Source organism: Heloderma suspectum, chromosome 1 (genome assembly GCF_057233095.1).
Source record: "Heloderma suspectum isolate Gila_16-S chromosome 1, 16-S_ref, whole genome shotgun sequence".
In the NCBI taxonomy this organism is placed as follows: domain Eukaryota; kingdom Metazoa; phylum Chordata; class Lepidosauria; order Squamata; family Helodermatidae; genus Heloderma; species Heloderma suspectum.
The window spans coordinates 432,609,348-432,681,436 of record NC_139458.1 but is presented as its reverse complement, the minus strand read 5'-3'; the positions used below and the strand labels follow the sequence as shown (position 1 = coordinate 432,681,436).

The 72,089-nt window shown below is 47.5% G+C and overlaps 1 long non-coding RNA gene across 1 annotated transcript; it reads right to left on the bottom strand.

Moving 5' to 3' along the window:
• Positions 1-20,010: 20,010 nt before the first annotated feature.
• On the bottom strand, positions 20,011-58,459 carry LOC146360320 (uncharacterized). Its single transcript, XR_014787518.1, has 6 exons — positions 58,422-58,459; positions 57,474-57,613; positions 52,894-52,992; positions 36,534-36,663; positions 24,383-24,555; positions 20,011-20,193 (listed from the first exon to the last, which is right to left on the bottom strand). It is a non-coding gene; the product is annotated as an uncharacterized LOC146360320 (long non-coding RNA).
• Between the last annotated feature and the right edge of the window lie 13,630 nt (positions 58,460-72,089).

Genomic DNA, 72,089 nt, shown 5'->3' with positions numbered 1-72,089 from the left:
CTGCCTGCCCCTTCCACCTCAAATCTGCCTCTTGGCCTCTGATCAAAGAGCGTTCCTCAGGCTGGGATGACTCGAATGCTTTTTCCCAAACTAGCTCTGACTGCACTTGAGGAGGAGTATCTGCGTCCCCTTGGCTGCAGTCTACTGTGAAACCACACAGAGATGAATGTCCAGCATCCTGACAAACCTTAACTAAGCTCTCAGTCAGATTCTTCCTTTAAGACCACAACATCAGGGGAAGGTATGGCATCTTCTTTACCTATACTTGGAAAGTACCCCAACTTATTCTTTAAAAAATGCCTTTAGCTTTACGTTTGATTACATTTGGCATATATGTTTTCCATCGGCCACTTCAATTCCCACCAGTGGTGTGTGTACTTATATCAAATTATTTATTTTGGAAAACCAGCATATAACTTTCTGCCATATTAAAGTCCAAGCAAGCCAATTTCTAGTGGAGAGACATTGAAATATCCAAGGAAGGCTGCGGCCTTTTTCAAGGAGGCAGAAGGATCTGTATTTTTCATGTGGTATCACCTAAAGAAAGATGAGTTGAATACTCAGTTCTTGTTTTTCCTCTGAATTTTTATTTATTCATGCTAATCCATTCAGCAATATTGATGAAATATATCATTTTAAAGAATGTGGAATCATACCAGCCAATATTAAGCAATTGTAAGGCCCTTCTATGTCAATAGTGCTATGTGTGTGGTCGTCTTCTTCTTCTTCTTCTTCTTCTTCTTCTTCTTCTTCTTCTTCTTCTTCTTCTTCATATATATATATATATATATATATACAATATTAAATTCTCATTTTCAACAAATCCTGAAGCAGTTTAAAAAAGAATAAAAACAAACAAAACACCCCCCCCCTCCCACACACACACATGCATACACTCACAAACATATCATGAAGTTGTTACAAAGATAGCACATGACTGGGGGAAAGCCAAAGTAAACAGACATTTTCGATAAATGCTTCAAACACACCACCTTTGGGTCTGATGCACCTCAGAGGGTGGATTGTTCTATGGGGAGGGCACCACTGCAGAGAAAGTCCATCTCCGTCTGTATCACTGCAGAAATGAAAATGCAAATCTGTTGGCCACACCATGAACAACAAGAGTATAGATGTGTGTTTAAGAAACGAAGCACAGGAGTCTGGCCCCTGAAACATGGGACAGACACCAGAATGGAGTTGGTATAGTACTAGGAATGGATTGCAACTGGTCACCCATATTTTCATGTGACAGAGTAACTTAACTTCCTCCATAGGACTCTTCACTTCTATGCATCATTATGTACCCCAAAGTACTGAACAAATTCCCTTTTATCCTTTAATTAGACTTCGTATTAGCTACAATTTCCCACCCCAAATTCCCAAATTTCTTCAAAAATGGGATGGAAAGAAGGCTTTTTTTTAATGGATAAAACAAACATATTTCATGCAGTGGTCATCAGGCATAACAAAGAGGCCTAGCTGAAAAGGCTGCTTTCTGAACCAGTTTGTTCTTGGCCTGTTACTGGCAGGCACCTTATGAATTCAGCTTGACTTGGGTGGGGTGGGTGGGTGGGGCAATGATATGAATTCTGAATCTTGCCCAATAAGATCCATGCCCCAGACAGAACTAAACCACAGGGCAAAACCATGAAGAACAAGTTGGGAAATTCCTGCAAAAGTGTAAAGTACACAGGATGTGTAAAAAAAAAGTCCTAAGGTGTCACCCTAAGCTGAGGAGCTAGACCACAGTGTTGTTCAGTCATTCAGTTGTGTCCGACTCTTCGTGACCCCGTGGACCATAGCATGCCCAGTTAAAGCCCAGGGGAAGACATCATGCAGGAAGTCCTCCCATGGGGCTTTTTCAGGTCAGAAACCATAGGCAGCACATGGCCTGCAGAGCAAGGGGGAACGTTAAATAGAAAGAAAACACGCACGCAGAACCCTCGGCCGCCTTGCAGTGATTAGGTACACTCAAAACACCACCCAAAGAAATTATAAAGTGAAAGGAGAAACAGGAGAAGCCAAAGAGAGCCTTCCATTCCTGTCATCATTTGGCACGATGGACACCGAAAGGCGGCTGGGGGTAGCAGGAAGCCCTTTGTTCCAAGGACCTGGATGTATACAGCGAATCACACCCACCTGCCAGGATTGTGGTAAATAGTAATAGCCAGTTTAGCATTCCTTCTCAGAGTTCCCAAGAGGTTTCTGGGGAGGAGCAGTTTTTGGCGTTGAAGACATTGGTGTTGTTTCAGGACTGCCATAGTCTGTGGGTGGTAGTGTTGCGTCCTCACAATCAGGAACTGAGCCATCCCTACACATTTGTAAATAAACAGACTATTGCCAAAGAACTTGCAGATCTTCAGTATTGCTATGATTTCTCTTTTCTTTTCTTTTTTCTTTCCTCTAGAATTATTTATGTATTGCATTTATACCCCGCCCTTTTTCCTCTTGCAAGGAACCCAAGGCGGCTTACATTCTCCTCCTCCTCTCCATTTTATCCTCACAACAACAACCCTGTGAGGTGGGTTGGGCTGAGAGTCTGTGACTGGCCCAAAGTCACCCAGTGAGCTTCCATGGCCGAGTGGGGACTAGAACCGGGATCTCCCGACTCCCAGTCCAGCACTCTTGCCACTACACCACACAGGCTCTCATTATCCCCCCCCCTCCCCTGACATCTTATCTACAGCTACACAGACTCTACTTTATGGACCCCTTGTCTTGTTATTGTCATGAATATTAGAGAATGGCTAAATACGTTGTTGCCTACATCTCTCTCAAAAAAAGATATCTCTCTTTCTTTCATAAAAAGAGGATATAAAATATTGCACTCTCCTATTAAGCTTCAATAATTTTGATTCTAACAAAGGCAGTTACTCTAACCTGCTGTAATTTTTCACTGTATTTTTCTCCTTAGACTTAGCATTGTGACCTAAATGACAAGTGAAAAAATAATGTTGAACTTTCCCCACCTAAACACAGGAAGAAAAACAACACCCCCACACACACACACACACATAAACACACATATGGTTCAGATTAGGATTTTGAAGGAAGGCTGGCTGCTTAGGTAATGTGGGTAGTATTGCTAATATTTTCTGCTTCTGAAGTAAATGAGTGAAGATGAGAGGAAATATTTTGGGAAGTGAATGGAATTCAAAACAGTTAAAGGTTAAGGTGGCCCAAAGACCTAAAATCAAGCATCCTGTTTTGGGGACTTAAAGGAAAGCTATTGTTCAGAAGTGCTGATCATTGAAATAAAATAAATAGATTATTCCAACCCCAGGCAATACCCAGCAATTTTGGTAAAAAGAATAGTTCACTATTAAAGCCGAGTGTTGAACTTAAGTTGGTAATATGCATGATTGTTGTTGTTCAGTTGTTAAGTTGTGTCCGACTGTTCGTGACCCCATGGACCATAGCACGCCAGGCCTTCCTGTCCTCCGCTCTCTCCCGGAGCATGCTCAAGTTCATAATATGCATGATATGTCAACTCAAAAGGAATAAGACAGTGATTAGGGAGAGAACTGAGATATTTGAGGATGAGAACATATGTCTTCATTTTGAGTACTCTTTTCCTTTTGGGTCATCTCAGCATGGTCATATGAGGAGATAATTTACTCTTTTGTAAAGAAAGGCATGTTTCTGAAACAATTCTTAGAAAGTTCTTTGAAATGTGTTTTGCTTATTACAATGACCACTCTTCATTTTTGTGTATGCTTTATGCTCTCAGACTATATCTTACGTAAGAAGAGCCATGCTGGATCAGCCCAAAGATCCATCTAGTCTAGCATTCTGCTCACACAGTTATCATGCAAATATTATCTGAGATTTTGAAGTAAAAGAAGGAAATACAAGCTTGGCCTCAGAGACTGGTTCCTGAAAAGTCACATGTGTCAGGATCAGATCTGCATACTCTCAGATGACACTTTGCACAAGGGAAATAGACTGTGAGCAGTTAATTGTTTGTCTGTGGCCAGCTACACACATAAATCACATCTCAGAGAATCTCTGGGCAAAGGCAGATTCATCACACTGTGTTAGGATCTAACATGCAACTTACTGTTGGTCTCTAATCCCTTCACTTTTTTTTTTCTGAGAACAATCTAGATAACCTCCCATCCAGGAACTGAGTGGCCCCAGACCTGATTAGCTTCAGCATGTTAATTAATTAATTAATTAATTAATTTCTATACCACCCAGTAGCCAAACCTCTCTGGGTGGTTTACACAAGAGCATTTGCTGTCTCTTCAGCCTACTCTGGGGAATGAAGTCTTACCTCATACAGCAGGAACTCAACTGTGTATCACAGGTCCCATATTGGCCAAAGCACCTGGGACAGTTGCCCATGTAACAGAAACCTCTATTCAACTGACAGCTGTACGAGTCATGTGGAGTATCAGGAGATAATCCTGCACAAAGTAGAAGGCAAAACATGAGCTATACACCGTATTGTTTAAAAAAGAACCTCACTCCTTGCCCATACCCCACCCAATGGGTATATGATAGAAGCTTTATGCATGGCGAGGAAAGGAAACTGTCCACATGGACACAAATTGCTGACGTTCTCCTTGCTTTGTGAAGGGTAGCCAATGGGAGGTGGTCTTATGGCCATGTAAGCCAGATATCCAACTCCCAGACCAATTCATTTTAGGTGTGGCACCCTTCCTCCATTCTGGTTGGCTTTTAGGGGGAAATTTGGTGGAATGTTCCCCTCAGTTGATTCTAATTGGCCTTGGAAACTACTTCCCCCCCTTCCCACGCTGCTTTACAGAATTGGGGGGGGGGATCCTGTTGTGACCCAGGTGGAGTGTGTCAGGTACATTGATTATGGCACAGCTGGCAGAGTCAATACAGGTCATGGGGGCTAATCAAATTCCACCTCAGAGCTATTCCCATCTTGTGTCTGTATCAGATTCTGAGCTTTGGGTGTGTGTGTTTTTTCCCCTTTTTGCACAACAATGTGTGCATTTTCATGCATATTTTTCTCCAAATGCACACATCAGATGTGCACATCTTTGAAAGGTACGTGTTTGTCTCCTATTCATTAAAGCATGCTTGTGTACGTTTTCCTCACATGTATGCATTTTTCATGCACATTTTTCAAATGAATGCATGCTGTTGGACACATTTATTTTTTTCAGTCCATGAATCACACTGCCAGCTTGGAAATGTACAGGCTTTGACCAATTATTACATCTGAGTCCATGTTCAGTCCAGAAAGTGCAAACTGGGTCAATCCTGTTTGTTTTAAAAAAAATGAGCTCAAAATTCCCATACATTACATCCTTACACTGATGACCATCCTGAGAAATCATTTGGGATGGGGGAGTTCCTCAGATGAACCTTTCAGGGCTACTTGGCTCAGCATGACCTAGGACAGAAACCCCTTAAAGACGTGTCCACCACACATACCCAAGTCTTGTTGGCTGGGGATATGGACACTCAGCTAGCCCTTGCTCAGCCCAACTTGACAAATATTGGGTGGAGAAGGGCTTTGAACAGTACTGGTGGTTGGTCAGGTGCTTTGAACCAGGGTGGAATTGCCCAGATATAGCAATGAGATGAGTGAAGGAGACCAACCGCTACCTCTCCCACAGTGTGGTGCCCACATTGGAGGAGGGAATTTAGTTATAAATCATTCAGGTCACTGTTTCCCACAGCAAGCCCCATGGGCTGCCTTTTCCAAAAGAAAAAAAGGGGGTGTGAGGAAATTATGGATGTTCCCCTCCTCTTGCAATTCTTGTGCAAGCCAGGAATCCCTGTTCCAGCCAGACCAGAGGGCTATGAATGTGTGCATGCTTTCAATGCAAGTTAGAAGCAGCAGCATTTTCTGTTGAGAGAAAGGTCAAAATCCCTTGGTTTGACAGAGGGAGGTCTGACAAAAGGTGACCTATTTTGTGACACTTTTTCACTGCTCCCCAGACACAGCATCAATACTTACATACGATCAAGACATGCAAGAATTTGTACTGTCAGCTTTGTCTTACTTTTAGATGCATTCCACTGTATTGTGCCTGAATAAAATTTCAGTTTTTACCTGGTGCTACCATGAGCATTAAGAAGAAGGCAATCAAGAAAAAATGATGGATTTTCATGGTGGCTGAATGCCTAGGATTGACAATTTCCACGTAGAGAAGCTGCCTCTATTTAAGAAATACACAAAACATCCATTCATGTATAGGTGCCATACTCAGTGTCAGACCCTCAGGGCACAACCCTATGCATGTTTAGACAGATAAACATCCTGCAACTCCCAGAATCCTGCAGCTGAATTCCATTGTTACATATGTGCTCTGCCAAGAAGTACCTCGTCTGTCCTGAATCTCCTAGCATTCAGCATTCTAGTATTATGATGAGAAAAACTTCTCTCTATCTGCTTTCAAACTGGCACCTCCAATTTTGCCACATGGGGTGGGGTGGGGTGGGTTTTGGCTTAGCCCTGTTGCACAACGTGTGCTGAGGGATCCCTCCTGATTATTCAGTCTTGTTTTATCCATACAATGTGTCTTGTTGGATAAGACCAAGTTCCAGGTTGTCCAGTATTCTTTGCAATATATCCATATCTATATACCTCCATCCCAGCAGGCACCATGCGCTCCAACAGGAACTGGTCAGTGGCTCACCAGTTGGTTTTAGTCTAACTTCTGTCTATCTCTCCCCCAGATCTATGCAATTGCATCCATGCATAAACTACAGCGACTTCCCACATAAGATGCCTGTTTTAGTTGAGTCTATCTTGAGAAGAAAAAAATGGACTAGAATAGTTCCCCACTCCCTTTCAGCCATATGTTTCTAGGCAGTGCTTTTTTCTGGAGAAAAAGGTACTGGAACTCTTGGATTACGCGCCTCAGGAGTAGACAGTGACTGAATTGTAGTGAAGAGCATTTAATATTGGACAAACACTATCCATCCGTCCATCTTAGAAGAAAAAGCGCTGGAACTCAGTTCTGGTGTGTTCCCCCAGAAAAAAAGCACTGATTCTAGGATCTTTTTAAAGTGCTAACTATGCAACCACAAATTAGATACACAAGGTACCAATAAAAACAAACCAATATCTTACCGTTGGATGTGTGTGTGTGTATGGGGGGGATGACCACCAAATCAACAAATCTCCCCAATACGATTCTAAGATCAGAAAGCTTCTTGATGGCAGTGACAACACATTACTAATAATCACATATTACTAATATATGATTATTTAGTATGCACATTTAATACAACTGATTTTTCCCAAAGCCCTAATCTATGAAACATGCACAGAAATGCCATTATGGTATAGACTCACCATGTATGCATGCAAAATATAGACTCTTACATACATACAGTACTATACGTCATTTTCTATAGAGCAAATGAACTCTTTGTTTGCACAAAGCAGAAGAAACCACAGAGTAGGCAATGTGATGTGCATGGCACAGCACTCCCCCCACCCAAGAAGTTTCAACAAATCAACCGAGAAGAGGAGTAAGAGGAAAGCATCTAGACTCACCCACGAGAGTGAATCCTTTTCTCTGAAAATCCAGTGATCAAATAGACCCTGCACAGCTGACCTAGCAAAGCCTGCTTGGCAACTTTCAGTGGAAAGTTTGTTTAAAGATGTATATATGGCAGCTGGATTACTTCCATGACAAATAGAGGCATTTGTTAAATGGGGCCAGAGGCTAATTATATAGTATAGCAAACTTGCTTCAGCCATCTAGATCTGGGCCAGGTCAACGTTTGGCTGGGAGACTTCTGGGGAAGCCGCAAGAGCACCTCAGAAGAGAGCTGTCATGTGAACCCTTCAGAGAAGCCAAGCCTGTTTGCCAGCCCTTCCAATAAGGCATTTAGTTTACTGCTCTTTTGGTGTCAGGTGAGTAATTCCTGCGGCAGCAAGAGACACGTTCTGCATAGGGATGTCAGAGAATTCCGCGACGGATCTCGGTGAGGCTGAATGCCAGTGCATTCGGCCCCCCGAAATCCATCGTGGAATGGCCTGCCCCCCCCACCCCCCCACGGATCCCCCCTGGGATGAGACTTAGCTGGGGCAGATGTTTCAGATGGTGGCGACCCAAGCGGCGGCTTCGGCGGTGGCAGCGGCGGCTGGTTTTCTGACCGGCTGCCGCCGCCACCATTTACAGTCTGTGTTTTTTTCTTTTTTTTTCTCTCCATAGACGTGAGATATTTACGTAAATATCTTACGTAAATATTTACGTAGACTAAGACGGTGAAAAATCAGGAAAGCAAATGGTGGCGGATGTAGCCGCCGCCATTTGCGTACGCGTTTTCTTTTTTTTTACCCAGACGTGATAGGCTACGTAAGTCTTTACGTAGCCTATCACGTCTATGGAGCTTTTAGAGGAACTCAGAGGAAAGGCACTTAGTTTACGTAAATATTTATGTAGACTAAGATGGTGAAAAATAAGAAATGCAAATGGCAGCGGCCGTAGCTGCCGCCATTTGTGTACGCGTTTTTGTTTTTTGTTTTACCCAGAGCCCTCCACGGCCAGAAATCCGGCTGCAGACAGCCCTGGCCAGCTGCTCCCCGGAGCCGCCACAGAGCATAGCCGGCCATCGAGGATTCCGGGGGGGGGAGGACCGGATTGCCTCCCCCCCGTCGAGGATTCCGGGGGAAGGGACAGAACGCTTCCCCCCCCCCCGCATGAACAGAATCCGCGAAAAGGTAAGTGACTTTCATACATCCCTAGTTCTGCATGGGACAAGGTCAGTTCTCCAGGGAGAGAGCACCAGAACTTCCTGTCCAAGGAGGTCTCTGCCTGGTCTATGTTGGGATGGGAGACATGCATTCTTTGGGCATGCAAAGTCAGTAGGGGTGGACGAAAGTCACTTACTTTTTCTCGCAGCTTGTTCGCGGTGGGGGGGAGGCGCTTCGCTGGTCCCCCCGCGAAGTTCAGGCCAGGGGGGAGGCTTCCCGCCTCGCCCGGCCGAAATTCAGGCTGGGGGGGAGACTTCCCGCCTCGCCCGGCCGAAATTCAGGCCGGGGGGGAGGCGCCTCGCCTCGCCCGGCCGCGAACGCGAAAGTAAAAAACAAAAACAAAAAACGCCCCCTGATAGGCTACGTGATGATTCACGTAGCCTATCACGGCTAGATCTGCAAAGTCAGCCATGATAGGCTATGTCAATCGTCACGTAGCCTATCACGGGTGACTTTAAAAAAAAAAAAAAGCGCGTACGCGAATGGCGGCCCCCATAGGGAGCCGCCATTCGCGTTCCTTATTTAGTCACTGTAGTCTATGTAAATGTTTACGTAGACTACGGCGAAAATAAGGGCAACGCAAATAGCGTTGCCCTTATTTTCGCCGTAGTCTACATAAACATTTACGTAGACTACAGCGACCAAATAAGGAATGGGAATGGCGGCTCCCTATGGGGGCCGCCATTATCCGTACACTTTTTTTTTTTTTTAAGTCACCCGTGATAGGCTACGTGACGATTCACGTAGCCTATCATGGCTGACTTTGCAAATCTAGCCGTGATAGGCTATGTGAATCGTCACGTAGCCTATCAGGGGGCGTTTGTGTTTTTTTTTCCTTTCATGGCAATGGCGGCGGCGGCGGCCGGTCGAAAGACCGGCTGCCGCTCCCGCCTCGCTCAAACACCCGCTGAACCGCCCGGCCGGACCAGCCACCGGGAGGGACATTCGGTAAAGGTAAGTCCCGTCCCGGGGGGGGTGTGCGGGGGGTGGGGGGGTGCGGAGGATTTCTCCCCGAAACTTGTTCGGGGGGCCGAACACGTTGGCGCTCGGCCCCCCGAAGTTTCGGGGAGAAATTCTCCGCCATCCCTAAAAGTCAGCCATGCAATGAGCAGATCTTTAACAAGTTCCACAGAATGATTCTGGCTTATAAGAACTTCTGTTAGGGCACAGTCCTATGCCTGTTTAGACAGAAAAAAGCCCTATAACTCCCTGCATTCCCCAGCAGGCATGGCTGGAGGGGAGTGCTGGGAGTTGCATGCCTTACACCGTCAGACCACTGGTCCATCTAGGCCAGTATTCCCATCCCAACACTGCCTGTGGCAGTCCAGGGTTTTAGTCCAGGCCTTTTTAGGCCCAATGGATCCCTGCTGCCCACATGGCTCAGCTTGCATTTGTGATCTGAGCTGCAGGCTTTGGGAAATATTCTCAAAATTTGGGATGAACCAAACTCACGACTGGAAAAATGAGAAATGGAGAGAAAACAAAATGGACTGATTCATCTACCCCTAGTTGGAGGAGAATAACGACAGCGAGCTCTTTGACACACCAAACTGGGAACGGCAGGCTTCAGCCCTACTTCACATGCTAATCCATTGGCAGGGGCTTGGCCTAACTCTTCCATCGATGCATCTACTTGCAAAAATAGGGCCATGGCTTGTTGTTTGTCATGACTCATCTATATGTTACGTCATCCCTCTCTCAACCTGTTATGGGTGGGGGACGGGCTTCAACAAAAGAAGGTGTGTCTCTGGATGAGGTCAGGGAATTTAGAGGCAGGCCATGGTTCTGATTCTAGTGAAGGCAATCAAGCAGGCAGGGCCAGGGGTGTAGGAAGGAAACTAAATTTTGGGGCAGGGAAAGACAGGATTGGATCAGGAAAGGAAAGTCAGCTGCATATGTGGCTTCTTTTGCACAGACAACATTCAAGGTAAGAGGCAGATGCCGTGGAGGCTGGTGGCTCTGATGATGGTCTGGCAATGGGTTCGCTCTGAGTTTCAGTCAGAACCAGTCAGAACTCTGAAGGAGCTTTCCAAGGTGTTCTGATGGATTCTGAATGAAACCCAGAGTGGATTCACTGCCCCACTGACATTGGAGCCACCAGCCTCCACTGTGCAGATGGCATTGAATTAGGGATGTACGAAAGTCACTTACCTTTTTGAAGGGTGACATTCGTGGTGGGGGGGAGGTGCTCCGTCCCTCCCCCCGAAATTCTCTCTGTCTGGCTGCGCTCCACGGAAATTCTGCGGAGCTGCTGGCCAGGGCCGCCCGCAGCCAAACATCTGGCCGCTGGGCAGCCTGCAGGGACGCAAATGGTGGCGGCTGTAGCCACCGCAATTTGCGTCCCTGTATTTTGCCGTGATAGGCTATGTAAATATTTTCGTAGCCTATCACGGCAACCCCCCCCAAAAAAAACAGCGAATGCAAATGACGGTGGCTATGGTGGCCGCCATTTCTATTCTTTTTTTTTTTTTTTGCTGTTTTAGCCTACATAAATATTTATGTAGGCTATTACGGCAAAAAAAAAAAAAAAGAACACAAATGGCAGCTACTTTTTTTTGCGTTCTTTTTTTTTTTTTTTTGCTGTAATAGCCTATGTAAATATTTATGTAGGCTAAAACAGCAAAAAAAAAGGGAACGCAAATGGTGTAGTGGCCACCATTTGCTTTCCTTCCCCCCCCCCAATAGCTTACATAAATACTTACGTAGCCTATCATGGTTTCCGCAGGGATGCAAATGGCATCGCTGTGTTAGCTGTGATAGGCTACGTAAGTATTCACATAGCCTATCACGGCTACATGGAAGAAGCGAATGGTGGCAGCATCTGCAGCAGCCATTTGCAAGTCAGTGCAGATGGCAGCAGGAAGGTGCTCTGTTCTGGGCCCATTTTGCGGGGTGGGGGGGCGGGGGGGCTTTGTTCCGCCATGGATTTTGCGGGGCTGAATTCTCTGACATCCCTACGTTGAATCATAGGATTATGGAAGTGGAGCAGGACTTTTAGGCCAACTCATCCAACCCCCTACTTGATGCAGGACGTCTAGACCTACAGACTAAGAACAGAAAAACCAAAGAAGAACCCTTGTCAGGGTGCCCCTTTTGCCTACTGAATACTCCAATAGCCAAATCCACACTCAGACGAAAGGGCTGCTCTCCAAGGCTTTAATTCCATTTACCCTAATGAGGCAAAGAGGTGCTAATTGCTAGAGACTCAGAGAACTACAAAGGAACAGCCATCTAGGGGTTCAAAGTGAAACTAATTCAGTTGATCTCCGTTTGGGAAAAGGGTGGCAACTCTCTGAACTTAAGGGGTGGGTGGGGAAGATCTCATCCTCTCCCGTGATGCTTCTGGGCGCAGCTGTTGACGTAGAGCCAGTCAGGCTGAGCACTGAAGCTCAGCCCTGCGATCTCTCGCTCGTGCCTGCGCCTGCGCCTTGCGCCTGGAAGTTCAGCTTCTCCTTCCCTTTCCATGCCTTGTTCGCTGTCACTACCAGGCATGTGAGAAGGGGGGGGCTCCCCTTATAGCTGCACCTCTGAAGTAGGGGTGGACGAAAGTCACTTACCTGTCATCGAAGGCCGTTCGCGGTGGGGGGGAGGCGCTTCGCTGCTCCCCCCGTGAAGTTCAGGCCGGGAGGGGGAGGCTTCCCGCCTCGCCCGGCCGAAATTCAGGCCGGGGGGGGAGGCTTCCCACCTCGCCCGGCCGAAATTCAGGCCGGGGAGGAGGCGCCTCGCCTTGCCCGGCCGCGAACACGGAAGTAAAAAAAAAAACGCCCCCTGATAGGCTACGTGACGATTCACGTAGCCTATCATGGCTAGATCTGGAAAGTCAGCCGTGATAGGCTACGTGAATCGTCACGTAGCCTATCACGGGTGACTTTAAAAAAAAAAAAAAGCGCGTACGCGAATGGCGGCCCCCATAGGGAGCCGCCATTGGCGTTCCTTATTTAGTCGCTGTAGTCTACGTAAATGTTTACGTAGACTACGGCAAAAATAAGGGCAATGCAAATTGTTGTTGTTGTTGTTGTTCAGTCGTTCAGTCGTGTCCGACTCTTCGTGACCCCATGGACCATAGCACGCCAGGCCTTCCTGTCCTGCGCTCTCTCCCGGAGCGTGCTCAAGTTCATATTCATTGCATCCGTGATGCTATCTAGCCATCTCATCCTCTGCCGTCCCCTTCTCCTTTTGCCTTCAGTCTTTCCCAGCATCAGGGTCTTTTCCAGGGAGTTTTCTCTTCGCATTAGGTGGCCAAAATATTGGAGCTTCAGCTTCAATATCTGTCCTTCCAATGAGCACTCAGGGTTGATTTCCTTTAGGATGGACTGATTTGACCTCCTTGCAGTCCAGGGGACTCGTAAGAGTCTTCTCCAGCACCACAGTTCGAAAGCATCAATTCTTCGGCGCTCAGCCTTCCTTATAGTCCAGCTCTCACAGCCATACATTACTACTGGGAAAACCATAGCTTTGATTAGACGGACCTTTGTCGGCAAGGTGATGTCTCTGCTTCTGACTATGCTGTCTAGGTTTGCCATAGCTTTCCTCCCAAGGAGCAAGCGTCTTTTAATTTCATGGCTACAGTCACCGTCTGCGGTGATCTTGGAGCCCAAGAAAGTAAAATCTGTCACTGCTTCCATTTCTTCCCCTTCTATATGCCAGGAAGTGATGGGGCCAGATGCCATGATCTTAGTTTTTGTAATGCTGAGTTTCAAACCAGCTTTTGCACTCTCCTCTTTCACCCTCAACAAGAGGCTCTTGAGATCCTCTTCGCTTTCTGCCATTAGGGTGGTATCGTCTGCATATCGGAGGTTGTTGATAATTCTCCCAGCAATCTTAATTCCGACCTCTGATTCATCCAACCCAGCATTTCTCATGATGTACTCTGCATATAAGTTAAATAAGCAGGGTGATAATATGCAGCCTTGTCGTACTCCTTTCCCAATTTTGAACCAATCGGTTGTTCCATGTCTGGTTCTTACTGTTGCTTCTTGACCCTCGTACAGGTTTCTCAGGAGACAGGTAAGGTGGTCTGGTACTCCCATCTCTTTAAGAATTTGCCACAGTTTGTTGTGATCCACACAATCAAAGGCTTTAGCGTAGTCAATGAAGCAGAAGTAGACGTATTTCTGGAATTCTCTTGCTTTCTCCATGATGCAGCGAATGTTGGCGATTTGATCTCTAGTTCCTCTGCCTCTTCTAAATCCAGCATGTACTTCTGGTAGTTCTCGGTTCGCATACTGCTGAAGCCTAGCTTGTAGGATTTTGAGCATCACCTTGCTGGCATGTGAAATGAGTGCAACGGTGCGGTAGTTTGAACACTCTTTGGCGTTGCCCTTCTTTGGAATTGGAATGTAAACTGACCTTTTCCAGTCTTGTGGCCACTGTTGAGTGTTCCAGATTTGTCGGCATATTGAATGCAGCACTTTAACAGCATCATCTTTTAGGATTTTAAATAGCTCGGCTGGAATACTGTCATCGCCGCTAGCTTTGTTGTTACTAATGCTTCCTAAGGCCCACTTGACTTCACTCTCGAGGATGTCCGGCTCAAGTTCAGTGACCGCACTATCATGGCTATCAGGGACATTCAGATCTTTCCTGTATAGTTCTTCTGTGTATTCTTGCCACCTCTTCTTAATCTCATCTGCTTCTGTTATGTCCCTGCCTTCTTTGTCCTTTATCATGCCCGTCTTTGCACAAAACGTTCCCTTGAGATCTCCACTTTTCTTGAAGAGATCTCTAGTCTTTCCCATTCTGTTGTTTTCCTCGATTTCTTTGCATTGTTCATTTAAGAAGGCCTTCTTGTCTCTCCTTGCTATTCTCTGGAACTCTGCATTCAGTTGGGTATATCTTCCCCTTTCTCCCTTGCTTTTCGCTTCCCTTCTTTCGTCAGCTACTTGTAAAGCCTCATCAGACAGCCACTTGGCTTTCTTGCATTTCTTTTTCTTTGGGATGGATTGAGTTGCTGCCTCCTGAACAATGTTACGGACCTCCGTCCATAGTTCCTCAGGCACTCTGTCTATCAGGTCTAATCCCTGAAATCTATTCCTCACCTCCACTGTATATTCATCAGGGATATGATTTAGGTCATACCTGAACGGTTTAGTGGTTTTCCCGACGTTCTTCAATTTAAGCCGAAATTTTGCAAGAAGCAGCTCATGATCTGAGCCACAGTCAGCTCCAGGTCTTGTTTTTACCATTTCCTTCTCCAGTGGACCACATTTTGTCAGAACTCTCTGCCATGACCTGTCCGTCTTGGGTGGCCCTGCACGGCATAGCTTATGGCTTCACTGAGTTACGCAAGCCCCTTCGCCACAACAAGGCAGTGATCCATGAAGGGGGCAATGCAAATAGCGTTGCCCTTATTTTTGCCGTAGTCTACGTAAAGATTTACGTAGACTACAGCGACCAAATAAGGAACGGGAATGGCGGCTCCCTATGGGGGCCGCCATTATCCGTACACTCTTTTTTTTTTCAAAGTCACCTGTGATAGGCTACGTGACGATTCACGTAGCCTATCACGGCTGACTTTGCAAATCTAGCCGTGATAAGCTACGTGAATCGTCACGTAGCCTATCAGGGGGCGTTTTTTTTTTTCTTTCATTGCAATGGCGGTGGAGGCAGCCGGTCGAAAGACCGGCTGCCGCTCCCGCCTTGCTCGAACACCCGCCGAACCGCCGGCCAGACTAGCCACCGGGAGGGACATTCGGTGAAGGTAAGTCCCGTCCCGGGGGGTGCGGGGGGCAGGGGGGGTGCGGAGGATTTCTCCCTGAAACTTGTTCGGGGGGCCGAACACGTTGGCGCTCAACCCCCCGAAGTTTCGGGGATAAATTCTCCGCCATCCCTACTCTGAAGTCTGGGGAAGTTCCTCCCCCATGATTTGCCTCTCTTCCTCAAAATCAGAGCTGCTTTGGGACTCTGTGGGCTCAGATCCAACCCTGCCAGCCCTGCTGGATCAGACCAAGGGTCCATTTAGCTAGGGGTGTATGAAAACCCGCTTACCTGGCTCCGCCAGGTTCCACTGCGGGGGGGAGGCGCTCCGTCCCTCCCCCCAGAATCCTTGATGTGGGGAGAGGTGCTCCATGCCTCCCCCGGGAATCCTGGCCGGCCGGCCCCGCTCCATGGCCAAGCCGCAGAGCCGCTGGCCAGCTCCAGCCGCCTGCAGCCGGACATCCGGCCACTGGGCAGCCCTGCAGGGACACAAATGGTGGCTGTCATAGTCTCTGTCATTTGCGTCCCTTTCTTTCACCGAGATAGGCTACATAAAAATTTACGTAGCCTATCACGGCAGGGGGAAAACCCCAGCGTACGCAAATGGCAATAGCTGCCGCCATTTGCGTATGCTGGTTCCCCCCCCTGCTGTGATAGGCTACGTAAATACTTACGTAGCCTATCACGGCCTCCACAGGGACAGAAATGGCATCCCTGCGTTAGCTGTGATAGGCTACATAAGTATTTACGTAGCCTATCATGGCTGAAGAGGAGCAAGCAAATGGCAGCTGCAGGACGGCTGCCATTCGCACAGCAGCGCGGACGGGAGCAGGTAAGTGCTCCATTTCGCATGCCTTTCATGGGTTGGGGGGGTGGGGGCTTCGTTACGTGATGGTTTTCGGGGGGCCGAATGCACTGGCATTCGGCCTCATGGAGATCTGTCGCGGAATTCTCTGACATCCCTACATTTAGCCCAGCATCCTGTTCACACCGTGGCCAACTAGCTGTTAACCAGGAACCCACAAGCAGGACACGAGTAGGGATGGGGGAGAATTTCTCCCCGAAACTTTGGGGGGCCGAGTGCCAACGCATTCGGCCACCTGGAATCGGCGGTGAAATTCTCCACCCCCCCGCCCCCCCCGGATGGGACTTACCTTTGACGAATGTCTCTCCTGGCGGCGGGTCCCGGCGGCGGTTCGGCGGGTTTTCGTCAGGGGCGGGGGCGGCAGCCGGTCTTTCGACCGGCTGCCGCCGCTGCCATTACAAGTGAAGTAAAAAAACCCAACAACCCTGTGATAGGCTACGTAACGATTAACGTAGCGTATCATGGCTAGATCTCCAAAGTCAGCCATGATAGGCTACGTAAATCGTTACGTAGCCTATCACGGGTGACTTTGAAAAAAAAAAAAAGCGCATACGCAACTGGCGGCCCCCATGGGGCGCCGCCATTTGCGTTGCTTATTTGCTCCCTGTAGTCTACGTAAAGATTTACGTAGACTACAGGGACCAAATAAGGAACGCAAATGGCGACGCCCTATGGGGGCCACCATTTGCGTACGCTCTTTTTTTTTTTTTTCAAAGTCACCCGTGATAGGCTATGTGACGATTTACGTAGCCTATCACGGCTGACTTTGGAAATCTAGCCATGATAGTCTACATAAATCATTACGTAGCCTATCACGGGGGTGGCTTTTTTTTTACTTTTTTTTTCGCGGCCGGGTAGACGGGGCGCTTCTACCCGGCCTGAATTTCACCAGCAAGGGATGGGGCGCCTCCCCCCTGGCCTGAATTTCAGCTGGGCGAGGCGGGGCGCCTCCCCCCCCTTGCCTGAACTTCAGGGGGAGAACCGAAGCGCCTCCCCCCCACCGAGAAGCAAGCTTCGAGAACAGGTAAGGGACTTTCGTCCATCCCTAGACACGGGTGCAACAGCACCCTTCCTCCCATGTTCCCCAGCAACTGGTGTACATATCCTTGCTGCCTCTGGTACTGGAGGTAGTACATAGCCATCAGGACTAATAGCCATTTATAGCCTCCTCCTCCAGGAATTGGTCCAACCCCTTTTTAAAGCCATCCAAATTGGGGGCCATCACTTCAGCCTGTGGTTGCGAATTCCATAATTTAGCTATGCTCTGTGTGAAGAAGCCCTTCCTTTGACTTGTCTGATGCCCATCTTCTGCTGAAGGGCAAACAGTGCGGGACTGCCCACCACTCTTACTGTCAAGACATTCTCCTGATGTTAGCGATGTATGGGAAATTCATTTCAATTCATTTTGTAGCAGGATTGACCCACTTCACACCTTCTGAACTGAACACGGACTTGGATGTGACCTGCCGTCAAAGTCTGAGCTTTTCTGAGCTTGCAACGTGATTCATGGACTGCAAAACTGCATTTAACGGCATGCGTACATCCAAAAAATGTGCATGAAAAAATGCAGGCATTTGAAAAATGTGCACAAATATACTTTAATCAGTGGGAGAACAATGCAGACATTTCAAAGAGGTGCACAATTGATGTGCACATTTGGAAAAATATGCGCAAAAATACATATGGATTTTCATGCAAAAAGAAAAAAAATCCCAATCTTGGGTCTGAACAAGCTTTGAAATGAATTCAGAGAACTTTGGTTTTCTTGAGGTTTGCTGATTTGTACATCCCTGCCGTGTCTGTGTGTGTGTGTGTGATAGGGATGGCAGAGAATTCCGTCACGGATCTCCGTCACGGATCCCCTGAAATCTGGTGGAATGGCCTGCCCCCCCACCCCCCCGGGTATCCCCCCCAGGACGAGACTTACCTGGGGCGGATCTTCCGGGCAGCAGTGGCAGCTGGTCTTCCAACCGGCTGCCACCATTGCCATTTGCAGACGTGTGGGTTTTTTTTTTCAAGACGTGATAGGCTACATAAAGATTTACGTAGCCTATCATGGCTGGGTAAAAAAACAAAACAAAACCGCGTACGCAAATGGCGGCGGCTACAGTCGCCGCCATTTGCGTTCCTTATTTTTGGTGTCTTAGTCTACGTAAATATTTACGTAGACTAAGACGGCGAAAATAAGGGGAACGCAAATAGCGTAGCGGGCACTATTTGCGTCCCTTTTTGATTCACCGTTTTAGCCTACGTAAAGATTTACGTAGGCTAAAACGGCGAATCAAAAAGGTACGCAAATAGCGCCCGCTACGCTATTTCCATTCCCCTTTATTTTCGCCGTCATAGTCTACGTAAATATTTATGTAGATTAAGAGGGCCAAAAATAAAGAACGCAAATGGTGGCGGCCGTAGCCGCCACCATTTGCGTACACGGTTTGTTTGTTTTTACGCAGAGCCCTCCGCGGCCGTAAATCCGGCTGCGGACGGCTCTGGCCTGGGCCTGGCCGGCTGCTCCTCGGAGCTGCCGTGGAGCACAGCTGGCCATCGAGGATTCCGGGGGGGGGAGGAATGGAGTGCCTCCCCCCTGTTGAGGATTCCGGGGGGAGGGACGGAATGCCTCCCCCCCACCATGAACATAATTCACGGAAAGGTAAGTGCGTGCCTTTCGTACATCCCTAGTATGTGAGTGAGAGAGAGAGAGAGAGAGAGAGAACTACCCCGATTTAACTGAAGTGTATTACATCTTGTCCTGACCTCGGGAGAGATATACATAAGATAGACAGCAGAGTGGGAGAGAGCCATTCTTGTTGGCAAGGGGAAAAGCTAAAACTGAGAGCAGTGAGCTAGTAAAATTGCTTTGGCACTGCACAGCGCAGTCATTTTCAGGGCTGTCCATAGAAGTGGCTTCTGTTATACTTTCATCTGCTGGCTAATGCTTGTTCTGCAAAGTGGTATTCTCTCACTCCAGTTGCCTTATGTCACCTAAAGTTAATATCAGTACTTCACTGGTGGTGAAACTGAAGTCTGGAGGACTTGTAGATCAACGGATAAAATAGTACTTTGGCATTCATATAAATACTTGGGGACCTCGTCACAGCGTACAAGTAGGAAATCATATCTTCTGTTCCAAACAGAAAGTAAAGAGATTTTAGGGCCGAACTATTCTCCTAATCACACATAGCGGAGCGATGCATGATTGCTTCCCCTACTCTCTTGCAAGCGTGCATGGCCTTGCTTCTGATTGGGAACATGTTGCTTTGGGAGAGGAGGGTTTATGCCCCTTCCCCACCAGTTTTTTGTCCCCAAATTCCCACCTAAAGAGGGATTAAAAAGGAGAGAAAAGGCCTCCATTAATTCCAAAAGGACCCCTTTAATTAAAAGAGAAAAGGCCTCTCTTAATTTGCAAAGGGAGTGGAATTTGGTGACAAAAACAATGAAAACTCCTGCACCACCTGTTGTTTGTCCAAATCAGGGCTATGCATACTTGCAGGAGAGTAGGGAAAATAATAGCTCCACAGTGTGTGATCAGAAGAACTTTTAGTTTGGCTCTAAGCTCAGGAGTTTGAAGAAGGAGCCTCAGGAAGCAACAGAGAGGTATGCAGTAGGCTTTGGGCCAACCTGTTTTACTACCCTGACATAATGAAGAAGAATGATCTTCATTCACAATGTATGGGTCATGCAGTAACATGCTCAAAGCAGAATTACTGGGAGTTAGGGGGAAGGCATCACAACAAAACAAAGTGAAGGGAGAATAGCTCCACCATGAGTCATAGTAAGTGCCACCTTTATTATGAACCAGCTTGAATAAATGAGAACTTGTGGAGTTTTATTGACAGTATTATTCAGCAGATCAAGGATCATAAGAACCAAAGTTCTAGAAATTTCTGGATAATCTCCAGCTGCCAGATGATGCCCTGAGGTTTTTGTGCAGCAGTGCCTGAAAATATAGAAGAAACCTGGTTATAGAAAGATAGAAACCACAAAGGCAAGGCCTCAAGACAATGACAGGCATCTCCGTGAATAGGAAGGGACAGACCTGAATGACTTTAATTCAGCTGCCATGTTTGACTGGAGTTCCCCAGCTGTTTTTCACCAAGTGGAGATTTGAGCCTTAAGGAGGGAAAAACAGCCTGTGGGAGTGGTTGTGAGGGAATCAACAGGCATGGGCAGCATTAAGCACTTCTCCCCCTTTCACAACGTACAAGTAACCCCACTCTCCTTCCCCTCCATTCAACTGAGTTGGAAAAAAACTGGTTTGGGAATCACATGTCCATTCCATCATGCCCAATTTGGGACCTGTGTCCTGGGGAAATATGGGGAGAAATAGCAAAGGATGTCTAATTGATTGATGCTACTCAACAGCAGCCAAGCAGTCAAAGGATGCACTAGCAACATTGGCCCTAAATATGGAGAAAGCATCCGACCAAGTTTCTTGGATGTACATGTTTAGGCTGTTAGAGAAAGTGATCATCCTGGTAAAGATTGTGAAAGAGATGTGTCGGGGTCCAGGGTATGAAGTAATAGATGGTGGCTAGTGTCATTTTCTTGGGTAATGCTATCACCAATAACAGACACCAATCAAATCCACGATGACGTTATCATAGGGCAGGGGAAGGGAGCCTATTTGTGTAAAGGCCCTCTGGACCAAGCCAGAGGGCCAAATGATGTGACAGGACAGTGCTGTGCCCCAAAGCTCTTCCCCCTCCCATGGTATCACCATGCCTTATCATGGTCCATCAGTGCCATGTCTCTCCCCACATGGGAAGGACAGAGCACCAGCTGAAACCTTCCTGCACTGCTCCTGTCCTGATTGCCATGCAAGCAGGGAAGAAAGGGACATGACTGGGATGCACATGGGGCAGGAAGAACCCCCTGCTGAGTACAGCACTTCCTTCCTGCCCCACTTGCATCTCAATAGGTGTGTGAGGGAGGTGGGAAGGGACATGAACTATGCCTGCAGGAGCTGGCTCCTGCCAGCCATGGCCGAGTAGCAACCCTTCTGCCTGTCCTGCTCAGGTCCTGCAAGCCCCAGCTGAGCAGGGGAATCAAGATGTTATTTTCGATCTCTGATAGGGATGGCAGAGAATTCCGCCACGGACTACAATGAGGCAAGATTCTAAAGAATACGGCCCCCCAGACTCCATGGCGGAATGGAGCACTTACCTCCGCCTCCCTCTGGAATCCTCTTCAGCCAGATCCTCCTTGCGGTGATCCTGCAGAACCACTGGATGGCTCCGGAGCGCCAGCAATACGGCCGTCATTGCCATATCACTGGGTGAGGGGGACTGTCTCCAGATGCAAATGGCATCCAGTATGCCATTCGCAGCCATAAAGGTCTTAGATTAATGTAAATGCAGCTGTAAATGGCTGCATTTAGCTTAAACTAAGACCTTTACAGCCACAAATGGCGTAGTGGACGCCATTTGCGACCCTGCTTTTTCACACTATAGGCTATGGAAATATTTGCGTCGCCTATCACATGAAAAAACAGGGATGTAAATGGCATACTGGACACCATTTGTGTCTGCAGTCAATCCCCATCAGCCAGCAATACAACAATGGCAGCCATATCGTTGGTGCTTTGGAGCCAGCCGGCGGCTCTGCGTAATCACCATGGAGTGGAGCCAGCTGGCAAGGATTCCGGGGGGAGGAATGGATCGCTTCCCCCCTGCAGGTGGATTCCCCCCAGAGCAGCAGGTAGGGAATCCACCCATCCCTAATCTCTGATCAGAGATAACAAAGAGATTCCCTTTTGTTCCTCTTGCCCAGCTCCTCATTGGGATGGTGCACTGTGCATGAGAAATTCTTTTTGTTATCTGCATTCAGAGGGGATAAAAAGGGGATTCTTCTTCCCAAGCTTGGGGGGGGGACTTGAGGGGGGGACTGCAGAGTCTGCTCTACCCTCCCCAGGGTAGGGATGTACAGACTGTGTAAAATCTGCTCCATATGTGTTTTGCAGATTGTCAGATGCCTTTCATTCCCTCATCTGCCCACAGACAGATGCGAATATATTTTTTTTTCCGTCATGCGGAAAAATACGGAAATAATTATGTAAATATTTAAGTAAGTATTTACGTAAGTATTTACATAATTTACCCCAGTACGAAACATTTCGCGTATTGTCCCCCATTCCATTCTACATTTCCTCAGCAGGAACCTACGTATTTTTCTACGGATGCATGCATTGCATAAATTTATGCATAAATTTCGGGAAAGTAAAAAAAAATCATCCCAAAGTCCATGGACTCAGCAGGGCCTGAGGGGGTCACTCCGCAGCGGATTTACGAGGTCGGATTCTTAGAAATCTGAGCTCATTTTAATCCATCTCAAATTTCTCCAGCATCCCTACCCCAGGGCAGTTTGGACAATGCCACAGGCAAGATTAGGCCTGAAGGCTGTGGGCTGCCCTCCCTGCCATAGAGCACAGACTTTCTCCTACAGTGGCAATGAGAGAGGGTTAGCTGGATGTAGAAGCCTCCTTTCAACTTAATCCCTACATATCCTGCTGAGGTGTATTTTTCTCTACCATCACAGCTTCCTCCCCTCCCATGACTTGGCTGCTGATGGTAGCTCTCAGATCTCCTATTTCTTGAACATTTCAATGGAGAAGTTTGCTTATCTCTCACGGTATTGGATCTGGAGATGGAAGGGAGTCCCCAAAGAATGTTGATTTACATGTGCAAATGCAAAGATGAATTCTAATTATGTCTACTTGTCCCTTTTAATTGACTGAATTTATTCATGGGTACAGATACCCAAGGCTGCATGTATTCCACAGTTCAGCTTTCACAGCCGAAGTTGGTGCTGGGCTCACCATTCAACACCCTGACATTTTTCAGTTGGGGAGCTTTTTTCAATTCACCTGGTGGCATGACTATAGCATGTGGACAATGTTTTTAAATCTTAGGGCGCAATCCTATGCCCGCTAGTCAGTGGCTAGACAGCCGTAGGATAGGTCGGTTCCCGGGAGCCACCCTTCCACGCTACTTTGTAGGCAGTGCAGATGAGCCCTGCACTCTGTCCTCATAAGAGCGGTGCAGAGCGGTGAAAACAGGGTGTTCCCAGGGCCAGGCTGGGGCAGGGAAGTCAGAAATGCCGGTACAACACATCCTATGTGTCACCCAGCTGCCACTTCTGAGCTCCAAGGTCTGGTGGCTGGACAGCCAAAATTGGCTGTCTAGCCACAAAAGCAGGGTGGGGGGAGCAAGGAGGAGATCCACTCCTCGCCACTCCTCCCACCCTGCGCTGGATAGGTGGTAGTCCCTGAGGTTGGAGGCAACCAACGATCCACATAGGATTACTCCCTCCATTTTGCATCACTAATCAGTAGGGATGTACGAATCCCTTACCTGGCTCCATGCAGGGGCATCCATGGTGGGGGAGAGGTGCTCTGTCCCTCCCCCCAGAATCCTCAACAGGGGGGAGGCGCTCTGACCCTCCCCCCAGAATCCTGCCCGGCTGGGTCCACTCCACGGCCAAGATGCAGAGCCACCAGCTGGCTCCGGTCACCTGCAGCCAGACATCTGGCCGCTGGGCAGCCCTGCAGGGATGCAAATGGCGGCTGTCGTAGCTGCGGCCATTTGCATCCCTGTATTGAGCCGCGATAGGCTACATAAATATTTACATAGCCTATCACGGCAGGGGGAAAAACCGCAGCATACGCAAATGGCGGTAGCCGCTGCCATTTGCATATGCTGGCCCCCCCCGCCGCCGTGATAGGCTACGTAAATATTTACATAGCCTATCACAGCCTCCACAGGGACGCAAATGGCATCCCTGCATTAGCCGTGATAGGCTATGTAAGTATTTACGTAGCCTATCATGGCTATGAAGAGGAGGAAGAGAATGGCGGCTGCAGGATGGCCACCATTCGCAAAGCAGCGCGGATGGGAGCAGGTAAGTGCTCTGTTTCACGCGCCTTTCATGGGGTGGGGGCAGCAGGGACTTCATCCCGCACGCCTTTTGTGGGTTGGGGGGGGCTTTGTTCCCCGAAGGATTTCGGTGGGGTGAATGCACTGGCATTCAGCCTCATCGAGATCCGTCACAGAATTCTCTGACATCCCTACTAATCAGCAACTGCAGCATGAAGAAGCAAGTGTCTGCAATCTAAGCTGAGTCACACCCACCTGCCAGAATGGCTATGCTAACAGTTTCTTATTCTTTCTCACAGGCAGCAAGATCTTTCTGGGATGAATCAGTTTGAGAAGGTGGTGCTGTTGTTTTGGGAGTAAAAACATCTGGTGGTATGATAGCATCTGGTGGTGGGGTAGCATCTGCACACTCAGAGCTCAACAAGTCCCTATACAATAGTAAAGAAATGCATTATTATACAGGAGTCCTTCTCCAAATAAGAGCATGTTTTGTAAAGGCTGCCCTGAGCTTGGTAAGAGAGAAGCATAAAATGCTCTTCGCATATTTATCTATGTTGCTCTTTTAATGTTGCAGATGTTTTCCTGAGTGCCCGGATGCTGACAAAAATGTGTCAGTGGCACAACTAGGAAAGCTCAGACCTATGGGAGGCTGGTATGTGTGGGTTTGAGTGTGTGTTAGAAACACCTCATGGAGACCATAAGTTGTGAAGACACTTTCAAAAAGTTTAACCAGGAATGTGTTGCACTGGTGTGGAGATTATCCACCAAAAGGCATGGTAAACCATGTCATGAAACTGCTTCAATATGTGACATTCTTTCAGGTCCCACAGGGACCGAACACTGGCTGTGATAATCTACCTCTCTCATCAGTTACAGATTTTTTGAGGTACGTGTGGCAATTGATACAGCTTGGGAAGCTCCAAGGTCACAAATCCATTTCTTGTGTGTGTGTTTTTTCTTCACTCCTTCTCTTCCTTCCCACTTGAGATCCCAACTTATTCCTTCTCACATCTCTAGATGGGAAAAACTATGATGTACTCTAATTAGGGCATAATTAGGGTGATCTATCTAGATCAGTGGCCGCCTCTGAACTCGGAGGCGACTGCCAATCCAAAGCAGGGCAGGAGATGCACTGAGGGGATTATTCCCTCTGTGCGTCTCCTGCCCTGCTTTTTTTGGCTAGACAGCTGATTGTGGCTGTCTAGCCATAGGAGCATGGAGCAGGGAAGGAAGCTGCTGTACAACATATAGGATGTGCCATACAGGCAGCTATGCTCTCCCCACCCCGGAACGCCACCAGCCACACCCCTTTCCAGCCACTCCGCACCCCTCTTGTGAGCGCAGAGGATGGAGCTGTTCCACACTGCCTCTGAGACAGCGTGGAAGTGGGGGGAGGTCAGTTCTCCAGGAACCAACCTTGGAGCATGGGCTCCAAGGTTGGTTCTAGGGGTGTACGAAACCCCACTTACCTGGCTCCGCCGGGTTCCGCTGGGGGAGGAGGAGCTCCATCCCTCCCCCCAGAATTCTCGCTGGGGTGGAGGTGCTCCGTCCCTCCCCCCGGAATCCTGGCCGGCCAGCTCTGCTCCGCAGGGATTCCACGGAGCCGCTGGACAGCTCCACCAGCAGCCGGACATCCGGCCACTGGCTAGCAGGGACGCAAATGGTGGCTGCTGTAGCTGCCGCCGTTTGCATCCCTGTATTCAGCCATGATAGGCTATGTAAAGACTTACGTAGCCTATCACGTCTGGGTTAAAACAACAACAACACGCATACGGCTACAGCCGCCGCCATTTGCGTTCCTTATTTTTGGCCACCTAAGTCTACGTAAATATTTATGTAGACTAAGACGGCGAAAATAAGGGGGAACGCAAATAGCATAGTGGACACTATTTGCATCCCCCTTTATTTTCGCTGTCTTAGTCTATGTAAATATTAACATAGATTAAGATGGCCAAAAATAAGGAACGCAAATGGCGGCGGCCGTAGCCGGCGCTAGGGATGTACGAAAGTCACTTACCTTTGACTAAATTTGCTTCGTGGTGGGCGGAAGGTGTCCCGTCCCTCCCCCCCAAAATTCTTGCTGGGGGGGAGGTGCCCCGTCCCCCCAAAAAATTCTGGCTGGGGAGAAGCGCCCCGTCCCTCCCGCCGTGAATCCCAGCTGGCCGGGAACGCAAATGGCGGCGGCCGTAGTCGCCGCCGTTTGCGTCCCTGCAGTCAGCTGTGATAGGCTACGTAAATGTTTACATAGCTTAGAGTTTTGAGCCAAACTAAAAGTTCTCCTAATCACACACTGTGGAGCTATTATTTCTATCATTCGCAGGAGTAAGGAGCCTGTGGACACAAATGGTGGCAGCTATGGTGGCCGCCATTTACGCCCCTGTCTTTCACCGTGATAGGCTACGTAAATATTTATGTAGCCTATCACGGCAAAAATACAAGGGCGCAAATGGCGGTGGCTACAGCAGCCACCATTTGCGTTCCCTTTTTTTGCTGTGATAGACTATGTAAATTTTTACGTAGCCTTAGGGATGTACGAAACTCCCCTTACCTGGCTCTACCGGGTTCCGCTGGGGGGGGAGGCATTCCGTCCCTCCCCGCGGAATCCCCCCCAGAATCCTGGGTGGCCAGCTCCGCCAGCTGCCGGACATCCGGCCGCTGGCTAGCAGGGACGCAAATGGCGGCTGCCGTAGCCGCTGCCGTTTGCGTCCCTGTATTCAGCCGAGATAGGCTACGTAAAGACTTACATAGCCTATCACGTCTGGGTAAAAAAAAAAAAACGCATACGCAAATGGCGTAAATATTTACTTAGACTAAGATGGCGAAAAGAAGGGGGAAGACAAATAGCGTAGTGGGCGCTATTTGCATTCCCCTTTATATTGAGAGCCAGTGTAGTGTAGTGGTGAGAGTGATGGACTGGGAGCCGGGAGATCCGGGTTCTAGTCCCCACTTGGCCATGGAAGCTCACTGGGTGACTTTGGGACAGTCACAGACTCTCAGCCCAACCTACCTCACAGGGTTGTTGTTGTGAGGATACAACGGTGAGGAGGAGGATAATGTAAGCCGCCTTGAGTTCCTTGCGAGAGGGAGAAAGGCGGGGTATAAATGCAATAAATAAATAAATAAATAAATAAATAAATAAATTTTCGCCGTCTTAGTCTATGTAAATATTGACGTAGACTAAGATGGCCAAAAATAAGGAATGCAAATGGCGGTGGCCATAACCACCACCGTTTGGGTAGGGATGTCAGAGAATTCCGCCACGGATCTTGGGGAGGCTGAAGGCCAGTGCATTCGGCCCCCTGAAATCGGAGGTGGAACGGCGTGCCACCCCCCACCCCCCCGGGACGAGACTTACCTGGGGCGGATCTTCCGGGCAGCGGCGGCGGCCGGTCTTCCGACTGGCTGCCGCCGCTGCCATTTCCAGTTAAAAAAAAGAAAAAGAAATGATAGGCTACGTAAAGATTTACGTAGCCTATCACGGCTAGGTTTTTTTAAAAAAAATATGTGATAGGCTACGTAAATGTTTACGTAGCCTATCACGTCTGACTTTTTTTTAAAAAAAACCCGCGAGTACGCAAATGGCGGCGGCTATGTTGTTGTTTTTTTTAAGTCAGACATGATAGGCTATGTAAACATTTACGTAGCCTATCATGGCTGACTGCAGGGATGCAAACTGCGGCACCTATGGCCACTGCCATTTGCGTTCCCTGCTAGCCAGCGGCCGGATGTCCGGCTGCTGGCAGAGCTGGCTGGCAGCTCCGCAGAATCCCTGCGGAGTGGAGCCAGCTGGCCCGGATTCCAGGGGGGAGGCGTGGAGGACCTCCCCCCCGGCAAGGATTCCGGGGGGAGAGACGGAACGCCTCCCCCCGACCATCAACATAATCCGCGAACAGGTAAGTGACTTCCATACATCCCTATGTATTGGGTCCTGTAGTCAGCTGTGATAGGCTACGTAAAGACTTACATAGCCTATCACATCTGGCTTAAAAAAACAAACAAAAACACGCGTATGCAAATGGCGGCAGCTACGGCCGCCGCCATTTGCGTTCCTTATTTTTGGCCGTCTTAGTCTACGTAAATATTTACGTAGACTAAGACGGCGAAAATAAGGGGGAACACAAATAGCATCTGCTATGCTATTTGCGTTCCCCTTATTTTCGCTGTCTTAGTCTACGTAATTTTATTTATTTATTTATTTATTTATTTATTTATTTATTTCTATACCGCCCAATAGCCGAAGCTCTCTGGGCGGTTCACAAAAACTAAAACCAAACAACACACATTAAAACAATTTAAAATAAATAGAACATTAAAACCACAATATAACAATACAACCACAATAAAACCTAGCAGCAGTACAGGAGTTTAAAATACAGATTTAAAACAGCAAAGATAAAAATTTAGAAAGCTAAAATGCCTGGGAAAATAAAAAGGTCTTCACCTGGCGCCGAAAGGAGTACAATGTAGGCGCCAGGCGAACCTCACTAGGGAGCTCATTCCAGAGCCGGGGTGCCACAACAGAAAAAGCCCTCCTCCTAGTAGCCACCCGCCTCACTTCCTTTGGCAGGGGCTCACGGAGAAGGGCCGCTGCTGATGATCTTAAGGTCCGGGCAGGCAAATATGGGAGGAGGCGATCTTTCAGGTAACCTGGCCCCAAGCCGTTAAGGGCTTTGAATGTTGTTTCCCGCCTCCCAGCTGAGCAGAGCAGAGCAGAGCAAGCTGCTCCAGCTGGTCCAGGGACTACAGAAGCAGGCAAGCTCCCAGAGAGCGAGCGAACAGAGCGAGCGAACAGGGGGAGCAAACAGGAGTTGGCCAGGGGAGTTGCAGTGGTTGAAGAGACAAAGGAGACAAAGGAGACAGAGGCTAAGAGGTAAGTGGGTTGCAGGAAGCCCAGGGCGCTGCCCTTTATCCTTCTGACTGGCTGTGAGCTCACCAGGAGCTTCTGAGAGCTCCAACTGAATTGGAGGGGTGTGGCCTGAGTACTCCCAGCAGCTGACTGGGCGGGAAGCTTCAGTCTGTTTCCCGCCTCCCAGCTGAGCAGAGCAGAGCAAGCTGCTCCAGCTGGTCCAGGGACTACAGAAGCAGGCAAGCTCCCAGAGAGCGAGCGAACAGGGGGAGCAAACAGGAGTTGGCCAGGGGAGTTCGGCAGGGGAGGTCAAGGGGGAGGCCCCTAATATTTTTTTTATTTTATTATTTTTTTTTTTTTTTACTAACTCTTTTTCATTTATTTGTCTTGTAACACACACTTCCACACCAGTGGGACTCTGCTTTTAACCTCTACTGAGTAGAGGAGCAGGCACAGGCTAGTCTAGAACAATCACAAAGCTAGACACAAAAAGGGAAAAGAGGCTATGGAAGGACAAGACTCTCCAGTGGTGGTGACCTGCAAGGTGTGTGCAGTGTTTGTTTTCTTGCCTGAGAACATGGCCTACACCTGCAACAAGTGCAAGTTGATCACGCTGCTGGAGGAAAAAGTAAGTGGACTGGAGCGGCGACTGTCAACCCTCCGGGGAATAAGAGAACATGAAGAGTTCTTGGACAGAATGGGGGAACTACAGCAGCAAAGGGCAGACCACAAGCTTGAAGAGCAACAGCAAGATGAGGCAGTGGGAAATGCTGAGGTGAAGAAAAATGGAGTAGAGGATACTCCTTGGAAAATGGTGACAGTTAGGAGAAGAAGAACTAGACGACACTCTGCACCAGTGGAAGCGGTGGAGCTGTGGAACCGATTCCAGGTACTTGCAGATGAGACTGGAGGACAGCCTGCAGAGGAAGAATCACAGGGGAACCTGCATGAGAGTGAGCAAGAGGCTAAAGGTCAGTCAAACAGAGGCGATGAAACCCAGGCCTACAAGAAGAAGAAGAGAAGAGTGGTAGTAGTGGGAGACTCCTTGCTGCGTGGGATCAAGACCCAAGTATGTCGCGAAGACCCGTGGACTCGCCAGGTATGTTGTCTCCCGGGAGGACAGATTAGAGACGTGACTGAAAGGTTGCCTGCACTCATAAAGCCCACTGACAGGTATCCCTTTCTTCTCATCCATGTGGGAACAAATGATACCGCCAAGCGGAGCTACGAAGAGATCACGTCAGACTTTGAAGCTTTGGGAAGGAAACTCAAGAACTTTGGGGCCCAGATAGTTTTCTCATCCATCCTTCCAGTAGTTAGAAGAGGGATAGAAAGGGAATGAAAAATACTCCGGGTGAATGACTGGCTACGAAGGTGGTGCCGACGAGAGAGATTTGGATTCTGGGACCACGGGCTATACTTCCTGGAAGATGGGCTGTTGGCTAGGGATGGGTTGCACCTCACAAAGGCTGGGAAGAATGTGTTTGGCCACAGCATGAAGAACTTCATCAGGAGGGCTTTAAACTGAATCCTACGGGGAAGGGAGATGTAATGTTGGGGGTAACAATGGACGTAGGCGCATGCACTGCAATGGAGAGAACAGCTCTGATAGCGTCCAATAATAGTCTTCAGACACAGGTAGGAAGAAAGCCAGACTATGAAGCACATGGTCTTCGATGTCTATATACTAATGCCCAGAGTATGGGAAACAAACAGAACGAACTTGAACTCTTAATACAGGAGGGAAATTATGACTTGATAGGTATAACTGAGACTTGGTGGGATGACTCTCATGACTGGAATACAGCAGTTGAAGGATATAACTTGTTCAAAAAGAACAGGAGGAACAGAAAGGGAGGCGGGGTTGCACTGTATGTGAAAAATACATATCTCTGCACAGAAATACAGGAGGAGGAGCTTGGTAGCCCCATCGAGAGCATCTGGGTTGAAATAAATGGAGCAAAGAATAAAAGGAACCTGGTGGTCGGAGTCTACTACCGGCCACCCAATCAAGGAGAAGACAAGGATGAAACTTTTGAAAAGCAAATAGCCAATGTTTTAAGGAAGCATGATGTAGTAGTAATGGGGGACTTCAATTTCCCCGATATTTGTTGGGAGACAAATTCTGCAAAACATGGCCCCTCCAGGAAATTCCTGACTTGTGTGGCGGATAACTTCCTCCTACAGAAAGTAGAGGAAGGAACTAGAGGATCGGCTATCCTTGACTTGATCCTAACCAACAGAGATGACTTAGTGGATAAAGTAGCAGTTACAGGAACTCTGGGGGAAAGCGACCATGTTGTACTTGAGTTTTTGGTTCTAAGGGAAGCAAAAGCCGAGTGTACTCAAACGCATACCCTGGATTTTAGGAAAGCTGATTTTAATAAACTCAGAACAATGATCAGTAAGGTCCCATGGCAAGCAATGCTAGCGAGAAAAGGAGTCCAAGATGGGTGGGAACTTTTTAAAAAGGAAATTCTCAATGCACAATCACAAACAATTCCAACAAGAAGAAAAGGTGGAAGACAACAGAAGAAGCCAATGTGGCTTCACAAAAAGCTTAGGGATGACCTGAAAACAAAAAAGGACACATATAGGAAGTGGAAAGAAGGCCAAGTAACAAAGGAAGAGTACAGGCAGGTAGCACAGAATTGCAGGGATGGCGTCAGGAAGGCTAAAGCGGAGAACGAGGTGAGGTTAGCGAGGGATGCTAAAAACAACAAAAAGGCTTTCTTCAGCTACGTGCATAGTAAAAGGCAGAGGAAAGAAATGGTTGTTCAGCTATTAAATAAGGATGGCAAAATGATAACAGAGGACAAAGAAAAGGCAGAGGTGCTCAATTCCTACTTTGGCTCAGTCTTCTCCCAAAAGAGGGTCTATGACCCCCCTGGCAAAGGCGAAGTACAGGCTGAAGGGGCAGGATTGCAGCTTGAGATCGACAGGCATATGGTCAAGGAACACCTCATTACTTTGAATGAGTTCAAATCTCCAGGGCCAGATGAACTGCATCCTAGAGTCATAAAGGAACTGGCAGAAGAACTCTCAGAACCGCTGTCTATTCTCTTTGAGAAATCATGGAGGACAGGGGAAGTGCCAGATGACTGGAGGAGGGCTAACGTTGTCCCTATCTTCAAAAAGGGTAAAAAGGAGGAACCTGGGAACTACAGACCAGTCAGTCTGACATCAATCCCTGGGAAAATTCTGGAGCAGATCATAAAGCAATCCATCTGGAAGCACCTTGACAACAATGCCGTGATTACTCGAAGCCAACATGGATTTGTCAAAAACAAGTCCTGCCAGACAAATCTGATCTCATTTTTTGATCAAGTCACCTCCCTTGTAGACCGTGGGAATGCTGTAGACATCATATACCTCGACTTCAGCAAAGCTTTCGACAAAGTGCCCCATGATATCCTGATGAGCAAACTAGCTCGAAGTGGGCTAGATGAAACAACGATCCGGTGGATCCACAGTTGGCTACAGAATCGGACTCAAAGAGTGCTTATCAATGGGACCTTCTCAAGCTGGGGAGAGGTAACGAGTGGGGTACCGCAGGGCTCAGTCCTGGGCCCAGTGCTCTTCAACATTTTTATTAATGACTTGGAGGAGGAGGTGCAGGGAATGCTGATCAAATTTGCAGATGACACAAAATTGGGAGGGATAGCTAATACTTTGGAAGACAGAAACAAAATTCAAAGTGATCTGGATAGACTGGAGTGCTGGGCAGAAAACAACAGAATGGCATTTAATAGGGACAAATGCCAAGTTCTGCACCGAGGAAAAAGAAACCAAATGCACAGTTACAAGATGGGGGATACGTGGCTCAACCACACTACGAGCGAGAAGGATCTTGGAATTGTCGTCGATCACAAGCTGAATATGAGCCAACAGTGTGATGTGGCTGCAAAAAAGGCAAATGCTATTTTGGGCTGCATTCATAGAAGCATCGCTTCCAAATCCCGGGAAGTACTAGTTCCCCTCTACTCAGCACTGGTTAGGCCTCATCTGGAGTACTGTGTCCAGTTCTGGGCACCACACTTTAAGAAGGATGCAGACAAGCTGGAGAGGGTTCAAAGGAGGGCAACAAAGATGATCAGGGGACTGGAAACAAAGCCCTATGAAGAGAGACTGAAAGAACTGGGCATGTTTAGCCTTGAGAAGAGAAGACTGAGGGGAGATATGATAGCACTCTTCAAGTACTTGAAAGGTTGTCACAGAGAAGAAGGCCAGGATCTCTTCTTGATCATCCCAGAGTGCAGGACACGGAATAATGGGCTCAAGTTACAGGAAGCCAGATTCCGACTGAACATCAGGAAAAACTTCCTGAGTGTCAGAGCAATACGGCAATGGAACCAATTACCTGGGGAGGTGGTGGGCTCTCCCACACTGGAGGCCTTCAAGACGAGGCTGGACAGCCATTTGTCAGGGATGCTCTGACTTGGATTCCTGCATTGAGCAGGGGGTTGGACTCGATGGCCTTGTAGGCCCATTCCAACCCTACTATTCTATGATTCTATGATTCTATGATTAACACCAGCACTTTGAATCGGGCCCGGAAATGGACCGGCAGCCAGTGCAGCTGGAAAAGTACTGGCGTAATATGAGCTCGCAGGCCAGTCCCTGTTAACAATCTTGCTGCCCTATTTTGGACCAGCTGAAGTTTCCGGACCGTTTTCAAAGGCAGCCCCACGTATAACGCATTGCAGTAATCCAGACGAGAAGTTATCAGAGCATGGATAACTGTAGCTAGGCTATCTCTGTCCAGATAAGGGCGTAGTTGGTATACCAGCCTAAGCTGATAAAAAGTGCTCCGTGCCACTGAGTTCACCTGTGCCTCAAGTGACAGTTCTGGATCCAAGAGCATCCCCAAACTACGAACGTGATCCTTTAGGGGGAGTGCAACCCCCTCCAGAACAGGTTGATTATCACCTAGCCGGGCAGACGAACCACCCACTAACAGTACCTCCATCTTGTCTGGATTGAGTTTCAGTTTATTGGCCCTCATCCAGTCCATTACCGTGCCCAGGCACTGGTTCAGAACAGCCACTGCCTCACCTGGTTTTGATGAGAAAGAGAGATAGAGCTGGGTGTCATCCGCATATTGATGGCACCTCAGCCCACGCCTCCGGATAACCTCCCCCAGCGGTTTCATGTAGATGTTAAACAGCATGGGGGATAGAATAGAGCCCTGCGGAACCCCATGGCACAATTGCCATGGCACAGAGCAATAATCCCCCAGCACCACCTTCTGGAATCGGCCATCCAAGTAGGAGCGGAACCACTGTAGTGCAGTGCCTCCAACTCCCAACCCAGACAACCTATCCAGAAGGATACCATGGTCGATGGTATCGAAAGCCGCTGAGAGGTCCAGGAGAATCAACAGGGTCGCACTCCCCCTGTCCCTCTCCCGACAAAGGTCATCCCACAGGGCGACCAAGGCAGTTTCCGTTCCAAAACCAGGCCTGAAGCCCGATTGAAATGGATCTAGATAATCCGTTTCATTCAAGAGTGCCTGGAGCTGTCCTACAACCACCCGCTCAAGCACCTTGCCCAGGAAGGGGATGTTGGCCACTGGCCTATAACTGTTAACATCCTCTGGGTCCAGGTTAGGCTTTTTCAGGAGTGGTCTAATTACTGCCTCTTTTAAAGCGGCAGGCACCACTCCCTCTCTCAAGGAGGAATTTACAACCTCCTGGACCCAGCCGGACAACCCCTCCTTGTTTGATTTAATAAGCCATGAAGGGCAAGGGTCAAGCACACAAGTGGTCGATCGGACTTGGCCAAGCACCTTGTCCGCATCCTCAGGCCTCAGTAACTGAAACTCATCCAATAAAACTGGACCAGACGGTGCTCTGAACGCCTCTACCAATGGAACTGCATTAATCGTGGTGTCCAATTCATGACGAATCTGAGCAACTTTATCCTCAAAGTGCTGCGCAAACCTGTCACAGCGTGCTACCGAGGGTTCCACCGTCTCTCTCCCTGGCCCAGAATGTAACAGGCCGCGAACCACTTGGAAAAGCTCCGCCGGACGACACTGAGAAGATGCAATGCTGGTGGAAAAGAACTGCCTCTTTGCCACCCTCACCGCCACAGAGTAGGCTCGATAGTGGGCTCTTACCTGTGTTCGGTCAGACTCAGCACAAGTTTTCCTCCACCTGCGTTCTAGCCGTCTCCCCTCTTGCTTCATTGCCCTCAGCTCAGGTGTATACCAAGGAGCTGGCCGGGCTCTGCTCAGAGGGAGAGGGCGCTTGGGCGTGATCGTGTCAACCGCCCGAGTCATCTCTGCATTCCACAGAGCGACCTGGGCTTCGACAGGAGCACCAGCCATACCAGCAGGAAAATCCCCCAGAGCCCTCTGGAATCCATCGGAATCCATTAATCTCCGGGGGCGGACCATTTTAATAGGTCCCCCACCCTTGCAGAGGGGAAAGGCCGCCAGAAGTCTAAACCTCAGCAGGAAGTGATCTGACCATGACAAAGGGACAGATGTTAATTCCTCTACTTTCAGATCACCATCCTCCTGCCCAGTCAAGAAAACCAGATCAAGCACAGATCAAGCACTTTTCACACAGAAAAGTGTGTCCTTTTATATGCGTTGGGCCAATGACATGTTGGGACAGCCCCATGGTTGTCATGGCGGCCATGAAGTCCTGAGCCGCCCCGGATACAGCGGCCTCAGCATGGAAGTTGAGATCCCCCAGGACCATCATCCTGGGGGTCCTCAACACCAAGTCCGAGACCACCTCCGTCAGCTCAGGCAGGGAGTCTGATGGGCAGCGGGGTGGGCGGTAAATATTTACGTAGACTAAGATGGCCAAAAATAAGGAATGCAAATGGCAGTGGCTGTGGCCCCCGCCATTTGCGTACACTTTTTTTTTTTTTTTTAAGCCAGACGTGATAGGCTACGTAAGTCTTTACTTAAACTATCATGTTTGGGGGGGAAAAAAAGCCCCGACAAGACTGCAAATGGCAGTGGTGGCAGCTGGTCAGAAGGCCAGCCACCGCAGCCGCCTCCGCCGAAGCCGCCGCTGGAGCTGCCGGCGCCCAGAAGATCCGCCCCAGGTAAGTCTCATCCCAGGGGTTATCCATGGGGGGCAGGGGGGGGGCAGGCCGTTCCGCCACAGATTTTGGGGGCGAAATGCATTGGCATTCAGCCTCACCGAGACCCGTGGCGGAATTCGCTGCCATCCCTACGTAGCCTATCACGGCCACCACAGGGATGCAAATGGCATCCCTGCATTAGCCATGATAGGCTACATAAGTATTTATGTAGCCTATCTCAGTAAAAATGGGGAAGCGAATGGTGGCCGCAGATGCAGCCGCCATTCGCAAAGCAGCGCGAACAGCATCAGGTAAGTACCCCGTTTCGCATGCCTTTTGCAGGGTGGTGGGGCAGGGGGGCTTTCTTCCACCACAGGTTTCAGGGGGCCAAATGTACTGGCATTTGGCCTCATTGAGATCCGTGGTGGATTCCTCTGACATCCCTAAAAATTATAGGTATGAAATGTAAAGTAATAATATTTCTCTTATCCATGGGGTGTGACAAAATCAACTTACTTGGCACAGCATTGCAAGGACTCAAAACTGCAATGCCCATAAAGGGTGAAACATTCAGGGCAGACAAGGCCAATAGGATAACAGAAACCTTTGAGTCAATTCTGACAGTCTTCTGGACTTCCTGCAAGATCTGCACAAAGCAAAAAAAGGTTAGGGTGTTGTTATTGTTTTTAGTATTTTCCATTTTGCATAAAATCTAGACATATATGCAGGGTGGCAAAGACACAGCAGCGTAAGAGAGCAATCTTATGGCCACCAGACACTGTCTAGACAGCCATAGGACTTTTCGGTTTCCGGAAAGCGAGGTCATCCAACCTCAGTTTCCAGAAACATTGCTCCCCCTCCTCATCGTGGCCAGCACAGTTCTCTCTGTGCCACCGCTGTATCCGCACTCATAAATGGAAGGCAGCAAAGGCAAAGAAAGGATGGTCCTGGGGGTGGGGAGGGGAGGGGACTGCAGAAGGGGATTTGGATTGGAGTTCAAAGACCTAAAAAGAAGGTTTGACCCTTTCCCACTGAGCGGTCAACCCCCAACCCCCATTAGCCTTTCCCCCAAAGCTGCTGTTAGCTGCAGAGATGGGGGAGGGCTGAAGACAAGTACCATGTCCCAGGTCAAAGATCTTATATTTGACCTAGTTATTAATAAGCTGTGTGTTCTTATCTTGGCTTTTTAATCTTTCAGAAGACAGCATGCACCCCAGCTTGCTCTGGCTGCTGTTTACATCCTAGCTGCAGCATTGGAACAGTCTTAGATTTTTTTTATAGGGATGTATGCGAAATTTCCCCTTCATGGATCACTGCCTTGTTGTGGCGAAGGGGCTTGCGTAACTCAGTGAAGCCATAAGCTATGCCGTGCAGGGCCACCCAAGACGGACAGGTCATGGCAGAGGGTTCTGACAAAATGTGGTCCACTGGAGAAGGAAATGGCAACCCACTCCAGTATTCTTGCCAAGAAAACCCCATGGAACGTATCACAAGGCTAAAAGATATGACGCCGGAAGATGAGCCCCTCAGGTCGGAAGGTGTCCAATATGCTACTGGGGAAGAGCAGAGGGTATTTCCAAGTAGCGCCAGAAAGAGTGAAGCGGCTGGGCCAAACCCGAAAGGACACTCAGCTGTGGATGTGTCTGGCGGTGAAAAGAAAATCCGATGCTGTAAAGAACAATATTGTTTAGGAACCTGGAATGTCAGATCAATGAATCAAGGTAAGCTGGAGGTGGTCAAACATGAGATGGCAAGATTGAACATCGACATCTTGGGAATCAGCGAACTAAAATGGACAGGCATGGGTGAATTTAATTCAGGTGACCATCATATCTACTATTGTGGGCAAGAATCCCTTAGAAGAAATGGAGTAGCACTCATAGTCAACAAAAGGGTGGGAAAAGCAGTACTGGGGTACAATCTTAAAAATGATAGAATGATCTCAGTACGAATCCAAGGCAAACCATTCAACATCACAGTAATTCAAGTCTATGCCCCAACCACTGAGGCCGAAGAAGCTGAGGTTGATCGGTTCTATGAAGACCTACAACACCTTCTAGAACTAACACCAAAAAAAGATGTCCTCTTCATCATAGGGGATTGGAATGCTAAAGTAGGAAGTCAAGAAATCACCGGGATAACAGGCAGGCATGGCCTTGGTGTACAAAATGAAACAGGACAAAAGCTAATAGAGTTTTGCCAAGAGAACATGCTGATCATAGCAAACACTCTTTTCCAACAGCACAAGAGGCGACTCTACACATGGACGTCACCAGATGGTCAATATCGAAATCAGATTGATTATGTCCTTTGCAGCCAAAGATGGAGAAGCTCCATACAGTCAGTAAAAACAAGACCTGGAGCTGACTGTGGCTCAGATCATGAGCTGCTTCTTGCAAAATTTCGGCTTAAATTGAAGAACGTCGGGAAAACCACTAAACCGTTCAGGTATGACCTCAGTCATATCCCTTCTGAATATACAGTGGAGGTGAGGAATAGATTTCAGGGATTAGACCTGATAGACAGAGTGCCTGAGGAACTATGGACGGAGGTCCGTAACATTGTTCAGGAGGCAGCAACAAAATCCGTCCCAAAGGAAAAGAAATGCAAGAAAGCCAAGTGGCTGTCTGATGAGGCTTTACAAGTAGCTCACAAAAGAAGGGAAGCGAAAAGCAAGGGAGAAAGGGGAAGATATACCCAACTGAATGCAGAGTTCCAGAGAATAGCAAGGAGAGACAAGAAGGCCTTCTTAAATGAACAATGCAAAGAAATCGAGGAAAACAACAGAATGGGAAAGACTAGAGATCTCTTCAAGAAAATTGGAGATCTCAAGGGAACGTTTTGTGCAAAGACGGGCATGATAAAGGACAAAGAAGGCAGGGACCTAACAGAAGCAGATGAGATTAAGAAGAGGTGGCAAGAATACACAGAAGAACTAGACAGGAAAGATCTGAATGTCCCTGATAGCCATGATAGTGCGGTCACTGAACTTGAGCCGGACATCCTCGAGAGTGAAGTCAAGTGGGCCTTAGGAAGCATTAGTAACAACAAAGCTAGCGGAGATGACAGTATTCCAGCCGAGCTATTTAAAATCCTAAAAGATGATGCTGTTAAAGTGCTGCATTCAATATGCCAACAAATCTGGAACACTCAACAGTGGCCACAAGACTGGAAAAGGTCAGTTTACATTCCAATTCCAAAGAAGGGCAACGCCAAAGTGTGTTCAAACTACCGCACAATTGCGCTCATTTCACATGCCAGCAAGGTGATGCTCAAAATCCTACAAGCTAGGCTTCAGCAGTATGCGAACCGAGAACTACCGGAAGTACAAGCTGGGTTTCGAAGAGGCAAAGGAACTAGAGATCAAATCGCCAACATTCGCTGCATCATGGAGAAAGCAAGAGAATTCCAGAAAAACGTCTATTTCTCCTTCATTGACTACGCTAAAGCCTTTGATTGTGTGGATCACAACAAACTGTGGCAAATTCTGAAAGTGATGGGAGTACCAGACCACCTTACCTGTCTCCTGAGAAACCTGTACGAGGGTCAAGAAGCAACAGTAAGAACCAGACATGGAACAACCGATTGGTTCAAAATTGGGAAAGGAGTACGACAAGGCTGCATATTGTCACCCTGCTTATTTAACTTATATGCAGAGTACATCATGAGAAATGCTGGGTTGGATCAATCACAGGTCGGAATTAAGATTGCCGGGAGAATTATCAACAACCTCCGATATGCAGACGATACCACCCTAATGGCAGAAAGCGAAGAGGATCTCAAGAGCCTCTTGTTGAGGGTGAAAGAGGAGAGTGCAAAAGCTGGTTTGAAACTCAACATTACAAAAACTAAGATCATGTCATCTGGCCCTATCACTTCCTGGCATATAGAAGGGGAAGAAATGGAAGCAGTGACAGATTTTACTTTCTTGGGCTCCAAGATCACTGCAGACGGTGACTGTAGCCATGAAATTAAAAGACGCTTGCTCCTTGGGAGGAAAGCTATGGCCAACCTAGACAGCATAGTAAGAAGCAGAGACATCACCTTGCCGACAAAGGTCCGTCTAATCAAAGCTATGGTTTTCCCAGTAGTAATGTATGGCTGTGAGAGCTGGTCTATAAGGAAGGCTGAGCGCCGAAGAATTGATGCTTTCGAACTGTGGTGCTGGAGAAGACTCTTACGAGTCCCCTGGACTGCAAGGAGGTCAAATCAGTCCATCCTCAAGGAAATCAACCCTGAGTGCTCATTGGAAGGACAGATAATGAAGCTGAAGCTCCAATATTTTGGCCACCTAATGTGAAGAGAAAACTCCCTGGAAAAGACCCTGATGCTGGGAAAGACTGAAGGCAAAAGGAGAAGGGGACGGCAGAGGATGAGATGGCTAGATAGCATCACGGATGCAATGAATATGAACTTGAACACACTCCGGGAGAGAACGCAGGACGGGAAGGCCTGGCGTGCTATGGTCCATGGGGTCACGAAGAGTCGGACACGACTGAACGACTGAAGAACAACAATGCGAAATTTGTTTCAGATTGGTTTTGATCAGGTTTTACCCAGTTTGCACCTTCCAGACTGAGCACAGACTTGGACATAATTTGTGGTCGAAGTCCATATGTTTTCAAGCTTGCGGTGTGATTCGCAGACCCCCCCCCCAAATGTGTTTGACAGCACATACATCTGAAAAAAGTTCATGAGAAAGTGCATAAATGAAAAATGTGCACAAATACGCTTTAACCAATGGGAGAAGAGTACATACATTTCAAGGATGCACACAATTGATGTGTACATTTGGAGAAATGCACCAATTTTCATGTGAAAAGAAAAAAAATCTTGTAATGTGATATGGACTTAAGTTGGAACGAATGAGCTTTGAGGTGGAATTGGGAGAACTTCAGCAAGCTTGAGTTTTGCTGATTTAAACAGTAAGAACCAGACATGGAACAACCGATTGGTTCAAAATTGGGAAAGGAGTACGACAAGGCTGCATATTGTCACCCTGCTTATTTAACTTATATGCAGAGTACATCATGAGAAATGCTGGGTTGGATGAATCAGAGGTCGGAATTAAGATTGCCGGGAGAATTATCAACAACCTCCGATATGCAGACGATACCACCCTAATGGCAGAAAGTGAAGAGGATCTCAAGAGCCTCTTGTTGAGGGTGAAAGAGGAGAGTGCAAAAGCTGGTTTGAAACTCAACATTAAAAAAACTAAGATCATGGCATCTGGCCCCATCACTTCCTGGCATATAGAAGGGGAAGAAATGGAAGCAGTGACAGATTTTACTTTCTTGGGCTCCAAGATCACCGCAGACGGTGACTGTAGCCATGAAATTAAAAGACGCTTGCTCCTTGGGAGGAAAGCTATGGCCAACCTAGACAGCATAGTAAGAAGCAGAGACATCACCTTGCCGACAAAGGTCCGTCTAATCAAAGCTATGGTTTTCCCAGTAGTAATGTATGGCTGTGAGAGCTGGACTATAAGGAAGGCTGAGCGCCGAAGAATTGATGCTTTCGAACTGTGGTGCTGGAGAAGACTCTTACGAGTCCCCTGGACTGCAAGGAGGTCAAATCAGTCCATCCTAAAGGAAATCAACCCTGAGTGCTCATTGGAAGGACAGATACTGAAGCTGAAGCTCCAATATTTTGGCCACCTAATGCGAAGAGAAAACTCCCTGGAAAAGACCCTGATGCTGGGAAAGACTGAAGGCAAAAGGAGAAGGGGACGGCAGAGGATGAGATGGCTAGATAGCATCATGGATGCAATGAATATGAACTTGAGCACACTCCGGGAGAGAGCGCAGGACAGGAAGGCCTGGCGTGCTATGGTCCATGGGGTCACGAAGAGTCGGACACGACTGAACGACTGAACAACAACAAGATTTTTAAGGTTAGCGTGCATGCCTTAGCTGCTAGCTGTTTGGGGATAATTTCAGATTCTAAAAAGTCACACCCCCTACACCCCCACACACACACGTGAAGAGGGATGCTTCTTACTAGAAGCAGCGAAGACCAAAAGAGAGGGGCAAACATTGTAAAAATGGCTTGAACTTGCTATTAAAGCCCTTAACGGCTTGGGGCCAGGTTACCTGAAGGATCGCCTCCTCCCATATGTGCCTGCCTGGACCTTAAGATCATCCTCAGCGGCCCTCCTCCATGAGCCCCTGCCAAAGGAAGTGAGGCGGGTGGCTACTAGGAGGAGGGCTTTTTTTGCTGTGGCCCCCCCAGCTGTGGAATGAGCTTCCTAGTGAGGTTCGCCTGGCACATACATTGCATTCCTTTTGGCGCCAGGTGAAGACCTTTTTTTATTTTCCCAGGCATTTTAGCATTTTAGCTTTCTAAATGTTTATCTTTGCTGTTTTAAATCTGTATTTTAAACTCCTGCACTGCTGCTAGGTTTTATTGTGGTTGTATTGTTATATTGTGGTTTTAATGTTCTATATATTTTAAATTGTTTTATTGTGTGTTGTTTGGTTTTAATTTTTGTGAACTGCCCAGAGAGCTTCGGCTATTGGGCGGTATAGAAATGGAATAAATAAATAAATAAATGTTCAAAATGTTTAAATTTAAAAGAATCTCAATATGGGATAAACCTACAGATGGTCTTACTTCACAGTGATTTAACAAGAGGTTCAAATTAAATTTGTGTGGATTCTGGAAGTGAAATCCAAATGCTGATTATTGTGTAAATGCTGATTTTATCCATGCTGGATGGTTGTATAAACAGATCAAGAAGGTAAGAGGCTATGAGGCTAATTTGTTTTAAACTGGTCACGCACCAGGAAATGAATTTTGTTGGGTTATGTATACACCTGTGACAATCTCCCTTCCCATCATGTGAGTCTTTTATCAACAGCACTCCTCTTTCATATTTATACACAACCAGATGCAAACTCTGGTTCAACTCTGTTGGTTGTCCAACAGCACAAGAGGCGACTCTACACATGGACGTCACCAGATGGTCAATATCGAAATCAGATTGATTATGTCCTTTGCAGCCAAAGATGGAGAAGCTCCATACAGTCAGTCAAAATAAGACCTGGAGCTGACTCTGGCTCAGATCATGAGCTGCTTCTTGCAAAATTTCGGCTTAAATTGAAGAACGTCGGGAAAACCACTAAACCGTTCAGGTATGACCTAAATCATATCCCTGATGAATATACAGTGGAGGTGAGGAATAGATTTCAGGGATTAGACCTGATAGAAAGAGTGCCTGAGGAACTATGGACGGAGGTCCGTAACATTGTTCAGGAGGCAGCAACTCAATCCATCCCAAAGAAAAAGAAATGCAAGAAAGCAAAGTGGCTGTCTGATGAGGCTTTACAAGTAGCTGAGGAAAGAAGGGAAGCGAAAAGCAAGGGAGAAAGGGGAAGATATACCCAACTGAATGCAGAGTTCCAGAGAATAGCAAGGAGAGACAAGAAGGCCTTCTTAAATGAACAATGCAAAGAAATGGAGGAAAACAACAGAATGGGAAAGACTAGAGATCTCTTCAAGAAAATCGGAGATCTCAAGGGAACGTTTTGTGCAAAGACGGGCATGATAAAGGACAAAGAAGGCAGGGACCTAACAGAAGCAGATGAGATTAAGAAGAGGTGGCAAGAATACACAGAAGAACTAGACAGGAAAGATCTGAATGTCCCTGATAGCCATGATAGTGCAGTCACTGAACTTGAGCCGGACATCCTCGAGAGTGAAGTCAAGTGGGCCTTAGGAAGCATTAGTAACAACAAAGCTAGCGGAGATGACAGTATTCCAGCCGAGCTATTTAAAATCCTAAAAGATGATGCTGTTAAAGTGCTGCATTCAATATGCCAACAAATCTGGAACACTCAACAGTGGCCACAAGACTGGAAAAGGTCAGTTTACATTCCAATTCCAAAGAAGGGCAACGCCAAAGAGTGTTCAAACTACCGCACAATTGCGCTCATTTCACATGCCAGCAAGGTGATGCTCAAAATCTTACAAGCTAGGCTTCAGCAGTATGCGAACCAGGAACTACCGGAAGTACAAGCTGGGTTTCGAAGAGGCAGAGGAACTAGAGATCAAATCGCCAACATTCGCTGCATCATGGAGAAAGCAAGAGAATTCCAGAAAAACGTCTATTTCTCCTTCATTGACTACGCTAAAGCCTTTGATTGTGTGGATCACAACAAACTGTGGCAAATTCTGAAAGTGATGGGAGTACCAGACCACCTTACCTGTCTCCTGAGAAACCTGTACGAGGGTCAAGAAGCAACAGTAAGAACCAGACATGGAACAACCGATTGGTTCAAAATTGGGAAAGGAGTACGACAAGGCTGCATATTGTCACCCTGCTTATTTAACTTATATGCAGAGTACATCATGAGAAATGCCGGGTTGGATGAATCAGAGGTCGGAATTAAGATTGCTGGGAGAATTATCAACAACCTCCGATATGCAGACGATACCACCCTAATGGCAGAAAGCGAAGAGGATCTCAAGAGCCTCTTGTTAAGGGTGAAAGAGGAGAGTGCAAAAGCTGGTTTGAAACTCAACATTAAAAAAACTCAGATCATGGCATCTGGCCCCATCACTTCCTGGCATATAGAAGGGGAAGAAATGGAAGCAGTGACAGATTTTACTTTCTTGGGCTCCAAGATCACCGCAGACGGTGACTGTAGCCATGAAATTAAAAGACACTTGCTCCTTGGGAGGAAAGCTATGGCCAACCTAGACAGCATAGTAAGAAGCAGAGACATCACCTTGCCGACAAAGGTCCGTCTAATCAAAGCTATGGTTTTCCCAGTAGTAATGTATGGCTGTGAGAGCTGGACTATAAGGAAGGCTGAGTGCCGAAGAATTGATGCTTTCGAACTGTGGTGCTGGAGAAGACTCTTACGAGTCCCCTGGACTGCAAGGAGGTCAAATCAGTCCATCCTAAAGGAAATCAACCCTGAGTGCTCATTGGAAGGACAGATACTGAAGCTGAAGCTCCAATATTTTGGCCACCTAATGCGAAGAGAAAACTCCCTGGAAAAGACCCTGATGCTGGGAAAGACTGAAGGCCAAAGGAGAAGGGGACGGCAGAGGATGAGATGGCTAGATATCATCACGGATGCAATGAATATGAACTTGAGCACGCTCCAGGAGAGAACGCAGGACGGGAAGGCCTGGCGTGCTATGGTCCATGGGGTCACGAAGAGTCGGACACGACTGAACGACTGAAGAACAACAATGCGAAATTTGTTTCAGATTGGTTTTGATCAGGTTTTACCCAGTTTGCACCTTCCAGACTGAGCACAGACTTGGACATAATTTGTGGTCGAAGTCCATATGTTTTCAAGCTTGCGGTGTGATTCGCAGACCCCCCCCCCAAATGTGTTTGACAGCACATACATCTGAAAAAAGTTCATGAGAAAGTGCATAAATGAAAAATGTGCACAAATACGCTTTAACCAATGGGAGAAGAGTACATACATTTCAAGGATGCACACAATTGATGTGTACATTTGGAGAAATGCACCAATTTTCATGTGAAAAGAAAAAAAATCTTGTAATGTGATATGGACTTAAGTTGGAACGAATGAGCTTTGAGGTGGAATTGGGAGAACTTCAGCAAGCTTGAGTTTTGCTGATTTAAACAGTAAGAACCAGACATGGAACAACCGATTGGTTCAAAATTGGGAAAGGAGTACGACAAGGCTGCATATTGTCACCCTGCTTATTTAACTTATATGCAGAGTACATCATGAGAAATGCTGGGTTGGATGAATCAGAGGTCGGAATTAAGATTGCCGGGAGAATTATCAACAACCTCCGATATGCAGACGATACCACCCTAATGGCAGAAAGTGAAGAGGATCTCAAGAGCCTCTTGTTGAGGGTGAAAGAGGAGAGTGCAAAAGCTGGTTTGAAACTCAACATTAAAAAAACTAAGATCATGGCATCTGGCCCCATCACTTCCTGGCATATAGAAGGGGAAGAAATGGAAGCAGTGACAGATTTTACTTTCTTGGGCTCCAAGATCACCGCAGACGGTGACTGTAGCCATGAAATTAAAAGACGCTTGCTCCTTGGGAGGAAAGCTATGGCCAACCTAGACAGCATAGTAAGAAGCAGAGACATCACCTTGCCGACAAAGGTCCGTCTAATCAAAGCTATGGTTTTCCCAGTAGTAATGTATGGCTGTGAGAGCTGGACTATAAGGAAGGCTGAGCGCCGAAGAATTGATGCTTTCGAACTGTGGTGCTGGAGAAGACTCTTACGAGTCCCCTGGACTGCAAGGAGGTCAAATCAGTCCATCCTAAAGGAAATCAACCCTGAGTGCTCATTGGAAGGACAGATACTGAAGCTGAAGCTCCAATATTTTGGCCACCTAATGCGAAGAGAAAACTCCCTGGAAAAGACCCTGATGCTGGGAAAGACTGAAGGCAAAAGGAGAAGGGGACGGCAGAGGATGAGATGGCTAGATAGCATCATGGATGCAATGAATATGAACTTGAGCACACTCCGGGAGAGAGCGCAGGACAGGAAGGCCTGGCGTGCTATGGTCCATGGGGTCACGAAGAGTCGGACACGACTGAACGACTGAACAACAACAAGATTTTTAAGGTTAGCGTGCATGCCTTAGCTGCTAGCTGTTTGGGGATAATTTCAGATTCTAAAAAGTCACACCCCCTACACCCCCACACACACACGTGAAGAGGGATGCTTCTTACTAGAAGCAGCGAAGACCAAAAGAGAGGGGCAAACATTGTAAAAATGGCTTGAACTTGCTATTAAAGCCCTTAACGGCTTGGGGCCAGGTTACCTGAAGGATCGCCTCCTCCCATATGTGCCTGCCTGGACCTTAAGATCATCCTCAGCGGCCCTCCTCCATGAGCCCCTGCCAAAGGAAGTGAGGCGGGTGGCTACTAGGAGGAGGGCTTTTTTTGCTGTGGCCCCCCCAGCTGTGGAATGAGCTTCCTAGTGAGGTTCGCCTGGCACATACATTGCATTCCTTTTGGCGCCAGGTGAAGACCTTTTTTTATTTTCCCAGGCATTTTAGCATTTTAGCTTTCTAAATGTTTATCTTTGCTGTTTTAAATCTGTATTTTAAACTCCTGCACTGCTGCTAGGTTTTATTGTGGTTGTATTGTTATATTGTGGTTTTAATGTTCTATATATTTTAAATTGTTTTATTGTGTGTTGTTTGGTTTTAATTTTTGTGAACTGCCCAGAGAGCTTCGGCTATTGGGCGGTATAGAAATGGAATAAATAAATAAATAAATGTTCAAAATGTTTAAATTTAAAAGAATCTCAATATGGGATAAACCTACAGATGGTCTTACTTCACAGTGATTTAACAAGAGGTTCAAATTAAATTTGTGTGGATTCTGGAAGTGAAATCCAAATGCTGATTATTGTGTAAATGCTGATTTTATCCATGCTGGATGGTTGTATAAACAGATCAAGAAGGTAAGAGGCTATGAGGCTAATTTGTTTTAAACTGGTCACGCACCAGGAAATGAATTTTGTTGGGTTATGTATACACCTGTGACAATCTCCCTTCCCATCATGTGAGTCTTTTATCAACAGCACTCCTCTTTCATATTTATACACAACCAGATGCAAACTCTGGTTCAACTCTGTTGGTTGTCCAACAGCACAAGAGGCGACTCTACACATGGACGTCACCAGATGGTCAATATCGAAATCAGATTGATTATGTCCTTTGCAGCCAAAGATGGAGAAGCTCCATACAGTCAGTCAAAATAAGACCTGGAGCTGACTCTGGCTCAGATCATGAGCTGCTTCTTGCAAAATTTCGGCTTAAATTGAAGAACGTCGGGAAAACCACTAAACCGTTCAGGTATGACCTAAATCATATCCCTGATGAATATACAGTGGAGGTGAGGAATAGATTTCAGGGATTAGACCTGATAGAAAGAGTGCCTGAGGAACTATGGACGGAGGTCCGTAACATTGTTCAGGAGGCAGCAACTCAATCCATCCCAAAGAAAAAGAAATGCAAGAAAGCAAAGTGGCTGTCTGATGAGGCTTTACAAGTAGCTGAGGAAAGAAGGGAAGCGAAAAGCAAGGGAGAAAGGGGAAGATATACCCAACTGAATGCAGAGTTCCAGAGAATAGCAAGGAGAGACAAGAAGGCCTTCTTAAATGAACAATGCAAAGAAATGGAGGAAAACAACAGAATGGGAAAGACTAGAGATCTCTTCAAGAAAATCGGAGATCTCAAGGGAACGTTTTGTGCAAAGACGGGCATGATAAAGGACAAAGAAGGCAGGGACCTAACAGAAGCAGATGAGATTAAGAAGAGGTGGCAAGAATACACAGAAGAACTAGACAGGAAAGATCTGAATGTCCCTGATAGCCATGATAGTGCAGTCACTGAACTTGAGCCGGACATCCTCGAGAGTGAAGTCAAGTGGGCCTTAGGAAGCATTAGTAACAACAAAGCTAGCGGAGATGACAGTATTCCAGCCGAGCTATTTAAAATCCTAAAAGATGATGCTGTTAAAGTGCTGCATTCAATATGCCAACAAATCTGGAACACTCAACAGTGGCCACAAGACTGGAAAAGGTCAGTTTACATTCCAATTCCAAAGAAGGGCAACGCCAAAGAGTGTTCAAACTACCGCACAATTGCGCTCATTTCACATGCCAGCAAGGTGATGCTCAAAATCTTACAAGCTAGGCTTCAGCAGTATGCGAACCAGGAACTACCGGAAGTACAAGCTGGGTTTCGAAGAGGCAGAGGAACTAGAGATCAAATCGCCAACATTCGCTGCATCATGGAGAAAGCAAGAGAATTCCAGAAAAACGTCTATTTCTCCTTCATTGACTACGCTAAAGCCTTTGATTGTGTGGATCACAACAAACTGTGGCAAATTCTGAAAGTGATGGGAGTACCAGACCACCTTACCTGTCTCCTGAGAAACCTGTACGAGGGTCAAGAAGCAACAGTAAGAACCAGACATGGAACAACCGATTGGTTCAAAATTGGGAAAGGAGTACGACAAGGCTGCATATTGTCACCCTGCTTATTTAACTTATATGCAGAGTACATCATGAGAAATGCCGGGTTGGATGAATCAGAGGTCGGAATTAAGATTGCTGGGAGAATTATCAACAACCTCCGATATGCAGACGATACCACCCTAATGGCAGAAAGCGAAGAGGATCTCAAGAGCCTCTTGTTAAGGGTGAAAGAGGAGAGTGCAAAAGCTGGTTTGAAACTCAACATTAAAAAAACTCAGATCATGGCATCTGGCCCCATCACTTCCTGGCATATAGAAGGGGAAGAAATGGAAGCAGTGACAGATTTTACTTTCTTGGGCTCCAAGATCACCGCAGACGGTGACTGTAGCCATGAAATTAAAAGACACTTGCTCCTTGGGAGGAAAGCTATGGCCAACCTAGACAGCATAGTAAGAAGCAGAGACATCACCTTGCCGACAAAGGTCCGTCTAATCAAAGCTATGGTTTTCCCAGTAGTAATGTATGGCTGTGAGAGCTGGACTATAAGGAAGGCTGAGTGCCGAAGAATTGATGCTTTCGAACTGTGGTGCTGGAGAAGACTCTTACGAGTCCCCTGGACTGCAAGGAGGTCAAATCAGTCCATCCTAAAGGAAATCAACCCTGAGTGCTCATTGGAAGGACAGATACTGAAGCTGAAGCTCCAATATTTTGGCCACCTAATGCGAAGAGAAAACTCCCTGGAAAAGACCCTGATGCTGGGAAAGACTGAAGGCCAAAGGAGAAGGGGACGGCAGAGGATGAGATGGCTAGATATCATCACGGATGCAATGAATATGAACTTGAGCACGCTCCAGGAGAGAGCGCAGGACAGGAAGCCCTGGCATGCTATGGTCCATGGGGTCACGAAGAGTCGGACATGACTGAACGACTGAACAACAGCAACAACAAGATGCAAACTCTACCTCCTCCTTGAGATAAGACCTTAGAGCGAGTGTGAGTGGAAGGTGTACATCAATGTCAACCATCTTTATGCTTTTATTCTGACGCTGCCACCACCCTCCTCTTTATGAGGAGAGAACCTTCCATTTCTTTATATATATGGGTGTAGGTTTATAGTACTTGGGTTATTTTTTTCTGTCTAACCACCCCCTCAAGCTAGAGCCCAATTTGCCCTAATAATCCTACCCTCTGAAAGCCAGGTCTTATTTAACCCCGAAAGAAAATGAAGTGGCTGTTATTTCTTCTCTCTCTCCCAACTGAAAACTGAACAGCTGATCAGGAGATAGCATCCCACTGTCGGGAAAGTCCAGTGAAGTTGTTTTGGGGAAGAGCTCTAGTTCAGTGTTAGTGCACATCCTTTGCATACAGAAGGTCTGTATGCCCCGGCCGTGGGCTGCTAATGTCTGGAGGTGCCGAGGTAATGATAAGCCAGATCCAGGTTTTCTTACAAGGAGACTTTATTGAGTACTTACAGCACACAGGCGTACCCAATGGTTGGATCAGACAGCTTCTCTCAACCCAGAGCCAAGGGGTACAATGGGTTTTATACCATACATGTCAGCAGTAGGGATGTCAGAGAATTTCTCCACGAATCTCGGGGAGGCCGTATGCCAGCGCATTCGGCCCCCCGAAATTGGTGGAGAAACGGTCTCCCCCCCCCAGGACGGGACTTAACTTGGTCGAATGTCCCTGGCGGCGGCGGCTCCGGCGGCGGCTCAGCGGCGGTGACGGCTAGTCTTCCGACTGGCTGCCACCGCCGCCATTTCCAAGTAAAACAAAAACAAAAACAAGCGAATGTGATAGGCGACGTAAAAATTTACATCGCCTATCACGGCTAGATTTAAAAAAAACACCATGATAGGCTATGTAAATCTTTATGTAGCCTATCACGGCTGACTTGGAAAAAAAAAAAGCGCGTACGCAAATGGCGGCGCCCATGGGCGCCGCCATTTGCATACGCACTTTTTTTTTTTAAGTCAGCTGTGATAGGCTATGTAAACATTTACTTAGCCTATCACGGCTGACTGCAGGGACACAAACGGCGGAGGCTACGGCTGCCGCCATTTGCGTCCCAGCAGGAGACGAGGTTTCGCGGCCAGAGGGACGGGGCGCCTCCCCCCTGGCCAGAATTTCGGCGGGGAGGGATGGGGCGCCTCCCCCCCACCGCGAAGCAAGCTTCAGGATCAGGTAAGTGACTTTCATCCATCCCTAGTCAGCAGTGAGGCAGCATGACAGAAGCAAGCATTAATTAGCATTCATCTTCAACTTTCCCAGCATAGACTAATAGTGCTTGTTCAGGAGGAAAACAATCAGAATTTTCCCAGCACAGCCACCTGGAACGTGGCGTAAACAGAGCCTCACTTCTCAGGCACATCCTAGGCCCTGATAAGATACTAGCCTTCATTAGCATGGAATGTGCCGAGGCCACGCTATCGACCTTTGACTCATCTCCCATGCTCAGAGGCCCACTAGCAAGGAAATGGCACCAATAATGAACCTAAGCAAAGCATTATGGGTCTCTAGGCCCCTCTAAAACTACAGGTGACTTGGTTACAGGCCTGGGGCCAATACAAGGTCCCAGCTTGAATCATCAGCATCTTCAGTTAGGGCTGGGAAGTCCCTTGTCTGAAACCTGGAAGAGCCAGGTTGTGGTCATAGTATCGTAATTCTGTTATGCTTTATTATTATTATTATTATTATTATTATTATTAGTTCAATAAAACTTATAAAACATGAAGAAACACAACTAGTAAAAAAATGAACCATGTACTGTTATCCTTTGGAGGTCTTCTGGAAGAAAATGGTCTTAAGGTGCAAACCTATGGACTAGAATAGACATGTGGCTAGACAGCATCTAGACAGGCATAGGATTTTTCCATTTCTGGGAACTGAGCTTGGAACCAGCACTCTGAGGTTGGTTCCCAGAAATCCAACTCCCCACCCCTCCCCACTGCCTTGTAGGAGGTGTGGTTCATCCCCAACTCTGTGTTCTGAAGAGCAGCCTGGAGTGGCCAAAAAGGGAGTGTTTCTGGGGGCAGGGCAGGGACTGCGGATGCGCCATTAGGACACTTCCTATGCACCATTTGACCTCCCCTCTGCTGTTCCAAGGCACCCTGGCTAGACAGTCAAAACCGGCTGTCTAGCCACAAATGCCGGGCGGCCAGAACATGGAGGAGAGGATCCCCTCTGCGCTCCACCCACCCAGCATCGGATAATCATCCACCTCCAAGTTTGGAGGCAGCCGACTATCAACATAGGGTTGTGCCCTTAATCTCAGAAGACCATTGACGATCTAGCCCTGAGGACTATATAGTGGAGAACATTCCACAAGGAAGACACCACCAGTGAAAATGCCCTATTACGAGTGCTTGCCAAAACCACTGCAGTCAGGGAAGGCATCCAGATGAGCTCTCCTCTGAATCTCTTCGTGCCCATGGGGATTCTTACAGGAGAAGGTGCACTCTTGCTGTGCCATAGGAGACCCATGATTGGATCACCCCAATGTAGTTTTATTTTCCTCAAACCATCTGTGCATATTTGTATATTTGGGGTGGGGTGGTGTTTGGATTGGGATGCATGGTACAAGGGAAGGGGATTTCACTTTTTCTCACTGTGCAGTCCCCCCAGTTAAAATGGTCTCCGAAGCTGCGCTTAAGCTGCAGAACCCTGTCTGAAACCCTGAAGAGTGTTTGACTCCTTCAGACATGACATTTGTATGTGTATACTTTTAAAAATAAATCATAATATGGCAGCTGAACTCCTGTCTTTCATCCTTCAATATTTACATAGAGTGTTGTGATTTTTAAAAAAATGCACCTAAAAATGTCATGTTTGGAAAGACCCATCAATAGTTCTATAGCAAATCAGGATCCAGCCTTACAGCATCTGTTGTTTTGCCTTGGACTTAGATCATGTTTACATACTTACTTACCTGGACCAACTGCAAATTCCAGGGAGAAAGCAAAAAAGAAAAGGTGAAGGGTCTTCATGGCGAAAGGTTGGATGTGAAGTCCAGAGAGAGAAGATGCCCCTGATCAAGAAAGACAGAGTAAGCCCCTTCATTTATGGGGGTTTAGGTATACATCATTGATGTCTTTCAGAGACCCTGGAGATGATGGTTCTCTCATTTTGAAACATATCTGAGATCATCGCAATATGGCTAAGTGTGCGTGGTTCCCCCACTTCCTCAAGCTAGGGAAGGGTACCTGCAACATGTACTATGGGGCAGACAGACTTCAGGCATCTACTTTGATTTTAACTAGAATCCTAAAATCTATTAATCCAGAGCCTGGTGCAAAATATTTAGAATTATACAAGTCTGAACCTAAGAATTTGTTCCGGGTACTGAATGGAGCTCACACAAGAATCCACACATGTTTACCCAGAGCTTTCTTCGTGTCAGCCCTATAATTTTGAGTTGTTGTTGTTGTTGTTGTTGTTGTTATTTTGCTGTTATAGTTAAACAATTGGGAGTCAGAAATCCAAATCCTTGCTGATCTATTGCAAATCACCCAGAGATCCACTAGCAGAGATCCCAATGCACCTTCTGCCCATCCTTGGAGCAGGCCTCTACCACCTTCAGCTGCATTTCTCTACCCCACGCAGAGAGTGTAAGATGATACCAGACATGTGTGTCCATGGTTGGAAACTGCACTGCTTTGGGGGCCTGCAATGGCTTAATTCAGACACAGAGGAAAGGGCACCAGAAGTCACGTGCAGAGCAAGGAGAAAGTTGCTGCTGAAAAGCTTCTTTCCAATACAAATACTGATTCAAGGAGTGTGCTGGACTGCTATCACCACTTTCTTCACTATTTGCTACCCATATATATAACTTGATATCCCCCTCAACCCCCCCCCCCAACAACCCTAGGCTCCTTTTTCCAGCCAGCTGCAATTCAGATCCCCATCCCTTTCCCTGGCCACATGACAACTTCCAACTGATTCCACAGCCCCCACCTAAGTAGGGATGGCGTAGAATTCCGCCACGGATTTCAGTGAGGCTGAATGCACTGGCATTCAGCCCCCTGAAATCCGTGGCAGAATGGCCTGCCCCCCCACCCCCCCACAGATCCCCCCCAGGACGAGACTTACCTGTTCCGGACGGCGGCGGCTGGTCATTTGACTGGCTGCCGCGGCTGCCATTTACGTAGACTATTATGGTGAAAAGAAAAGGGGAATGCAAATAGCGTAGTGGGCGCTATTTGCGTTCCTTTTTTATTTGCCGTTTTAGCCTATGTTAATATTTACGTAAACTAAAACAGCAAAAAATGAGGAATGCAAATGGTGGCCTCTGTAGCTGCCTCCATTTGCGTATGCCAGGTTTTTTTTGTTTTGTTTTTACCCAGCCGTGATAGGCTATTTAAAGACTTACATAGCCTATCACGGTTCCCTGGCTGGATGCAAATGGCGGCCGCTCCGGCGGCCACCATTTGTGTCCACACCAGCCAGTCCATGGCCGAAAATCCAGCTGCGGACGGCCCTGGCCTGGCCGGCTGCTCTGCGGAGCCACCGCAGAGCAGAGCCAGCTGTCGAGGATTCCGGGGGGGAGGACCGGATCACCTCCCCCCCCATCGAGGATTCCAGGGGGAGGGATGGAGCGCCTCCCCCCCCACGAACAGAATCCGCGGAAAGGTGACTTTTGTACATCCCTACACCTAAGCACATTTGGTTATATATAGCCCCTAGCCACTTATACTCATTCAAGGAACATCTCCTAGCTATCAAAAGCCATTGAAGATCAATCTTCTGATAGTACCAAACCATCCACTGACCATGATGTGTTCATGAGTGAGCAACCAAGATGAACCAAAGATGGTTCTCTCTCCACAGGACACACTGTGATAACCATAGGGACGTACAAAAGTCATTTACCTTTCCAAAGGGTGACATTCGCGGTGGGGGGGAGGCGCTCCGTCCCTCCCCCCGAAATTCTCCCTGGCTGGCTCCATTCCGCAGCAACTCCACAGAGCCACCAGCCGGGGCCTCCCGCAGCCAGACATCCGCCATTTGTGACATCCACCACTACGCCATTTGTGCCCCTGTCTTTGGCCGTGATAGGCTACGTAAATATTTACGTAGCCTATCATGGCAAAAAAAGGGAATGCAAATGGCGGAGGCTATGGAGGCCGCTATTTGCATTCCCTTTTTTTGCCGTGATAGGCTACATAAATATTTACGTAGCCTATCACGGCAAAAGACAGGGGCACAAATGCATTAGCCGTGCGTTAGCCCTGAGTTAGCCGTGATAGGCTATGTAATTATTTACGTAGCTTATCATGGCCATAATGAAGAAGTGAATGGCGGCCGCAGACGCGGCCGGCATTCACAAAGCAGCGCAAATGGCACCAGGTAAGTGTCCCGTTTCGTGCGCCTTTCACGGGGTGGGAGGGCGGAGGGCTTCATTCTGCCACGGATTTTGAGGGCCCGAATGCATTGGCATTCGGCCTCACTGAGATCCATGGCAGAATTCTCTGACATCCCTAGATAACTAGGGATGTCAGAGAATTCCTCCATGGACTGAAATGGGATTAAATTCTCTTTAGTCCATGCCAGACAATCCTCTGCGAAGCGGCACCACGAGGTCCCACAGAGCCAGCAGTCATGTGGGTTTTTTTCCCGTCATCCGCAAAGAGTCGCGAAATTTACATAAATAAATATGCAGTATAATTCATGAATTGGAAGGACAGTAAAGTAATATTATGATAATAAATCTGTAAGTTTGTTTAATGAGTTGTGCTTACTGCCTTGTGTGTGTTCTTTTTAAATTGAAATCCTCCTTCTCCGTTGGGGAATTTACTTTCAGCCAAAACGCTTCCTCTTCCTTGTAGGGGCTTCTCAAAAGAAGGCTGTCTTCTTTTGGGAAGCCCCTACCTGAGGGGTAGGAAGCCCCTGCCTGAGCGATGAACTCTTTGTTTAAAGCAATGCTATTTTAAAGAAAGAAAAAGCCTTTTAAAATGGCCATGCCGGTCCTGGAGCCCGGCACGAGGTATTATTCTCCCCGTTAAGCTTTACATTTCCACATCCAGCGTTGTTGTTGACGTTGTGAGGCTAAAATGGAGAGGAGAACCAACTCTGTGCATGTCTACTCAGAAGTAAGTTTTATTGAGTTCAGTGGGACTTATTCCTACACATGTCAGCACCCCACTTTGCCCCCAGCTCAAACAAAGAGAAACATGCTAATCTTTCCCTTCATGCTGCATTTGTCCAAGTGTAACTGCTTCAGAAAGAACTTTCCATTATACTGTCTCTTTTTCATTAGTTTCACAACAGCCGTGTGGTGTAGTGGTTAGACAGCCAGTGTAGCCTAGTGGTTAGAGTGTTGGACTAGGACTTAGGAGATGGGGGTTCCAGTCCCCACTTGGCTATGGAAGCTCATTGGTTGGGCCGGTCTCAAACACATTGTTTGTGTGTTCTTTCTAAAGCAGTTACACATGTGCAAATGTTGCATGAGGGGAAAGATTAGCAAGTTTCTCTTTGTTTGAATAAAAAGTGCACTCTGCACATGCTCAGGGAATGGACAAAATGAGGAATAAACACACCAGGGAATATGAAGAACTACATTCTTCTATTATGTGTGTGTTTGTGTGTGTGGGGAGCTTCTCCCCCAATCCAGCTGTTTCTCTGGACCCCCCCCCCCTTCACCCAAGGGTCTTCTGTGATATCCTAACAGGAGGTTTGATAAAGAGCAGGATGTGGAACTACAAAGCTGAGCTGGGGGCAAGTGGGGTGCTGACATGTGTAGGAGTAAGTTGCATTGAACTCAGTAAGACTTACTTCTGAGTAGACATGCACAGAGTTGGTTCTCCTCTCCATTTTAGCCTCACAACGTCGCCAACAAGGCTGGATGTGGAAATAGAAAGCCTAGCAGGGGGAATAATATGTCGTGCCGGGCTCCAGGACCAGCATGGTAATTTAAAAAGGCTTTTTCTTTCTTCAAAACAGTGTTGCTTTAAACAAAGAGTTTATCTCTCAGGCACACCTAAGACAGCCTTCTTTTGGGAGCCCCTACAAGGAAGTGGAAGTGTTTTTGCTGAAAGTAATTACTGCATGGCAAGGGAGGGGAAAAAAAGATGTAAACATTTACGAAAAATAGTGATTCTTAGGGAAGTTATGCAGACTCACGGAGACGGCTGGGTACAGGAATTGCATTTGTTGGTACGTATTTATCTATGTCGTTCTCAGAATGGAAAAAAGAGAGGAGAATTCTGGGGGCTTGTAAACAGTAGAAATGAGCACTGGATGCAAACTGTGGAAGTCAAGAGGAATGGAAGGAGCAGAGTTCGTATATCCCTAGGAATAAAATTTCCATCACAACGTATCAGAACATTTTGATTAATTCAGTTTTCTTTGTTTGTCATATAACATCCAATTGTATGCATGGAAATGCAGATTCACACACACACACACACACACACACACACACACAGAGACATGAACACAGTTCTGAGTAGTTTGCTAAAGAAAAAGAATAAATGCTTGAGAAGAAAGTAGGGATGGATGAAAGTCGCTTACCTCTCCTCGAAGCTTTTCGCGGTGGGGGGGAGGCGCTTCGCTGCTCCCCCTGCGAAGTTCAGGACGGGGGGGAGGCTTCCCGCCTCGCCCGGCCGAAATTCAGGCCGGGGAGGAGACGCCTCGCCTCGCCCGGCCGCGAACTAAAAAGTAAAAAAACAAACAAAAACGCCCCCGTGATTGGCTACGTGACGATTAGCGTAGCCTATCACGGCTAGATCTGCAAAGTCAGCCATGATAGGCTACGTTAATCGTCACGTAGCCTATCACAAGTGACTTTAAAAAAAAAAAAGCGCGTACGCAAATGGCGGCCCCCATAGGGAGCCGCCATTCGCGTTCCTTATTTGGTCGCTGTAGTCTACGTAAATCTTTACGTAGACTACGGCGAAAATAAGGGCAACGCAAATAGCGTAAATCTTTACGTAGACTACAGCGACCAAATAAGGAATGGGAATGGCCGCTCCCTATGGGGGCCGCCATTTGCGTACGCGCTTTTTTTTTTTAAAGTCACACGTGATAGGCTACGTGACGATTTACGTAGCCTATCACGGCTGACTTTGCAAATCTAGCCGTGATAGGCTATGTTAATCATCATGTAGCCTATCACGGGGGCGGTTTTTTTTTTCTTTGATTGGAATGGCGGTGGTGGCAGCCGGTCGAAAGACCGGCCGCTGCTCCCACTCTGGACGAAGACCCGACGAACTGCCGGCCAGACCCGCCGCCGGGAGGGACATTCGCCAAAGGTAAGTCCCGTCCGGGGTGTGTGTGCGAGGGGCGGGGGGGTGAGGAGAATTTCTCCCCGAAACCTGTTCGGGGGGCCGAACACGTTGGCGCTCGGCCCCCCGAAGTTTCGGGGAGAAATTCTCCGCCAACCCTAGAAGAAAGACAAAAGTTTCAAGGTCCGAACCCTGGTGTAAGCGAAAGAAAAGGAAGAAAACCAGCAATACTCACCAGCCAGACTCACCAGAGGAATGTCCTTTGTTTGGTATGACATCAGATGGACTTTGACTGGGTGAAACTTGTTTGTCAACTATTCTGTAGTCATGGCAATGTTTGAATAGACAAAAAAGAGAGCGAGATTTCTCAGAAGTATTTCCTGAGGTCACACCGAGCTCCACAGGAGGGTTTCCAGTCTGACTGCATCTCTGATCTCCCTTGGAAGCTTGCTGTGGTGAATTAACACATGACATCTCCTCTCTAGGCATTCCTCCTTCACTCTTTTTCACAGAGGAGATGTTTGTGAAAAGATGAAAAGCAGGAACACAATGGCCTGAAGTCTGGAAGCTGGGCTCCTTTTCTACTTAAAGCCTCAGTAACTAGTCGTAGGAAGCAGAGGCATATGGGTGATTCTACATCATTCCCCTAACATTCACTTCTCTCCCAAAGGTTTGGGCCTACAACTCTGATCAGCCATAGCCAGCTTAGCCAATGGTGAGGGCTGATGGGAGTTGTGGGCCAAAACATCTGGAGAGTCACAAGTTGCCCACTCCTGATCTAAGGGGAGCATATCAGATTCCATCCCCTACAGATAGATTTTTTAAAAAATGGCAATCGGCAGGGTGTCCCTATACTTACGCAAAATAGAGTTGTGAATCTTGCATATAAGCCTATAGACACATAGACTTATATGCAAGATTCACAGCTCTATTTTGCATATATTCTATGGGGACATCCTGCCAATTGCCTTTTTTAAAAAAATGGCTATCAGTACAGAGGTGAATGGCTCCCAGTGCAACAAACAGCTGTGCTGTCCTGTGTGGAATCCTCCAGGAGAGGAGGTAGTAGGGTTGATCTGCCATGGATTCCTGAGGCTGGATTCCAAACAATCCAGCCTTATTTGAATCTGCAGCAGATTTCTCTGACATCCCTGTGGTGAGGGCTGATGGGAGTTGTAGGCCAAAACATCTGGAGAGTTACAAGTTGCCCACCCCAATCTAAGGGGAGCATATCAGATTCCATACCCTACAGATAGATGGATTGTTCTCTTTCCAGTCTGCATGTGTTCATTCCACTATTTCCACTTTCACATGTGTTCTTTCAACTCATAGAATCATAGAAGAGTAGGGTTGGAAGGGGCCTATAAGACCATCGAGTCCAACCCCCTGCTCAGTGCAGGAATCTAAGTCAAAGCATGCCTGACAGATGGCTGTCCAGCCTCATCTTGAATGCCTCCAGTGTGGGAGAGCCCACCACCTCCCAAGGGAATGGATTCCATTGTTGTATTGCTTTAGAGTAGAACTGGGACTGTCCTTCCATTCCCCACCATTTCCATATTAATCTACATTCTTTAAAAAAAATCCACACAAAGGTTCACATTTAAATACATACTTTAAATATATTTTCTCATGGAACATAAGCTTCTGAACTTGTTTTCTCACAAAATATGTGTTTCAACATGTAGGTTTTCCCCCTCAGATTTCACACTTCCAAACACATTTTATCTAAATGTTCACATGTTGGTGGCCAGGAGTGCTTCCTACCACCTTGGGCAATTCTGCCATCTGCAGCCTTATCTGAAGAGGATGGACCTTGCCTCAGTTACCCACGCTCCAGTGACCTCCAGGCAGGATCACTGTAATGTGCTCTGTGCAGGCCTGTTTGATCATGTGGCACCAACATTACACCAGTTGCACCTGTTGCCAGCAGGGCTGTGCATGTACCCCCTGAACTCACTCAGAGTCAGAAGCCGCTTAGGGGCTCCCAAGGTGGGCCCAACATGCTCTGAGAAGAGTCGAGGGCCCCTGATCCGCTTTGGGCCCGAGCCTAAAAGGAGATTGGGATGGCCGAGTCCTGCTTTGCCCTCCCCTGATGCCCCCACCATGCTATGCAAACCAGCTTCTTTCTTGGGCCTTTGGGATGTGTGCAAGCAGCCATCACCTCCTCCACCTCCGCTTTGCTGCTGCTGCTTCTGTTGCCGCCACTGTCCTCACCCCCACCGCCAGCTCCTGAGCCCTGGAGGTGCCCTGGCTCTTGTTACAGGAGCTGCCAGGATGGGGGTGGGTGGGTGGGAGGCTGGAAAATGCATAGGAAGTATTGCACTGGCATTTCTGCACTCCCCGCCCCTCCCCGCCCCCAGAGACACCCTCTTTCCCCCCGCTCTGCGCCCCTTTTCAGAGCATGGATCCAGGGACGAACTGCATCCCCTATGGGGCAGCAGGGGACAGGGCGTGGAGGCGTTGTTCTGGGAACTGACCTTGGAGCATGAGATCTGAGCTTGGTTCCTAGGAAACAAAAAGTCTGATGGCCATCTAGCTGCTGTCTAGTGGCCACATGATCGAACCCTTGAACAGGTTGAGTCTAGAATAGTTAAAGGACTGCCTTCCCTCCCTTACAAATGTTACAAAAAAACATTGAAATACAATATGCAAAGTTTTAAAAAAAGCATTGAAATATAACAAACAGTATACATGGATCCAACATGGACAGCCATCTGTCAGGGATGCTCTGACTTGGATTCCTGCATTGAGCAGGGGGTTGGACTCGATGGCCTTGTAGGCCCCTTCCAACCCTGCTATTCTATGATTCTATGATTCTATATATCTAAAAACTACTTTGAGGAGTCAGCCATAACCACAAGACTGTCTTGACCAGGTGCCCAAAAGATAACAAAGTTGGTATGAGTTTGATTATCTTTATAGGTCTTTATCATTATTTGTATTCATGAACTGATCTCATATGGAAATGAATAAAAATGAACTCAATAAGAATATTCATATTCTGAACACATGCTGATACTTTTTTTGAGCCAAGAACCGCATCACAAAATTCAGAGATGTGTCAAATCTGAAGGATCACTATGTGCCAATTTGTACATTAGTCTACAAGGTACGGATCAAGTCTGTTCATATGAGAATTCACAATGATCAAATTCTCCAAGCTTCCCTAGAAAGAACTCAGAGTGCCAGAGTAGACTCACTAAATAAAGAGTTTGCTAAAGGCAACTCTTGGATTCACAACCTCAGTCTTGGACCCACCTGCACTGTTTTAGAACAACCACACTGTCTCATTGTGCAACTGGAGCTGTCCCTTTGGTCTTCCACCATGACTGTAGTATAAAACAAAAGATTGTGCCCAAAGTGAGTCTCAAACTCACAATCTTAGCATTGCATTTTAATTATTGCCAGAAGACCTTTGGATTAATTCATGCCTCCACTTGTGCCAAGGCATAAAGTGATTCCAGTATTCAGATAACCTAGGGAATTCAAAAAGATTAATGGTGTTGTCTTGAAGTCATAGAATCTTAGAATCATAGAATAGTAGTGTTGGAAGGGGCCTACAAGGCCACTGAGTCCAACCCCCTGCTCAATGCAGGAATCCAAGTCAGAGCATCCCTGACAGAGGGCTGTCCAGCCTTGTCTTGAAGGCCTCTACTGTGGGAGAGCCCACCACCTCCCTAGGTCATGGGTTCCATTGTTGTATTGCTCTAAAGGACGTTTTTCCTGATGTTCAGACAGAATCTGGCTTCCTGTAACTTGAGCCCATTATTCCGTGTCCTGCACTCTGGGATGATCGAGAAGAGAGCCTGGCCTTCCTCCCTGGGACAACCTTTCAAGGACTTGAAGAGTGCTATCATATCTCCCCTCAGTCTTCTCTTCTCAAGGCTAAACATGCCCAGTTCTTTCAGTCTCTCCTCATAGGGCTTTGTTTACGGTCCCCTGATCATCTTCGTTGCCCTCCTCTGAACCCTCTCCAGTTTGTCTGCATCCTTCTTCAAGTGTGGTTCCCCGAACTGGACATAGTACTCCAGATGAGGCCTAACCAGTGCTGAGTAGAGGGGAACTAGTACTTCCCGGGATTTGGAAGCTATGCTTCTATTAATGCAGCCCAAAATAGCATTGGCCTTTTTTTGCAGCCACATCACATTGTTGGCTCATATTCAGCTTGTGATCGACAACAATTCCAAGATCCTTCTCGCTTGTAGTGTTGTTGAGCTATGTATCCCCCATCTTGTAACTGTGCCTTTGGTTTCTTTTTCCTAGGTGCAGAACTTGGCATTTATCCCTGTTAAATGTCATTCTGTTGTTTTTTGCCCAGCGCTCCAGTCTATCCAGATCACTTTGAATTTTGTTTCTGTCTTCCAAAGTATTAGCTATCCCGGTATCCCGCCCAATTTTGTGTCATCTGCAAATCTGATCAGCATTCCCTGCACCTCCTCCTCCAAGACATTAATAAAAATATTGAAGATTCCTGGGCCCAGGACTGAGCCCTGCGGTACCCCACTCATTACGTCTCCCCAGTTTGAGAAGGCCCCATTGTCCAATAAACCCTCCAATAATTAATAAACTCTCAAATAAACCCTCGAATAAACCCTCCCTGATAATTAATAAATAACTCCCCCCTCCGCCCCTTAGCATTTGTAAGTCTATATTTGCAAAGAACTTCGATGGGTTTCTCCGTTCAATTTACCCCACTGCTGCTGCTGAGCATTGTTGAGGGAGGTGGCTGCCCCCTTGTGTCCAATCTGCTGCATTGCAGGTGTCAATTTCCTTCTAATTTATTCAGCAGAAAATTTTACGTTGCTTTTGTCTCAGGATTCAGAAATTCAAAGTGGCCCTACAACAAATATTCCATTGCAAAAATAAGGTATTTCTGGTTTTGGATTTTACATAAACTTTGAATTTCCAGTTGCATTTCTATGTCCTTAGTCTAATCTGCCAGTTATTTTCCCCTTCTCCTCTAGTATGACAAATCTACGATCAACCTTCCCCCCTACTTTATCCCATATATTTTTCCCACTTGTCCACAACTCTCCTGTTTAAACATTATAAATCCCACCATTAATAATTATTTTATCTCATCAACAGATGAGTCTTTGGATCTGCCACATTTCCTGTTTGTTTCCTTCTCCCCTTGGTCATGGAGTACTGTGTCCGGTTCTGGGCACCGCACTTTAAGAAGGATGCAGACAAACTGGAGAGGCTTCAAAGGAGGGCAATGAAGATGATCAGGGGACTGGAAACAAAGCCCTATGAAGACAGACTGAAATAACTGGGCATGTTTAGCCTTGAGAAGAGAAGACTGAGGGGAGATAGGATAGCACTCTTCAAGCACTTGAAAGGTTGTCACAGAGAGGAAGGCCAGCATCTCTTCTCAATCATCCTGGAGTGCAGGTCACGGAAGAATGGGCTCAAGGTACAGGAAACCAGATTCTGGCTGAACATCAGGAAAAACTCCCTGACTGTTCGAGCAATATGACAATGGAACCAATTACCTAGGGAGGTGGTGGGCTCTCCCATACTGGAGGCATTCAAGATGAGGCTGTCTAGCCATTGCTGTGCACCAGGGTGGCTCGCTAGGGAGAATGGGCACCTACTGGGCCCTCGCTGAGCCATGGGGTGCTCTACCAGTGGGTCCGTGAGCGCCCTGCAGTTTATCGAGTGAGGTCCGGGAGGGTGGGTGAGGGGGAGCCCATCGGCGTACCACCCCTGTGGACTGTCATGACATCCTTAATTAATATCTATAGACGGAATGTACAAAGTGTGTGGGAGTGAAATCATGGTAGAAGGCCCTCATCCAAACTACATGCATTCTGGGGCAGTTCCAGCTTTGAGAGGACCTGGGACAAACTATCATCTGGGGGGTTCCCTTCTCAATCCGTGGGCCCTTATGGGCTCACTTGGTGGCTGCAGTGAGCTGCAATTGCAGGGGGGCAGCGGCAGGAGCAGTGCCATAAGCAACACCAGGTGGATGGGTCTGGCTGCCATTTTAATTTCCCATAATGCCCTGGAGTGATGTTACATTGTGTCATTGTGGGGAATTTAAGTGGTGGCTGGACCCAGTTGCCTAGTGCTACCCAAAGCTACAGGCTGGGATGGGGCTTCTTAAAGGGGTCCAACTCAAGGATGCTGTGTACTGACACCAGCCCTGCATACATTCAGTGAATGTCCAAAAAAACCCCATGTGCATACAGAGTGTATATTTTTGGTTGAGTTCCAAACCACAAGGACAATAGCCTTAAAGGTGTACAATTTGTATGCACTTTGGATCAGTTGAATGAGACTAGGTGCAGGTAGCATCTGTCACCACCAGAATCCCACTTCCTGCCCTGTGTCTGCGGATATGCAAACTCACCTCCATCCAAGTTCCCCAGGTGCTTGACCAGCCCCTGCCCCCACTTGCTGGTCCCTGGACCATGCTTGAGCCTCTCCTGCACTTGGTGAGCAGGCGGCAGCCTCATCAAGTTCCACAGTCACCATTTTTTGAAAAATAAAATGGCGCTCACAAAAATGGGCATATTTGTGTATGCGCAAAAATGCGCATTTCTCCAGATGGACATATTCGCATGTGCACAGAAATGTGCATGTTTGCAAAAATGTGCATTTTGTGCATACGCAAATATGCACATTCGCAAAATGTATGCTTTCGCATATGTGAATTGCACATTCTCAGAAATGTGCGTTTTTGCGCATACGCAGATATGCACATTTTGTGACCACCACTTTTAGTCATAGCTTTGCATTCAAGATCCCTTCAGCTTTGGACTTAATGTATTGAACAATACCTGGCCTGTAAAATTGCAAGTGTGTGTGTGTGTTTGAGTGTGCCTGTGTGTATTTGAGTGATTACAGATTGATGAACTGTAGCAACATCATAAAGTTTGTTGAGAAAGAGAGAGGGGGTGGAGGAGGTCCTTCTGAATGACTGCCCTTCTGAATGACGAGACTGCAATGCCCACGTCAAAACGTATGTCGTGCATTTTACTTATTAAGATTGCTATAGAAATGGTTAATGCTACTAACTTCAGGGAAGTAATCCCACCCCCATGGAGATTTAATGGGCAGAATAAAATGTATTCAAAGGGTTGAATGAGCTGGCATGTATGCATAAGGTTTGCCAAGCTATTAACTTCTGGTTTTAGAAAGTTAAAGGTGATTGATGAACAGCAGAGAAAGAACTGAGACTTAATTGTGCGTGACACTGTTTAAATTGTAAACTCGTGGGCAAAGCCTGTTCTGTCCTTTTATCTTTGTTCAGTACCAAAGTTCCATAGCTCAGTTATCATCATCATCAATAAATTTACAAACCTCATTTTTAATTTTATTTTAATGAGACATGGCCTTCCATACTTTTAAGAACATCAGAACATCAGAAAAGCCGTGGTGGATCAGACCAAGGGTCCATCTCATCCAGCGTTTTGCCCACACAGCAGCCAACCACCTTCCCACAGGAAACCCACAAGCAGGACACGAGTGCAACAGCACCCTCCCACCCATGTTCCCCAGCAACTGATGCACATAGGCATTTTGCCTCTGACACTGGAGATAGCACATAGCCATCAGGACTAGTACCCATAGATAGCCTTCTCCTCCAGGAATTTATCGAATCCCCATTTAAAGCCATCCAAATTGGTGGCCATCACTACAACTTGTGGACGTGAATTCTATAGTTTAACTGTGTGCTGTGTGAGGAAGTCCTTCCTTTTATCTGTCCTGGATTTCCCACCAGTGAGGTTCATGGGATTACCCTGGGTTAGGGATGTACGGAAATTCTGCCACGGATCTCGGGGAAGCCTAATGCCAGAGCATTCAGCCCCCCAAAATCGGTGGCGGAATGGCCTGCCCCCCCGCCCCCCTGGGACGAGACTTACCTTGGGCGGATTCCTGGCGGCGGCGGCTCCGGCGGCGGTTCGGTGGTGGCTGCGTCGGCCAGTCTTCCGACCGGCTGCCGCCGCCGCCATTTCCAGTTTTTTTTAAAAAATGTAAATCTTTACGTAGCCTATAACGGCTAGGTTTTTTAAAAAACCCCGTGATAGGCTACGTAAATCTTTACATAGCCTATCACGGATGACTTCTTTAAAAAACAACAACAACGCACGTACGCAAATGGTGGCCGCCATGGCTGCCGCCATTTGCGTTCCTTCTTTTGGCATGTCTTACTCTACGTAAACATTTACGTAGACTAAGTCGGCGAAAATAAGGGGAATGCAAATAGCGTAGTGTCTACGATATTTGCGTTCCCCTTATTTTCGCCGTCTTCGTCTACGTAAATGTTTACGTAGACTAAGATGTGCCAAAATAAGGAATGCAAACAGCGGCGGCTATGGCCGTCGCCATTTGTGTCCCTGCTAGCCAGCAGCCGGATGTCTGGCTGCTGGTGGAGCCGGCCGGCGGCTCTGCAGAATCCCTGCAGAGTACAGCTGGCCAGCCAGGATTCTGGGGGGGGGAATGGAGTGCCTCCCCCCCCGGTGAGGATTCCGGGGGGAGGGATGGAACGCCTCCCCCCCAACCATAAACATGATCCATGAAAGGTAAGTACCTTTCGTACATCCCTACCCTGGGTACTAGTATTATGAGAGAGGAAGAAAAAAAAAGGATGTCCATCACTTGCAAAAGTCATAGCTGATTCGCAAAACCCTTTCTGCATATAATTCTCAGGAGCGGACCCTAGGGATGTACGTAAGTAACTTACCTTTCCACGGATTATGTTGATGGTGGGGGGGAGGCGTTCCGTCCCTCCCCCTGGAATCCTCGACGGGGGGGGAGGAAATCCATTCCTCCCCCTCGAAATCCTCCGTGGCCTGCTGTGCTCCGCAGCAGCTCCACGGAGCAGCTGGCCAGACCCAGCCAGGCCAGACCCATCCGCAGCCAGATTTCTGGCCGCGGGGGGTTCTGTGAAAAAAACAAATAAAAAAACCACGTACGCAAATGGTGGTGGCTACGGCCGCCGTCATTTGCATTCCTTATGTTTGCCATCTTAATCTATGTAAATATTTACGTAGACTATGATGGCGAAAATAAAGGGGAATGCAAATAGCATAGCGGGCGCTATTTGCATCCCTTTTTGATTCACCGTTTTAGCCTACGTAAATATTAGTAGACTAAGACGGCCAAAAATAAGGAACGCAAATGGCAGTGGCCGTAGCCGCCGCCATTTGCGTCTGGTTTTTTTTTTTTTGAAACCCAGCCAGGATAGGCTACGTAAATCTTTACATAGCCTACAACTTCGTTTTTTTGTGTTTTTTTACAAGACTGCAAATGGCGGCAGTGGCAGCCGATAGGAAGACCAGCCGCCGCCGCCGCTGTCGCCGCCAAAGCCGCCGCCCGGACGATCTGCCCCAGGTAAGTCTCATCCCAGGGAGGATCTGCGGGGGGGGAGGGGTGGCAAGCTGTTCCACCACGGAGTTCGGGGGGCCGAATGCACTGGCATTCAGCCTCACTGAGATCCGTGGCGGAATTCTCTGACATCCCTATGAGGTGCAGGGGAGGACAAGTATAGGGATGTTGGAGAATTCCACCACCGACTCCAGTGAGGCCAGTTCTTTAGAATCCGCCCCCCTGGAGTCCATGGTGGAATGGAATAACCCCACCCCCAGAAATCCCTGGAACGGACCCAGCTGGCCACAGCTCCGATGGCAGGTGTGGGTCGTCTTCCGGGCTGCTACAGCCGCAAATAGCATTGTAGCAGCTGCCATTTGCACCTCTGCTCTTTGCCATGATAGGCTACGTAAGTATTTACGTAGCCTATTATGGTAAAGGCAGCCACGCAAATGGCGTGGCAGCCGACATTTGCGTCCCTGCTCTTTGCCATGATAGCCTACATAAGTACTTACGTAGCCTATCACGGCTGACTGCAAGGACGGAAATGACGGCTGCTACGATGGCTACCATTTGTGGCTGCAGCAGCCCGGCGGCTCCGTGGAGCCAGTCGGGGTAGTTTCCGGGGGGAGGGACAGAGCGCCTCCCCTCCCACCATGGATTGCCTGGCATGGAGCCAGGAAAGACTTTTGTACATCCCTACCCTCAGGTGTCTGATTCTGCTGGACCAGGAAGATTCCAGGCTGTTGAATGAGTGCCCTACTTATAGAATCATAGAATCACAGAGTAGGAGGGTTGGAAGGAGCCTATAAGACCACCGAGTCCAACCCCCTGCTCAGTGTAGGAATCCAAGTCAGAGCATCCCTGACAGATGGCTGCCAGCCTCTTCTAGAATGCCTCCAGTGTGGGAGAGCCCAGCACCTCCCTAGGGAATTGGTTCCATTGTCCTGTTGCTTTAACAGTCAGGAAGTTTTCCCTGATGTACAGCTGGAATCTGGCTTCCTGTAACTTGAGCCCATTTTTCCATATCCTGCACTCTGGGATGATCAAGAAGAGATCCTGGCCTTCCTCTTTGTGACAACCTTTCAAGTACTTGACGAGCACTATCCTATCTCCCCTCAGTCTTCTCTTCTCAAGGCTAAACATGCCCTGTTCTTTCAGTTGCCTCCTTCAGTCTCTTTGTTTCCAGTCCCCTGCTCATCTCTGTTGCCCTCCTCTGAACCCTTTTTAGTTTGTCTGCATCCTTCTTAAAGTGTGGTGCCCAGAACTGGACAGAGTACTCCAGATGAGGCCTAACAAATGCTGAGTAGAGGGGTACTAGCACTTCACGTGATTTGGAAGTTATACTTCTATTAATGCAGCCCAAAGTAGCATTTGCTTTTTTGCAGCCACATCACATTGTTGGCTCATATTCTGAGACCCTTCTTGCTTGTAGTCTTGTTGAGCCAAGTATCCCCCATCTTATAACTGTGCATTTGGTTCCTTTTCCTAGGTGCAGAACTTGGCATTTCTCCCTATTAAATGTCATTCTGTTGTTTTCTGACCAGGGCTCCAGCCTATCAAGATCACTTTGAATTCTGTTTCTGTCTTCCAGGTATTAGCTATCCTGCCTAATTTTATGTCATCTGCAAATTTGATAAGCATTCCCAGCAGCTCCTCATCCAAGTCATTAATACAAATGTTGGAAAGCTCTGGGCCCAGGACTGAGCCTTGCGGTACCCCACTCGTTACCTCTCCCCAGTTCGAGAAGATCCTATTGATAAGCACTCTTTGATTCCGATTCTGTAGCCAATTGTGGATCCCGCTGAGAGTTGTTTCATCTAGCCCACTTTGAGCTAGTTTGCTCATCAGGACATCATGGGGCACTTTGTCGAAAGCTTTGCTGAAGTCAAGGTATATTATGTCTACAGCATTCCCGCAGTCCAAAAGGGAGGTTACTTGATCAAAAAATGAGATCAGATTTGTCTGGCAGGGTTTGTTCTCAACAAATCCATGTTGGCTTCGAGTAATCACTGCCTTGTTTTCAAGGTGCTTACAGATTGATTGCTTTATCATCTGCTCCAGAATTTTCCCAGGGATTGATGTCAGACTGACTGGTCTGCAGTTCCCAGGTTCCTCCTTTTTGCCCCTTTTGAAGATAGGGACAACATCAGCCCTCCTCCAATCATCTGCCACTTCCCCCGTCCTCCATGATTTCTCCAAGAGAATAGACAGCGGTTCTGAGAGTTCTTCTGCCGGTTCCTTTATTACTCTAGCATGCAGTTCATCTGGCCCTGGAGATTTGAACTCATTCAAAGTAATTAGGTGTTCCTTGACTATATGCCCATTGATCTCAATTCTGTAAGATGTGCTTATGCTTGAAAAATACACAATTTTGTATGAGATTATTTTTCCCATTGTGCATCTTTAAAAATACACCATTTCATGCTTTTGTCTATGGGAGAAATTTGTGCAACTTTGGATATTTGTGCAAATGTAAGGGTTTTTTTGTATAACTTCCACACTCAAATCATGTTGATATTGCACAATTTTCATGTTTGCGCAAAAGAAACAGTGATCACAACCACAAAGGCAAATTGAGGAGAGACCAGCAGCGAGCCGATGTTTGGAGAATCTGGTTCAATGTGAACATCACTTGTTCTCACGTCCCCTTTCCCAGATGAGAGTGGCACAAGTGAATTTTTCTTTAAAGTACAAATGTGGGGTGTTAGTTGTGTAGCTTATCACTAGTGGCATGATGGCACATCCTTCTATACCTTTGTTGCCTGAAGAATCATAAAATCATAGAATAGCAGGGTTGGAAGGGGCCTATAGTACCATTGAGTCCAACCCCCTGCTTAGTGCAGGAATCCAAGTCAGAGCATCCATGACAGATGGCTGTCCAGTCTCATCTTGAATGCCTCCAGGGTGGGAGAGCCCACTGCCTCCCTAGGTAATCGGTTCCATTGTCGTATTGCTCTAACAGTCAGGAAGTTTTTCCTGATGTTCAGCTGACGATGTTAGGTCTCAGGCTAAGGTTTCTGGTTGAAACCCAGGAACCCCCATTCATCTATAGTTTCCTGAAAATGTTCCAGCAAACCTGCTTTTTTATTGGCTCTATATGTCTGCCATGTTCAGTTAAAAAAACAGAAAAAGTACTAATGAAAAATGGTCAAAAGTTGTTCTGTCCTCTGAAACCATTTAGAGCTGTTTGGTTTAGAAAAAGAGAGAACAGGAACATGATGGAGGGTTATAAGATTATAAATATTTTGGAGAATGGTACTCATCTGGCTTGGAATGGAGGTGATATTTTGCCCCAGTGAAGACGTGCAAGTGGGGAGGGGGGCAGTGTTATCATGCTGGTGCAACTGGCCAATCAGGAGGAGGGGTGGCTCACCTTTATTAAACAGTGTTTCCTCCTAAATTCATCTCTTCAGATCCAGTGCAGCAACCACATCCATTCATCCCAAATTACAGAAAGGCAGAATTAATCAAGCAATCACCCACGCGGGACCTGTGGACCAAAGTGCACATTACTCTAAATATGTAACAAACAGCCATGTCTTCTTTTCTTCTTTTTATTCTAGAACAGGAATACATATGGGCAAATGAGGGGTGGATGGGGGCCATTTTGGCCTCCCCACAGACTCCCTGCCCCCCTGGGCTGTATTCTACAGGGTGCCTGAAAAAAATTGCCAACATTTTTTGGGAGGCAAACTGTTAAGGAAGGCTACCCTATCCAAATCTCAGTTGGCGGCCCATTAACAGGGGTCCCCCCCCCCCGTCCCTAGAGTCTAGAGTGAGTGCAGGGGTTCCAATCTGGATAGGGCCACTCCTGTGGTGGGCAGTATCATGTTCCCCTCAGAATGCTAGTAGCTTATGGGCGAACAATGAGGTGATTTCTACTGCCTTCATGCCACATTTGGGGGCTTCCTGGAGGCACCGGCTTGACCACTGCGAGAAGCCAGATGCTGAACTGGATGGACTGATCTGGCAGAGCTCCTCTGATGGCATGCGCATGGTACAGCAACGCTGAATGTCATCTGCACAGTTAAGTAGTTGGGAGATTGCCGGAGTGAAGTCTGAAACGGACTCCCCAATGTTTCCTCTTATTGCCACGCTGGGGAGGGGCGGTCCTTGGGGCAGTATCCAGTGCTGCACTGCAGCTGATACAAATGGCATTGCACTCGTGCAAACTATTTCTAGTGCAATGCCACTATGGCTGCATTTAGCTTAAACTAAGACCTTTATGGCTGCAAATGGTGTCCTGGATGCCATTGGCATCCAGAGTCAGCCCCCTTCAGCCGGCGATACGGCATGGTGGCCGTATTGCTGGCGCTTCGGAGCTGGCTGGCGGATCTGCGGAATTGCCGTGGAGCAGAGCTGGCTGAAGAGGATTCCGCGGGGAGGACCGGATCGCCTCTCCCCCGCAGGCAGATTCCCCATGGACCCGGCAGGTAAGGCATCCGCCCATCCCTAGCATATGTAGGGAGAGGTCCTCCCTCAGATATTGAGGTCCCAAGCCACTTAAGCCTTTAAATGTCATCACCAGAACCTTGACTAGTTTATGCTAGTAAAACATCATTTACTTTAATGGTAGTGCATC